General features: G+C 37.1%; 1 protein-coding gene across 1 annotated transcript; it reads left to right on the forward strand.

The window, feature by feature from the left end:
• Nucleotides 1-17497: 17497 nt before the first annotated feature.
• On the forward strand, nt 17498-34247 carry RNF103 (ring finger protein 103). The gene is made up of 4 exons (XM_038561527.1): nt 17498-17831; nt 20220-20359; nt 28737-28852; nt 32232-34247. Exons 1-4 carry the CDS (start codon nt 17606-17608, stop codon nt 33805-33807), a joined length of 2058 nt encoding a protein of 685 aa, XP_038417455.1. The 5' UTR covers nt 17498-17605; the 3' UTR covers nt 33808-34247.
• The last annotated feature ends 16390 nt before the right edge of the window (nt 34248-50637 follow it).

Genomic DNA, 50637 nt, shown 5'->3' on the forward strand with positions numbered 1-50637 from the left:
AACCTTTTTGTCAAGATCCTTCTAAAGTGCCACCTTCTATGTGAAGCCTTTCCTGTTTCTTTTCTTCTTTGAATCCTTTCTGTTGTTTGTTTAATCCACATTGGGATTTTACCATGTTTTTCCTACTATCAGTAGTTTATGTCTAAATTGTAAGTTTCTTGAGATCAAGTGCTCTGCTTTCTTTTATTTCTGTAGCCTGTGCACTACCCAGAGCTTTAACATATATAATCACTATTCAACAAACATTTGTCAACTTGAATTAAACTGAGAACTAAATGATTATAGCACCTTTAGTTGGCTGAGAGGGCTTCCCAAGAAATAAGAATTTCTCTTTGGTTATATTAAGCTATAATTTTCCTATTACAATTCACAAGTCCTACACAGTATGTTCTTTGATCATAATGGAGTTATTAATTATTATAATTATTGTTAATTATTAGATATCAATAACAAATTTTTATTAGAGAGACCTCCAAATATTTGGAAACTAAATAACACACTTCTAAATAACACATAGGTGAAAGAAAGAATTAAAGGAGTAATTAAAACATATTTTGAACTGATAAAAATAAAAACATAACAAGTGAGAATTTATAGGATGCTACTGAGATAGTTTTGAGGGGGAAATTTATAGTATCAAACACTTGTATTAGAATAGAAGAAAGGTTTAAAATCAATAACCTTAAGATACCCACACACATGCACACACAGCAAATTAAACCAAAAGTAAGCACAAAAAAGAAAATAATAAATATCAAAATATAAATCATTAAGTAGGAAACAATAGAGAAATCAATAGAACCAAAAGCTGCTTCTTTGAGAAAGTCAATAAAAATAAAACACTATGAGACTTATAAGAGAAAAAAGAAAGAATACACACATGACAAATAAAAGAGCAGATAGGTGACAGCACTTCAGATTCTATATGTAAGAACAATAAGGATTATTATAAGCAACTATATGTCAATAAATTTGACAACTTGGATAAAATAAACAGTTTACTTGAATTACAAAAATTATCAAAGCTCACTCAAAAAGAGATAAATGCCTATATCTATATTCCTTATATCTATTTAGGAAAATGGGGATAATTCAAAACCTTCTCCAAAGAAATTCTAGGCTGAGATGACTTCATGAGTAAATTCTATCAAACATTTAAAGAAGAAATAATGCTGATTCTACACGAACTCTTCCAAAAATAACAAAGAGAAGAGAATAATTCCCAACTCAACCTAGGAGGCCAAGATAAGGTAGTACCTTTAAAAATGAAACAAGACAAAGATATTACAAGAAAAGAACACTATAAGCCAAAATCCTTCATGAGCAAAAATTCCATATAAAATGTATAGCAAATTGAATTCAACACTATATATGTTTTTAACACTATATTAAAGGGATAAAAATATCAGGTGACTAGATGAAATTTATCTCTGGAATGAAAGACTGGTTTAACATTTGAAGATCAATCAATATACTTCAGCATACAAATTAAAAATAAAAATCATGTGCTTATCTAAATAAATGTCCAAAAGTACTTAACAAAATTTAACATTCATTCCTGATAAATACTCTCAGTAATCTAAAATTAAAAGGGAATTTCTTCAACTTCATAAAGGTCATCTAAAGAAATCTACAGCTACCATCATACTTGATGGTTAAAACCTAAATACTCCCCCCATAAGATCAGGAACCAGAAAGAATGTCTGCTATTATTGCTTTAATTCTACACGGTACTACTGGTTCTAGCCAGTGCAATCAGGAAAGAAAAAGAAATAAAAAGCATTCAGATTGAAAAGGAAGAATTCAAACCATTTTTGTTTGTAGGTGACATGATCGTTTATGTAGAAAATATGATGGAATTTTTTTAAAAGCTATTAGAACTAGTAGCTGAGCGGCACTTGGGTGGCTCAGTTGGTTAAGCATCTACCTTCCTCTCAGATGATGATCCCAGATCCTGGGCTTGAGCCCTGCATCAGGCTCCCTGCTCAGTGGGAAGCCTGCTTCTCCCTCTCCCTCTGCCTGCTGCTCCCCTTGCTTGTGTTCTCTCCCTCTCTGTCAAATGAATAAATAAAAATCTTTTTAAAAATAACTAATAACGGATCAGTAAGGTTGTAGGTTACAAGATCAATACAAAAATCAATTCCATTTCTCTGCTGGCAACAAATATTCAGAAACTTTTATAATAACATAAAAATACAATCTACTCAGAGATAAACTTGACAAAGAGGTGAAAGACTTGCACACTAAAACTACAAAATATGTCTGAAAGAAATTAAAGAAAATCTAAATAAAGGGAAGGGTATAATTCATTCATGGATCAAAAAACTGACTATCATAAAAATGTCAACTATCTTCAAATGTATTTATAGGTTTAATACAATGCCAATCAAACTCCCAGTTGGATTTTTTTGCAGTTGACCAGCTGATTCTAAAATTCTTACAGAAATGCAAAGTATCTAGAATAGCCAAACCACTCTGAAAAAGACAAACAAATTTGGAGGTATAACAGTACCTGATTTCAAGAGTTAATATGGGGGCACCTGTGTGGCTCAGTCAGTTAAGTATGCAACTCCCGGTTTCAGCTCAGGTCATGATCTCATGGTCACAGGATTGAGGCCCCACGTTGGGCTCTGTGCTTAGCAGGGAGTCTGCTTCTCTCTCTCTCTCCCTCCTCCCTTCTACCCGGTGCTCCCTCACACACTGTCTCTCTCAAATAAATAAATAAATATTTTTAAAAAGAATTATTATAAAGTTACACTAATAAAAGCAGTGCAGTATTAACATAAATTTAGAAAAATAAATCAATGGAACAAAATAGAAAGTCCAGAAATAAACCTAAACATATACCTGAACAACTGATTTTGACAAAGGTGCAATGATAATGCAATGGTGAACAAATTGTGCAGGAACAAGTATATATACATATGCAAAGTAGGAACTTAGATCCGTATCTCACACCATATGCAAAATTTAACTCAAAATGGGTCATAGACTGAAACGTAAAAATATAAACCTGTGAAACTTGTGAAAGAAAATATGAGCAAATCTTTGTGACCTTGGGTTAGGTAAGGATTTCTTAGATACAACATCAAAAGCATAATTCATGAAAAAACAAAGTGATTTATTGGATTTGGTTAAATTAATAACTTCTACTGTTTAAAAGAGACTCTTATACTAATATTGACAAGACATATACTGGGGGAAAATCTACATCTGATAAAAGATTTGTTTCCAGAATATATATTCTCAAAACTCAACAGTAAGATAAGCAAACCAATTAAAAAAACCTGAGTGAAACAGTTGTGCAGACAATTTAAGATATATAGACAGCAAATAAACATAAGAAAAAGATGTTCATTGTCATTAGTCATTAGGGAAATGCAATTCAAAACTATAATAAAAAATAAAAAAATTAAAAAAAAACATGGGACGCCTGGGTGGCTCAGTGGTTGAGTATCTGCCTTTGACTCAGGGCATGATCCCAGAGTCCCCGGATTGAGTCCCACATCAGGCTCCCCTCAAGGAGTCTGCTTTTCCCTCTGCCTATGTCTCTGCCTCTCTATGTCTCTCATGAATAAATAAATAAATAAATAAATAAATAAATAAATAAATAAATATTTTAAAAAATGAATTTAATAATAAAAAACCATAATGAGATAATAATACATAGCTATTACAACGGCTAAAATTCAAAAAGCTTACCATACCAAGTTTGGGAATCTGGAGGAGCTGAACTCTTGTGAAGGTCTGGTAACAATGTCAATGTTACACCCACTCTGGAAGACAATTTGGCAGTTTCTTAAGAAGTTGAACATACAATGACCGTATAATCTGCCCAATCCATTCATAGGTATTTACTCAAGAGAAAAAATAAATTTATGGCCAAAGACTCACACACAAATGTTTACAGAAGGTTTATTTGTAATAACCAAAATCTTGAAACAGCTCATCTACTTATCAGTAGGTGAATAGGTAAACAAACAATGACATATCCATAAAATGGAATACTACTCAAAAATAAAAAAGAACGAACTATTGCTACATATTACAACATACATGAATCTTAAAATCATCATGCAGAGTGAAAGAAGCCAGCCAAGGAAATGTACATATTATATGATTAAACTATAGAAAATTTAAAAATAATCTACAGTGACAGAAAAGAGATTGGTGGCTGCTTGGAGATAGGGGACAAAGAGGTGGGAGATAGGGGACAACGTATAAGCAAGAACTTTAGGAGATGATAGATATCTTCACTTATGATTGTAGTGATGATTTTATAGGTGTATAAATGTATGAAAATTATGCATTTTAAACAGGTAGTTTATTATAAACTCTATAAACTTTATTAAAAATGTATATGAATAAACTTTATCTGTGTATAAAATTATACCTTTTTAAAAAAAATAAAAAATAATAAAATTATACCTTTTTGAGTATACCTAACATATAATAATGCTATATATAAAATCTTTTTTTTTTTTAACTTGGGCCCAGAGGGGCACCTGAAGTGGTTCAGTCAGTCAATCAAGTGTCTGCCTTTGGTTCAGCTCATGATCCCAGGATCCTGGGATTGAGCCCCACATCGTGCTCCTGCTTAGTGGGGAGTCTAACTCTCCCTCTCCATCTGCCTCTCCCCCGGGTCATGCTCTCTCTCTTTTTCTCTCTCTCAAATAAATAAATAAAATCTTAAAAAAAAAAAAAAAAAAAAAAAAAACAAACTTGGTCCAGAAAGGAAAATGTCACTTCCTGCCATGTTTCACTGGCCAGTGAAAGTCATATGTCCATTCCTAAGGCCAAGAAAGTGTATTCTTACCACGTGTCTGGAAAAAAAGAGTTGACTATTTGTGTATATTCCTAATGACTACCATACTCAGCAGTAAGCATAATGGTTGTTTTTTGTTTTGTTTTTTCATAAACAGTGTATGTGCTCCCTAAGTGAGCATTGGTTTTTTATAAATAGAACACTTGTCCCAGTTGCTACATAATAGAATTCACATTCATTTGCAGAAACACCAAACAATAGTAAACTTAGGAGTCCTTACACAAAAGTCTTGCAAAGCTTCAGCTGGTTTGTTTATAATGGTGCGGAACACAATTTAAATCAAATTGGCCAAGTAACCCAGACCTTTTACTAATAATTCTGAAATTAGTGTTTCTTAGAATCTAAGCAAATAAATAGAACTAGGAGAAAACATGAACAACCATTTGGTCTAGCTTCTGTTTCCTAGCAGATTAAGTGTAATGTAAATCCTAGAAGAGAGATGGAGCCTCAGAGATTCCAAAATGACAAATTCCTTTTCTTGCATTTATTCTCTTCATAGTTAAGAACTTGTTTCTCATGTCAACTAAAAAAAAATTTTTTTTAAGATTTTATTTATTTATTCATAAGGGGCACAGAGAAGGAGGCAGAGACATAGGCAGGGGGAGAAGCAGGCTCCTCACAGGGAGAACCCCAGGATCACTACCTGAGCCAAAGGCAGACGTTTAACCACTAGCCACCCAGGTGCCTCCCCAAATTTTTTTTTGATTTAAACTAATTTCATTTTGTTCTGTTCTTATCAGTCACTTTGATGAACTGGTCAGACATACTAAAAAGCTCTATGGCATAGAAAAAGATTAACATCCTTAATGTACTAAAAACTGTTCTATGGCATAGAAAAAAAGGTTAACATTCTTAACATACTAAAAACTCTTGTACGTCAGTATGCAAAAAAAACATTTTACTTATTTTTCAACAACATGGCAGATTGTGTTAATACAACCCCTACTTCAACTTAGCAGGCCTTCTTTCTCAAAAACACATTGAAATGCTGTGTCTGCTGTACTATCTTCTGTACTTTTTATATGTACCTTTAAATATTTCTAGTTTTTTAAAAGATAAACATCCCAATTAAAAATGGTCTAAGGGTACAGGTAATTCACAAAATAAAAAATATGTATATGAACAATAAGCATAAGAGATAAAGAAGTAATTGCTTACTCAAAAGAAGTAATTAAGCCAAAATAGAAATTAGATGCCACTTCAGGTGTAAAATTGGAAAATAATTTTAAAATGAAAATGTCCAGTATTATCTAGGCTATCCAACCTATATTCACAGTAGGATAATCAATTAGTACAAACTTGTTCATTGTGTGAGAGTAATGGGATTGGGCATATTTTCAGTTTTCTTCTTTCCCCTAATACACATCTCCTAAGTTTTGTATAATAACCACATACCACTTTAGTAACAAAATAAGCACTTTTAATTGAAAACAATATTGCTTTTTTCTCTCACCCTTCTCTTCTCTATGCTAACCAATTCCAATTTCTTTCATCTTTTCATACAAGCCCAATTTTCATTCTGAAATTGTACTTATCAAAATTTTCAGAACTTTCTTCATTTTTTCCATGTCCTTTATTCAATTTAGCTTACTTTCTAAAGTATTCTACTGTAACTTGTTTGAATTTTTGAAAAATGCTTTCTGGTTTCTCTTTTAAATAATAAAGTTAGCCAGGCTGCCAGTTAGCTCAGCCAGTTAGAGTGTGTTGCTAATAAGACAGTTATATTTACTTTGCATTTCACCAAAAGCATCCATTAGCCAGACTGACATTTAAGAACATGTTATACTGTGTTCTTTTATCCAAAAAAAAAAAAAAAGATAGACTTATTAAACACCTTTTAGATACTCTGATACTGTTACAGCAAAGATGTATGGGTATCAATGTATGTGAGTAAACATGTGTGTGTATGTCCATTTGTATAAAACATGTGACAGTCACTGGGCTTAGTGCCTTATAAGCTTGGCTTCACTAACTAGTCACAACAATCTTATGAGACTACTGTTATTATATCTATTTAACAGATAAGTCTTAGAGAGGGGCTGTAACGTGCCAGAAAAGAGCTGGTAAGCTAAGCCTTGCAGATGGCATCCAGGAAGGGAAGCAGTTTATGTACAGAAATAAAACTACGTACAGACAGCCTATGAGAAATGCCACAAATGTGATAAAAAAAAATGTAGAATTTTCTGGACCTTCACTGAGTTCAGTTAAGTCTGTCCCACACAATTGGCTTCATGGGTATGTGAACAGAGCAGTTGCATAGTACCCCAAGTGCAGAAGGACTCTGAACACTTGGAGTATAATGCCCTCCAGTTGTCGTCTTTAAATTCTAAGTAATTTTTCCTTTGAATTTGTGTTTTGCAAGTGAAATCTGATGAACATCAGAGCATGTGCCAAGACCTTGGAGCCTTCAGCTCACACGCAGTCTGCCTGCTGTCAGCTCCCCACCTCCTGGCAGTCAGCTCCCCATCTCCTTGACAGTCTGCTTTCTTCACCTGATGCCTGGGGCCCTGCCCACCCTCTCCCTCTCCTCAACCCCCTTTCCAGGTCACCTATTCCCTTGTGAAGGGATGGCAACCAAGCTGTTTCCACGGTGTGGAAGGGGTATAAGGAGTGTCCATGTTCTACTGTGGCCCTCTGCACCCAGTGGGTCCTTGGGCTCAGGCCCAGGGAGGATTGAGGTTGGGCAGGTTCACCTGGGGTGCTTTGCGGCAAGGCTTGGCAGCATCTTTACCCAACGCTACAGCACCACAACTGTTTGGAGGGCAACTCGCAGGGTACAGGCCTCTTGCCTACTTCCAGTCCAGGTACCGAGCAAGTCGTGGCATTGAGCTGCAATCTTTTCTGGGCCCACTGTCTGCCTCAGAGTCTGTGGCTGGAGGGAGGGAGTGCCTGTGAGGACCTGCACCTACCCTGCGAGTATCCCCTGATCAAGGGAGAGTTACATTAAATGGCAATTAAAAACACCATGACAGATCAAGAAAAGAAAGGAAAAACTTTGTATAATACTTTTTTGAAAAAAAAAAAAAAAAAAAACTTCTTTGAGAGAGAGAGCCACCACTCCCCCATTGTGGGGGTGGGGGGGATGAGGGGCAAAGGGAGAGGGAGAGAGGATCCTCAAGCAGACTCCTTGCTAAGCATAGAGCCAGAAGGGGGACTTGATCCCATGATGCTGAGATCATGACCTGAGCTCAAATCATGAACCAGATGCTTAACTGACTGGGCCATCCACTATAGTACTGGTGCCCTACTATAGTACCTTTTAACAGCACTTTTTTTTCTTGCATTTTGAACAAGGGGCACACATTTTCATTTTGTACCGGGAGGGGAAAATTATGTAGCTGTCCCTGCTGTGCCATGTGTCATTGCAGCTTCGGGTGATCAGAGGAGGAGCAATTTAGTCCAGGAGAAAAGGTGACGTTCTATTTGCTTACTCCACCCTTATTTACCTTTGTCTTCCGAGTGTGTATACACAGAGTCGTACTGCTTGCTGTTCCTGGGTTGGAAGATGAGAGCACTGGTGACTCTGGCTAGCTGGCTGGCCCTCCAGCAGAGAAGGGCTGTTTATCACGTGGATGGCAGTGTACAAAGCTGCGCTCCTCCAGGGTGCATTCATTTCAGCTTTATTGAAAGCCATTTCCTGCAGGTAGCTCTCTGGTGACAAGAGGTCCCTCTTTTTGAAGATTCCAGCTCATGGAAACTAGGTCTCTGAATATTGCTTCGGGACATCTTTTATTCCACCAAATAAAGGCCTTAATGCACTAGAAAACACAACTTGATACCAATACTGTGGTGATGGACAATAAGGTCATCTCCACACAGAAAGGGCTGGCCTTACAGTTCTCACAATCACAGCAGGGGACATTCCTCTAGAAGGCACTTGGGAAACTGCTTTTGTCATGGAAACAATGTAGTAGCTACATGCCTAAGGCCTTAATCTTCACTATTCTCTTTTAATGAACATAAATGCCATATTCAAATCAGCTAAAAAGTATATAATAGTACACTGTCCAGGGATGCCTGGGTGGCTCAGTGGTTGAGTGGGTGCCTTTGGCTTAGGTAGTGATCCCAGGGTCCTGGGATAGAGTTCCACATTGAGCTCCCTGCATGGAGCCTGCTTCTCCCTCTGCCTATCTCTCTGCCTCTCTCTCTGTGTCTCTTATGAATAAATAAATAAATAAAATCTTTAAAAAAATTGTACACTGTCCAATAGTAAGCTTTCAGATGTGAATCAATTGGTCTGGTAATAAAGAAATAGATCATTTCAGTTATCTTTGTTTGGCTGTTTCAGAATTGTTTGCTATGGGTACAGAGGGGGAAGGCCACGGTTCAGTAGCTTCAGGGGTGGGATGTATGTACTGCTTGGCATCATCATAACAGACCAAAGAGCTCCTAGAAGACATAGCTCAAGGATGTGCTGATCTAAGTCAAGAGCTACTTATATCATCATTTTATTATTACTTATGAATGAAATTAAAATTTATGTGCTGAAATAGGAAATACCAAATATATTTAAATGCTGGAAACAGACTTAAAATGGCTCCCTTACCTGCCTCGAATCTGTGTTTAGCAGGGTGTATCAGTCAGACATAGAATGATAAACACCTAACCTAACCACATGGGACTTAGATTTCTAGCCTTTATTTTTTTAACCATTGCTAACCATTCCCCTCCCCTTTATTTTCTTTACCAAAATATGTTCTCTATAATGGGGTTAGAGATCAAAGCAAAGAAAATGTGGCTTTTCCTAGGCCACTCTCCTTGTCCTCACCAGAAAGCAAAGTGGCAAATGTTGGTATCCCCTTTCCTTTGCTCCCTATCTACCATACTGAGGTCCTTGCAGGTCACACTCTTGCTCCTTTGGCTCAGTGGAACTGATCAGTGTCTTGGATTTAGAGATGTATAGACAAAAAATAGAAACTGAAGATAAGAGCAAATCCAAGGGTCTCCAGAACCTATGATGGGGCAAAGGTCTCAGGGCTATTCTCTGGGTCACCTCTCCCTGGCTACCTAATCTAAAGAGGGCTAGAGGCTGTTTATAAGGGCCAGGGTTGAAAGAGGTATGCATCACCACTTGCCTTCCACTGGTCTCAATTCAGTCATTCACCAAACCTAATTGCAAGAAAGGCTAAACACTGTTCTCTGTCTAGACTGCTGGTCAGAGGTCATGGTTTAGGGGACCTATGTCACGACCTCTACTACACTAAACAGTTGGTGCCACAGAATCCAGCAAAGTTTCAGGAATTGGAAGCATGACACTCTGGAAGCCTAAGATGGCTGGAGGATTTGCAAAAAGTTTCATGAGATACAGTTTTACCCTGTACAGCCAGGCACTTGCCCCTCTCTGACCCCAGAGGAAGATGGGAAGTTTGTCCTCTGAAATGAACAGATTGGTTCTGGGCTTAGAAATTCCTATTGTGGTTATGTGACAGAGATGAGGAATCCTAATGGCTGAGATTTGATATTCCCATCCTCCTTCTCTGACTCGGTCCCAGGATGCTGATAACCGTGCTTGAACTTTCCAGGCAGGATTCCTCTCTGAAGAAAGCAAACAGCCAGGGAGAAAAATGTATAGATCCTCTTAGTGAAATGGCTGTGTCTGGACCATGTACCTTTCAGTGAGCCCCTCTTACTCTCAGAGAACTTTTCAGTACCTTACATTTATGAACCTATGAACAATGAGAGAGCCAGGGTTTACTAAGTAATTAAAGACAGCCTCTTACGTGAAAGACTAAGTCCAAAATAAATAAATTGAAAATGAGCCCAGATCTAAGAGGCAATGCAAAGAGCAAAAGAAAACTTATGGGGAAAATTGCTATTAATTAATATCTTCAGAGAGAGATGAGAATGTATTGCATGCGTAAAACAAAAAGAATAGAATGTTACAGAAAAGGCACATCCCTGTGACATGAAAGAGCTTTTGAAAATTAAAAATAGGATAGACAAAATTAACAATTCAGCAAAAGGGATGAAAAATGAAGTTGAAAAAAACTCCTAGAACAAAAGGCAAAAAGAGGAAAACTGGAGAAAGAAGAGAATAAAATTATAGGATCAATGTAAGAGTTTCAACATCTCATTAACAAGAGGTCCAGAAAAGTGAGTGGACAAAGGAAATTATCAGAGAATCTCCCAGAGCTGAAGGTCACAAGTTGCCGTGTTAAAAGGGCCCCACTGGACACTCAACACAATGAAGGAAAGGAGACTGCACTCAGGCACATTGTCATAAAAGTTCAGAATACCATAGATGAAAAGAAGAGTTGAGAGCTTACAGAGTGAAAAAACAAGTCACAACAGAAGCCAAAAGGTAATGGATCAATGCTTTCAAAATTTTTAGGGGAAGGGGTTTCCAATTTAGAATTCTATACTTAGCCAAACTATCATTTAAACATGAAGGGTTAAAAAGGGGGGTGGGTAGGTAACTACAACTAACTCTTAAATGGCTCAAGAAAAAAAATGCATGTACAAAATAGAGAAAAGATATGTAAAGCTAACATGGTGAAAACATTAATTGGTGAATGGCATAAAGGAGGTTTTGTTAATATTCTTGCAAGACTTCTCTAAATTTGGAAAAACAAAAGTTTGAAAACAGAGTAAAGGAATTTCAGATGTATAAGGTCTCTGAAGTTTATCTCGATGTACACTTTTTAAATAAGTCACTGCAGGATGAGATGTGTTCCATGCAAACAAGAAGGAAGTGAAAGAACAAACATGCAACCATGGAATCAAGAAAACAGAATCCAACATAGAAGAGTTGTGATAGGGAAGTCCTGGGATGAAGCTCATTGTGGTCTGGAAAGGAGCCTAGCTTCCTTCTAGCTTAGAAGAGGATGGACAGAGAATTCATTTCCAGTAAAATATGGAATTGATACATTAACCATTTGAGTAGTTTTATAGTTCAGAGAAAGAATTTGAGGATGAATAAATGGACAGGCCTATCGAAGATAGAACCAACCAAAATCTGAGTTAATTATTAACTCCAGGAAAATGAATGAGTGCACAAAAAAGGAAATACAAATGATGTGATTCAGCCATCAACAAGATTATGTGGTTACATTAATGTAAAAATAAATAGAGAATATAATCACTTTGGAAATGAGGGAGGGAAATGGTGTGTGAGTAGAGGGTATAAATCATTCCTCATTTTCTGTAGTAAGAAATCAATAGATAATGTAAAAAAAATGAAAATATCAAGAAAAGCAATAGAAAATTCTAATTTGGAAATACAAAGACAACATGAGAAAAATGCTTCAAAGAATTGAAGGTAGTTTTCTTTGAGAAGTGGTAGTTTTGTCAAAGTGGGTAGGGAGAAGCGGGGGATCTGTTTTTCATAAACAGAGTTTGTTGGGATGGTCCCATCTTATCCTTGTTAGTCTGGTATAATTTTATTGCCATCGTCCCTTTCACTCTCAAAATTGTTCCGATTTGCATAAAGCCTTGAAGTGTTCTTTTGGTTTTGTTTTGCTTTGTTTTAAAATTTTTATTTATTTATTTAAGAGACAGCATGAGCTGAGGGAGAAGCAGATGGAGAGAGAGAACCAGACTCCCTGCTGGTTCTCTCCCTGCTGGAGCAGGGAGCAAGATACAGAGCTCAATCCCAGGACCCTGGGATGATGACCTGAGCTGAAGGCAGATGCTTAATTGACTGAGTCACCCAGGTACACACACCTTCAAGTGTTATTTGACTTTTTTGTTGTTGTTATTTGACTTTTTAAACTATGTATAGGTAATACTTTGATAAAAATAAAATGAAAAGAGAAAAAAAAATAAAAAGAGAGAACTCTTTGGATCCTAAATAAAATAACCACATGTCATCCAGCTCAGCTAAAGACTTTGATTTTCTTTTCTCTAAAATTAATTCATTTTAAATTAAATACAAGCAGGCTTCCAGTTATGGAATGAAATCACAATAATAAAAGGCACAACATAGGGAATATAGTCAATGATAGTATAGTGTTATATGGTAACAGATGGTAGCTACACTTGTGGTGAGCATAGCATATAAAGAAGCTGGATGACTATGTTGCCTACCTGAAACTAATGTAACATTGTGAGTCAACTATACCCAGACACAAAATTTTTAAAAATAAATGAAAGTTTGCGGTAACTGGGTACTGAGGAGGGCACTTGATTGGATTAGCACTGGGTGTTTTACTATATGCTGGCAAATTGAATTTCAATAAAGACAAATGAAAGTTATAAAAGAAAAAAAATGATGAAATATATTGAACTGAAACCCTTAAAGGCAGGAACTTACTTCTATTTTTTTTCCTATATTTTCATTTGTACCTTTTACATAGAGTCTGCACTTTATATTGCTTTACAGAACTCATATCTGTATTTTTCTTGTATTTGTGCTATTGGGTCTACAAGAGGCCTATATTTTTCTTTATTTTTGTTTAAAAAATATGTGATTTGGGAAAGTTTCCCCTACTAGACTTCAAATAACCTGGCAACAAGGTCCTACCTGACTTCATCCATTTCTCAGTAGCTCAGTGACTTGCTCATAAATACTGCTTGAATAAAGGAATAAATGCAAAATACATACATATAAACGTACATAAAGCCATATGTCTGCTTCAAAGCCCTTTTAAATTCACTGCTTTGGGCAGCCTGGGTGGCTCAGTGGTTTAGCGCTGCCTTCAGCCCAAGGCCTGATCCTGGAGACCTGGGATCGAGTCGCACGATGGGCTCCCGGCACGGAGCCTGCTTCTCCCTCTGCCTGTGTCTCACACGAATAAGTAAATAAAATCTTTTTTAAAAAACAAATAAATAAATAAATTCACTGCTTCATTTAATCCTTACAACTGTTTCACAGGGTAAATATACCATTCCATTTTGCAGATGATAAAGATGAGATTTACATAGATCTTGTGACTTTCTAACAACAGCTAGTAGATACTTGGCCACACTGGACCAGGCCCACTAATGATGGTTCCGATGCTCTTGCCACAATATCAAATGATAAGAACTTAAGTCATCCCACAAATATACAGAATCTGAAAATCAAAAATCAAGAATTCAGGTAATAACCTAGCTGTTAGAAAAACAGATTATGGAAACCAATGAATAATTTTAAAAAATCCTTTTGTCAGACTGGTCTTTGAACAGAAATTATAATTAGTCTGACCAGTTAGGCATCATAGAAACTGTAATCACCCTCATGGAATTATAGCTCACCACTCCCTTGGATTCTCAGAGGATGAATCCCTACTGCAAACCTCCAGACCAAGGAAGCAGTCCTGTTGGTCGTTTTATTTTTTAAAACATATCTTAAAATTATAAAAAAACAGTGCATGATTTATTTTAGAAAATAATGAAATAGAGATAATACAAAATAAAAAATTTCAATTATCTAAATCCCATCACCTAAAAATGAACACAGTTTACATTTTAGTGTATGTATCTCTACCTTTGTCTAATACTAACACAAAAAATAGGATCATATGATGCAAACTTCTCAGTGATCTGCTTTTCTCCCTCACTCTATTTTGGAGATAGTGTTATGTCTGTAACCATTTGTCTATACGGTTCTTTTTAGGAGCTGCCTAGTAACTCACCATTTGGGTTACTGTATTTGACTAATCTGCCATTAGATATTTGGGTTGCTCGTTCTTTTTATTATTAATAATAATTATTTTTTCTATTATTTCTATTTTTTATTCGTTTTCTACAGCAACAACAAAACTCTGCACACACACCTCTGCGCACATGTCCAATTGTTTCCTCAGGATAACTTCTCTGAAGTGAGCTTACTGGGCCAAAGCGCATGTATTTCAGGGGGCCTTCTAACTCCTATTGTAAACTGCTGAAAGGCTGTACATCCTAACGGTAAAGGATGTAAATGCCTGTACAACTGTATCCCACCAACCCTGTGCTGTTCTTTGATCAATGCTGTTATCTTTTCTAAGAGTTTACCAGGAGGGAACAAGGCAAGGGGGTTGAGATCTGAGGCAGTTAAAATGAACAAGGAATGCCAAAAAGAGTTCTTTAATTCCTTCTTTAGAGTCCCTCCCACACTCTAGTATTTTTCCAGTTTGAAACTCTGGCCTGGATGGTTCCATCTTCAGCTCACAGTTCAACTTTCCCCACTTGTTCCTCTTTTATATTATTTGATTTGGGATCAGTCTCTCTTTCCTAGTGAGTACCTTGCTTTGAGATGAGGGTTCACCTTATATGTCAAGGTTTGGACAGCAATACTGCCCAGTAGTGGGGTCGTTTTGACATGCCTAAGGATTCTGAAATTTCAGAAACAACCTTGTTAGAATGAACTGTTTAATAGTCTCCCACATAGGATCTGCCAGCCATGGAAACAAAGTCCCCATGGAAGCTAGTTAAGACACAGGAGCAGAGGTTGAGAGCTGGTTGTACATTCCTACACCTCCTCCTCTGATTCTTTCTCGCTGCTCCCTGGGCCCATCCTCTCCTAATTCCTCCTCCACTAGCTGGTCACTGAAATGCCTCTGTGTGCTTTATTTTAAAGGGATGCTATTCTGAGGCTACATTCTCAGGGTTCATTCTTTGCTTTCCATTTCTCATTTGTTCCATGATAGAGGATCCCACCTCCATTCTTCCTTTTTTTTTTTTTTTAAAGATTTTATTTATTTATTCATGAGAGACACAGAGAGAGGCAGAGACACAACACAGGCAGAGGGAGAAGCAGGCTCCCTACAGGAGCCCTATGTGGGACTTGATCCTAGGGCAGGGATCACACCCTGAGCCCAAGGCAGATGCTCAACCACTGAGCCACCAGGTGTTCCTTTCATTCTTCCTAAAACTACCCTCACCCCACCCTACTCCCCAGTTCAGGATATCTGACAGCTTTGCACAAATGGCTAATATTTCTCTTGTATTTCCTACGTCTTTTCCTTCCTGTCAAGGTAGCTGATAGAAGCCAGTCTCCTCTGGCTTAATTATGCGACCCCTTTCTCCCTCAAGATTGGCACAGAGTTCGACAGAAAGGGTATGCTCCACTGAGGTTAAATACAGAACCGACGATGCATCATCATCCACATTACTCATTTAATATGTGTTCCTCTTGCTGGCAGTGGCCACACTCAGGGAGGGTAACAAAAGAGAAGACCTGTAAACTTTGAACAGGGACATATCAACACTCCGCAACCTTTGTCCTGTGAACTCGGGGCCTCGATACCCTGGCTTTTAACACCCCTAACATTGAAGAGGGGGAGGAAAAAATCCTACGCGGTAAGTCGGCCTAGTTCCAGCTCCCGTCTTGGCCAAACCTCCTCCAACACACGTTTGTGTCCAAACTACATTTGCACGGAGAAACGGAAAATCATTGCTTTCTACCCCCTCAAAACAACACTGCCCAAATTTTTTCCAATTCCCCAGGGCCTCACATAAACGTATTCACCCAGTTTTACCGATTGCTTTAAGAGGATCATTAACTGCCCTATTTGTACAAAAAAAGAATACACCAAGCGACAAGAGTCCGAAGTCCAACCCTTGGCCAAAATAACGTACTGAACGTCTCCAGGGCAAAAGGAGGGAGCGGAGAAGACACTGGAGAGGCAACTTCGGGAGCCGAAGCCCCGCAAGGTTGCGGCCCCGCAGGCTCAGCCGCCGCTCGGCCCTGCGCACCCGCTTCTCCCCAGCGCCGGGCCGCGGCGAGCGCTCCCCCGCGGCCCCACCCCGCCCACCCCGGCCCCGCCCCGCCCACCCCGGCCCCGCCCCGCCCACCCCGGCCCCGCCCCGCCCACCCCGGCCCCGCCCCGCCCACCCCGGCCCCGCCCCGCCCACCCCCGCCCCGCCCCGCCCCGCCGTCGACGTCAGTTGTTATGTCTCGGCCCGGGCAGCGGCCTCAGCTGCTCCTCTGCTCCCGAGGCGGCTGCGGCGGCCTCGCGAGGTGGCGGGGGCGTCTGGGACGGCGGCCGAGGTCCGCGCCGCCCAGCTGAGCGGGGCGGGTGCTGCGTGGCCAGGAAGCCGCCCAGGGAGCCGTCTCGGGCCTATTTTTGCTTCCCTTCTCCCGGACCGTCGGCCCGCGCGCCCTATTTCTCTCTGCGGAGACCGCGCCGCCCCCTCCCGGGCCGGGCCGCGGCGCCGCCCGCCGGCCCGAGAGAACCTGGAGCCGCCGCCGCCGCCGCCGCGCCCGCCGCAGCCGCCGCCGCCGCCGCGCCCGCCGCGCCTCTCGCGGAGCCTGGGCGGCCGGCGGGGCCTGGGGCCTGGGCGCCGGGCGCGGCGCTGCGGCGGCCGCTCCTCCCCGCTCCGGGCCCGGGGCCTCGCCAGGCCGAGCGCCGCGCCCGCCTGACCGCCCGCCGCCGCCGCCGGCCCAACCGCCTCCCGGGCCGCTGCCCCTCCGGCCCCGGCCTCCCGCCCGGACCCTGCTTCCTTTGTGGACCTGAATGGTTGGCGGGGGCGGGGGGCTCCTCCCTCCCCCTTGAGATTACGGGGCTGGGAGGCCGACCCGCCGCCCGGGGAGCGTCCCTCGGCGCCCCGCTCCTTTCGGTGTTGGACTGATGGGGGTTTTTTAGGCCCCCCCCTCCCCCATCATTCTCCTCGTCTCCAGGCTGGAAGGCCCCGCGCGCGGCCCTGCGCCTGTGCCCGTCGTGTCTTCTCACCCCCGCGCGGTAGCCGAAGCCCCGGCCCCCGGCCCCCGGCCCCCGGCCCCCGGCCCCCGGGCGGCGATGGCGCGCCAGTGAGGGCGGCGGAGGGCCCCGCCGGGACAGTGCCCGCGCCCCGCGCCCCGCTCCCCGCGCCCCCGCGCCGCGCCGCGCCCTTCTGTTTTCGTCCTCGAGCTCTCTGGGAGGAGAGAAGACGGAGGCGAAGATGTGGCTGAAGCTCTTCTTCCTGCTCCTCTATTTTCTGGTCTTGTTCGTCCTGGCCAGGTTTTTTGAGGCCATTGTGTGGTACGAAACCGGCATCTTTGCCACCCAGCTGGTGGATCCGGTGGCGCTGAGCTTCAAGAAGCTGAAGACCATCCTGGAGTGCCGGGGGCTGGGGTACTCGGGGCTGCCCGAGAAGAAGGATGTCCGGGAGCTGGTGGAAAAGTCAGGCGAGTATCGGGGTGCCCGGTGGCCGGGGCGGAGTGTGCGTCCCTCTGGAGTGAGGCGTCCCCTCCCCGGAAGGGTTAACCAGGCTACTCCCAGAGCTGCCCGGGTTTTCTACCCAAAAAAAAAGAAAAAGAAAGAAGTCCCAGTTTTGAGAAGGCGGCTGGAATTATTTGTAGGGGTGTTGCCGTGTCTTTAAGGTTTGTTTGTTTTTCAAATAACCGGTCTAAGTGCAGCTTCTTAGCACGGCTTGCTTACTAAGAAACGATTTTCTTAAAATTTAGGGAATGTCCACCGGTTACGGACAGCCTGGAAAGCATCATTTGTCCGTTGAAACTTACAGGGATAGAAGAAAAGGAAAACCCCAAGACGCTGTCTGTAGATAGCAGTATTTGTCAGGATGGTATTAGCATGGTATCAGTAAGGAAAAATATCGGAATGCTTAGTATCAAAGAGGCATGTAGGGCTAAGATTTAAATTTTAAATAAGGAGTTTAGATAAAGAGGAAGTGTACACTGTACGTTATTAGCTTTTCATGCTTTATGTTTGGGGAAAATATAAAGTGGATGTGTTTTGTGAATGCCTACCTTGTTTTGTTTTGGAAGAGTTTATGTTTCAGGGTTTTTTTTTTTTTTTTTTTTTTTTTTTTAAATCTTTATGTCTTGGATGTAAACTTTTTTTTCCTTTCCTTCCTTTTAGAGGTCACACACACTGCTGCATCAAGTTAAGTGGCTAGAGAAATAGAATTGAAATAGTACTAAGACAATATTTATTTAGCATCTTTATGCGTTGTCAGTAACTGTTGGATTGGGGGTAGGATTGAATAAGAAATATGGTTAGTTTTTTTTTCACTCCTGGACAAAATATATCTTTGTTTAGGTAAATGTCCTAGAAGGGGAATGTACTGTAACTTGAGAAAGACATTCTGGGTTGCTGTAGGAAGCAGTTGAAACTGATGGTTATCTTTTTTGTTGTTTCAAGTATAAATGTCTACTGTGTCTTTTACAAGACAGTTTTTTTTTTTTCCTTATTTAGTACTCTATAGCCATGTTGTGTGATAGACAAGAATACTAACTCCAGAAGAGTTTAGCAATCACATATTTGCAGGTTAAGCATGATCAGATTTGTATCTCACAATTAGGGTAGAGGAGGGAACCTTCTGTAGATGTGATACTTTTTTTTTAGAGAAAATATAAAATCAGGGTTGTTTTGTTTTTTTTTTTTTTTTTCTTGCCTCTTGTTTACTGATTGGTTTATGGTGACTTACTTCTGCGGGGGCGGGGGGGATGGGAAATGAAGTAAAATAGATCCCTAATAAATGAATTTTCTAGGTTTAGAAGTCTCAACTGCTTTGATTTGGCCAAAGCCAAATCATTTCACATGGCAAAAAAAAATTTAGTAACACTTTTCTCTTTTGACTTTTATTTAGTGTTGCTTCCTTTGGGCCTGAAAATACTTGTCACTTTGAGTGTACAAACAATGCACATATCATTTAAAGAATACACACAGCCCACAAAAATATGACTCACTTCATACATTTTATAGCAGAGGTCTTGGTATAGCAATTTAACTTTATCATTTAAATATTTGTTGTAAATGATTTTACTGCTGTCATGCTTGTTTTCACATTTAGGACAAAAATTAAAATAATTTGATGTTAGTGTTTACTTTTTATGTGATGATACAAGCTCTCAATTTACACTAAGTTTGAGTATTTTTCTTATAAGTAATCTTTTATATCTAACTTTCAAGTCTTATAAAGCCCTATTACTATTTTAAGAAGATGGTGATGGGAAGTTCTGTAAACCCGTTTCTAAATCTTGTAAGTCAGAAGTATGTAAATTATACTGTTTAAAAATTATTTGATGCCTGGATATGTTATACACAAAACTAAATAATACTGTGATGGCTTTTTGGACTTACCAGGAAATTACTTAATTTCCTAATGAATTATGTGATGACTCCACTAGAATATAAGCTCCATGAGAAGATGGATTTTTGTCTGTTCGTTTTTGTCTGACACATAGTAGGTTCTTTTTTTTTTTTTTTTTTAAGATTTTATTTATTTATTCATGAGAGACACAGAGAGACAGAGTGAGGCAGAGAGAGAAGCAGGCTCCATGCAGGGAGCCCGATGTGGAACTCGATCCTGGGATCATGCCCTAGGCCAAAGGCAGACGCTCAACTGCTGAGCCACCCAGGTGTCCCACATAGTAGGTTCTTATGACATATCTATTGAGTGAATCTTAAATGGATGTATTCAGGTTCTACTTTTCTATAGACTGAAATGGAAGTATTGTTACATGAGTTTTAATGGTGTAAAATGAAATTAATCATTGAAGTTGGGAATGTAGAATTTTTGAAATTTTACTAGTGTTTTTTCCTTTCTTCAGGTGACTTGATGGAAGGTGAGCTCTATTCTGCACTCAAGGAAGAGGAAGCATCTGAATCCGTTTCTAGTACCAATTTCAGTGGTGAAATGCACTTCTATGAGCTTGTAGAAGACACAAAAGATGGCATCTGGCTAGTTCAGGTATCAGAAACAGTGATAGAAGTGAAATTATTTTTACCAAAATAGTATACAACAGCTGGTGGCACTCCTTTATACTTGTGTCATGTTTTTCTTAAACAAAACTCAGTCCTCATAGGGCGGCTCTGGTGTCTTGGTTTTATAGACCAAGGAAAATGAAAATTGAAGAGGGAGAGAGGAAGCTTTGGGGAAAGAGAGTTGACTGTTTTGTTTAGAATCAGCAGAAACAAATCCATTGTACTCGTTGGATCTTCATTAAAGTAAGAAACACAGATATATCCCTTATGTTGAATGATTACGTTTTAGTTTTGGTGAACTCCAGTTTTTAATTCAGTGATCCAAATGGTTTTTGTATCTAAATGAAGAACCGTGAAGTAAAAGTAAGAGAATCCTTCTATTAGGCCAATAGCCAACTTTGTGACTATAGGGGAAGAGATACTGTGGGGAATGGTGGGAAGTGCTCGTTGCTTTGCTTACAAAATTGGATGAAGTGATCATTTTAAACCCTAGCCCTTGTGATATCAAAACTGTGAAATTTAATTAGCATGTTAAAGTTGTAGAGTTATGAAGGGTCTAAAACTTAGTCTTTTATGCTTCCCAAAGTGTGGTTCATGTACCACTCATAGTAAATGAGTGGGCACATATTATCATTTATGAATTTTAATGCAAATTAGAAAAGTCAATATTCTATTGAACATGTAATTTCATAAATATTACTGAGGGCAAGCTAAAGTTATTTAAATTTTTAAAAATATAAGACCACTTAAAATATCAAGTAAACTAACAGCATGATTTTGGCTAAAATTATGATTATTGAATCAGTATCCAGTCCCAGGACCCCAGATTTCTTGTCCAGTACTGTTATCATTCCACACTGGGGTTGGCTAAGTTTGACCTGGAGTATAAAAAATCAAAATAGCTTCTTCATATTTCTTACTGAGAACAATGACATCAAAATATAGTAGAAAAATCTGAGTTCAGAGACCTTACATGCAGATCTGATCCTGTCATAGATTTGCAATATAATTGTGGATAGACAGATTTTTTGTTGTACTTGGCCACAAATAAAATATATACATCTAAAGAGGTTGGAATAATACTGTTGTGCATGGGGCTAAAGAGTTGAGTTTTAGGAATTCTTCAGGTGATTACATTAGCTATTCATGACTTCGTTTACATGCAGTCTTCCTATTGTGTTTGACCTTTTACCTGCCAAATAATCTAATTCTATAGTTTTTAAATTCAGCAAAAGGAGAATCTGGGAGGTTATGTGTTATGTTATGTTAGTCTATATGTTACCATCAAATTCTAGTTTATTTCTCTGTGAATTAATTGATATTGAGAAATAAACTAGTATCTCTAAAACTTTAATTTATAAGTAAATAGTTATTCCATTTCTTTTCCCAGATACTTATATCTTATGGTCTGATCAAGAAAGACTGATTGGTTTTGATAATTTTAGTTTTATTTACTGAGGTTGAGTTGAATAGCCTGTCCTATGTACCTGTGTTCTCTAAATATTTGTCCATACATTGAATGATCCCATAGAGATGAATAATAGATACTGAATACCTTCCAAATTTGGAAAAGCCATGTCAAAAGTCAAGAAATTTTTTTGGTATATAGGATTCTACCTATAAACAATGAATACATTCTGGTTCACTACTTAATGTATATTCTTGCTTGTAAATGATCTACTCCTCTTTAATGTTCTATTAAAGATAGAAGTGCCTGGGTGGCTCGGTTGGTTAAGTGTCTGCCTTTGGCTCAAGTCACGATCTCAGGGTTCTGGGATGGAGCCGTACATCCAGCTCCCTGCTCAGTGGGGAGAGTCTCCTTCTCCCTCTCCATCTCCCCCTCCTCCTACTCATGCACGTGTCCTGTCTCTCAATCAAATAAATAAAATCTTAAAAAAAAAAAAAAAAAAGATAAGCATGGGGGTCCTGGGTGACTCAGTCGGTTAAGCCTCCAACTCTTGGTTTCAGTTTAGCTCATGATCTCGCAGTTGTGGGATCAAGTCCTGTATCCCCACTGAGTGTAGAGCCTGCTTCGGATTCTCTCTCCCTCTCCTCCTCTGCCCCTTCCTCAACTCATGGACATGCACTCTCTCTCAAATAAATAAAATCTTAAAAAAAAAAAATAAAGATAAACATGGATTAAACTCTGTTAATAATGTGACAAAATTCAAATAGTTTATTTAGCAGTTAGTTGTATGCCAGGTTCTGGAAATATACCAGGAACATACACAAGGCTAAGTCCTTGCTCTCACTTTCCAGTTGGGAGAGGTAGGCAATAAATAAGTAAATATTTAATATAGCATCAAATTAGTGGAAAATGCTAAGAAGAAAAGTAAGGTAAGGAGACAGAGTGGCAAAAAAATTCTCTGATAAGGTGACGCTTGAATGAAATGAAGAACAGATAAAGAATGATAGTGAATGTAAACATTATAAATTTTAATCATTAAATTATTTTCCTCTGAAAATTTGTTAAGCCTCACAAGATATTAGTAGTTAAAAAATGACTCCTAAGAAAAATAGAATATATTTATATAGTTTTCCATGTGTTTTGGTAATAGGACATACACTTAATTTTCCAGTGACTTTCAGGACTTGCACTGATCACCAGTGTCTGGCTTGTGTCCCTTGGGGCCAGTGGCTTACATATGTCAGATGGCTGGCTTAGGTTAGAACAGTCTCTTGCCAGGACAACCGAGAAGATTGAGATTGAAACTATGTCTTCAGGCATTCTGAAGTCACCAGCTAACCTAATCAGCACAGACATTGGTTTAAGCTCTTAAAAGAAACCTATTGTTTTTTTGTTTTTAAATTGAAAATGTCTGAAATGTCTGTTAGAAAATAAGTATTCTCTCAGTTGCTCATCACTGTTTCAGTTCAGGTCATGTTTATCTAATCTCTTGTGAAAGGAAACTTTAAAAATCCTGTTTTTAGTAATTTGAATTATTCTTTTCTATTTATTTTAGAAGAAGCTAATTTTAGTTTGCTCTTTTTTTTTTTTTTAATTTTTGAGTGCGCATAGATCCCAGCCAGTTCAATCCTCTTCAGATTGCCTTTATTTTAGGTTTCCTGTGTAAGAAATATTTAGCATATCAGAGGTCTTTTTCTCGCATTTTTCTGGGAGAAATTATGAATTATGGTTTTCTTTTGTATTTATTGAGAAAAAATGTAGTTAGATGGCATTCGACTGATAATTAGCACTTTAGACTTCTTAAGTGATGTCATTGAAAGGATGTCTAGATTTACTTATTTAGGGAAAGTGTGACTTTAATAACTGGGTATATGACTTAGCTATTCCATCACATGGTTAGCTCATTATTTTTCTGGAATGGATTGGTAATCTAGGTTGATTTATCTTTTTTGGTGACATTACATGTGGAATGATGACACTACACGAGAAAAGTGAATTTGTATAATTTATTTAGTTCATCCTATATTTCTTATGATTTCTATCTTCTGGGCAACTCACACTTTTACTTTCTGAATGATGCATGTTAATGGTCTTTATATCTTTCTCTCCTCAAATGTTTTAAGATATATTGATGCTCATGAATTAACCTTACATTGAACCAGAGTATTAGGATGCTCCATTGCATGTCAAGCTTTTCCATGTCTATCTGTATTCTCTATAATATGAGGTAAAAAGAACTAATTTTAGTTTTCCAGGCAGCAACACATATGGGACATCTTTATCATCAATATACTATGTAACTCATGGAACAACTGAGTCCTCTTTCTTTTCCTAATAGTTCTAACAAATTTAAGTTTTCCTGCTTTGTTCTTAACCTCAGTTCATATCTTTCATTAGTTATCTTTCAGTGTTGTGGATTCTTTGATCTTACCACCACCCAGTCTTCTGAGTAGCATAAATTGAAGACAGTTACTTTTTTTTTTTTTCTTCAGAAAACTCTTAGAGAGGTAGATGGAACAGTGGCTAGGCTTCTGAAGTGGAAAGCTACCATGCTCCGTGGGTTTTATGGGTTTATCTTAGCATTTCTATTTCCCTTTTTTGACCGTGTTCAAAGAAGGACTGTGATATTTGTTCCCAACTGGCTTTATCCCCATCATAAGGAATTTAACATCACTGGAATTGAGATAGCAGTGAAAAAGCATCATGTGATCTAAAGTAAAGCTTTGGGTCAATATTTACTGAAATATTGTTGTTATATTTCCTGTTTGGCTAAAAAAATGTTAATAGCTGTCTTAAAACTTATTTACCTTTGTTCTAGACAATACTTTTGTTCAGGGAGATTTTAACCTGTTCATTCCTTTCTTGACACTATTATAAAAGTGAAGTACATGGCAAGCTACTTTATTGTTTATTTTGTACTGATGAAAAACTTTTATTTCTGCTTACTCATAAAGAAAGCTAGTAGGGATACCAAAGAAATAATTAAATACCACTGAATTTTGTTTCTGTCAATCACTTGTCCTCACTTTTAATGATTTTATATAATTTGCATATATTTATTTAAGTTGGTCTATGATTTTGAAAGTAGAAACTCCCCATAAATAATGAAATATTGAGATGCAGAAAATATCATAACCCAGCATTACTGTTCTATGGAGTTTTGTTATTTAATTTAGCCTAAACTTATATGGCAGATGTTCTGGTTAGTAATAAAATTCACCTCTAAAAATTAGGCAAAAATACACGTTTTTTTCTTATACCAGTGTACACTTAAAATACCCATGCAAGGGAATAAACAATAACCTGAGGTCCAGTTTTTCTTTTTTTGTTTGTTTGTTTTTTTGTTTTTCAGTTTTTCTTTGTAAGATTAACTAGACTACACAAGGTTGACTTCAGAAAATATGGGATTTAATATCACACACTGTCCAACACAGTTGTGTATATGGTGTGGTGGAGGCAGCTCATACTGTTTCATGAAGGGTGATTGTTAACATCCCTTCCCAACTCCCATGTTTAGAGATAACATGTTGGTAACTTGAAATCAGCCATATGGGAGTATTTATACCTAGGAAATCAGCAAGTAATAGAAATCAGAATTTCCTTTTTATTTTGGAGAGCTAGTTGTTAAACATCTACCAGCAAACCACTGGTTTTATACATTCATCTAACCATCTAACAAATATTTATTGAAATCTAATGTGTGCCAGCTGAACCTTGTGATTAGAATTGAGGGCACAAAGATAAATAACCTATAGCCTGTGCCATAAGACAGCTTAGTTTGGTTTACTAAAATGTGTAGACCAGTAAAAATCTTAGTTTATAAGTATCTTTCAGTTGAGTTACATGGTCCATGATGGTGCTAGCATCTTGAGAAATCCTAAAGAACTCTATTAGTGAAATGGAATGTAGGAAAATTGTGGTAGTTTTTTCCTGGAGAAAAGTATATTTTTAAATTCATTGAATTGAAAGTCCTTATGTCTGACTGGGATCAAGAACATTGATATGCAATTGCATAGCAAGGTAGTATTTATGCTAATGTTTGTCCAGAAAATATTCCAGATGACAGGTTGCTAGGGAAGGGACTTATAACAGATACCAAAAAGTTGGTGGCTTTCGAGAACATGTTTAGTCAGAAGTAAAAGAATGAAGTTACTAAGATGTAAAAAGCTGAAATAATTTAGTTCTACATAAATATTTAATGAGCACCCAAATGAGTTAGGCACTATACTAGCTGTAGGAAATGCAATGGTGAACAAGTATAGGAATGCCAGTTAGAGAGGCAGATAACCTGGGAAGGAGGAGGGAAAGATTCCTTCACTTCCAGCCTATGCTGCCAACTCTGTTCCAGACTTGGAATTCAGGCTGTACTTTGATCTAGTTTTTTTCTAGTCTCTGAAAATACTCCCCACAGAGAACACAACATCCTTCTTGAACTGCTGAGGAATATGTCTCTGCTTTTAATAAGATGAGCAGTGTGAGTGCCACTCAGAATCATCGTGCATACTTTTGGATATGAGCTGTAAGTTGGGAATTCTTAATGGTGTGACCCAGTAGTAATAGGTTAGAGTATTTGATTGTACCATGTGACTCAGCCAGATGAGTTATTTTGTGAAAATATTAAAATGTGTAGTGGTGGTTTAATTCAGCCTCTACAAAATTTATGTTAAACCTTTAGTTGAATGATCTAACTATATAGGGCATTGAACAGAGCTGTTTCTAATTATATAAATGTAACTTTCAAGTCAAATAAAATGCTTTCATGCAATTAATGCCTAGGGGAGTTTTTGTTTTTGCATGGCTCTCTGTGTTAGGGATCATTAAACTCTTCAAAAGCAGGTGAGGGAACAGCTTGCTGAATAAAAAAGGCCCTAGGGTTAAACATTGTCATGTACCTACTCAGATGTTCCCATTCTGATCACAGACTTGTATTGTCTGTGCTGTAACCAGCAGTGTCTACCGACAACCCCTCTCATTCCTACTTCCTTTCCTAGCATTGGAGCTTTTGTAAGTCTGAAAAATACCTGTACAATGGTCAGGATCTTCCCTGAAAGATGCTCCTAGACTTAGGGCCATACTTACTCCATTGAATAAAGCAGCATCTTAACCCCTTGATGCAATGTTGTTATAAACACTGACCTGAAATGTTTGGGTTATTTGCAGCCTTGATCAGGAAATGGAAGTGAAAAGGAAGTTCTTTAAGAGTTCTTTAGAAGAAGTAGGGAGTATGGTGGTATGATTGGACAGAAACTTCTTAATCTTTCTCAGTAACCTGAAAAATAAGTTCAAGATTTCCTTGATTACTTGATGGAAAGAAATACAATACTGACTCTTGAGTAGTAGGGAAAAAAAAAAGAAAAGAAATATCTGCCCTGCTTTTTCTTCCTGACTATTCAGTTAAAATATATCTAGCCCTTTTGGACTGTGGAAAAATGAGTTAGGGACTTAATGGGTAATGTAACTGGCATGAACCTCCTCAGAAAGAGCTTTCATGTCCTCAGATTATCCTCTTTTTACCTCAGTCATCTAAGCATTTAAATAATAACTCGTAAAAAAAATTAATAATAACTTGTGTCTCCCTCAATAAGGCCATCTATTTTCACTAAGAAGCACATCAAAACCATTTGTTTAATGCCCTAAATTGTGTATGTGTTTGTGTATTTACGAAGCATCAGAGTCATTACAAAATGTTACATATAGCATATATGTCTGTAGATGTGGGGATGATATGGTAATAGCAATGGTATACAGCAGAGATTAGTGGACAGTGATCTGTGTGCCTATAAAGTGAAGTTTAAGTTACTTGTCACCACTATGTGCTCTCTTTCTGCTGCCCTTGAAATTTGTTAGGCTTCCCAGCAGAGAGTCCACAGTGAGGTAGCTATACCATTCCTGTGTTTCCCAGGGAGTATATCTTGGCACTCATTTCACACACACACCTGGGATTTCACTTCCTGGAGGCTTTGTGAACATGAAAATGTCCCTTCCTCCCAGAACGGACCCCAGAGTATTGTGTTGTAATTTTGAATTAGATAACATCAGTTACATAGCATTTGTTAAAATAAACTTGGCCTATATACCCTGGGTTTAAAATAAATCAAACAGATGGTTTCATGAAGACTTCAGACATTTTGGCTTTCCTTTACATTCCCATTTAGTTGTTTTTGTGTTTTTGTTTTTAACATTTAATTTTGTTTTTTACTCCTATGTCTGTCAAAGTCCTGCCTCATTCAAAGCAGGAAGATTAGGGAATAAAAGGAAAAGGTGTTAACAATTAGAAAGGCTAAGAAAGCATTATACATTTTGAAGGTTAACTTACAGTTTTTTTTTCTTTTTAAAAAAATCTTTTACTTTTCTCAATCTTAATTGTGTTTAAAAGCTATTTGCAAATTTGAAGAAGTTCAAGAGCATAGAATTCATTATGGTAATTCTTTTTATATGTTAGAACCTTTTCATGGTTGTTAAGAAAAAGCCATAGAAGTAGTATTGGTTTAGTCAAAGCATAGTTTAATAGAAAACATATGTTTGACTCTTGGCTCCATAATTATACTTCAAAAAAGTGAAATTTGTACTCATTGAACCCACATGTGATAATTTCTAGTAAGCTATATTTGGATTATTGTTTTAAATTTTTAGAGCAGAGAAATGCCTCCAAAGGCCATTTTCTTCCTGTGTAACTTATTTCTAGAGAATAGGCTACAGGTTGGAGAATGTGGCTAGCTTCTTAATATTGTTTTGATTCCCTCTACTGCCACAGAGTGTGGAAGGTTAATGCACTGTATTCAGTGTTTTAAGCCTTTTCAGTTGGACATTTTTTCCTTCTACGAGAATTGCAATGATGATATAACCAGGAACAGAATCTTTTTGCAAAAGGTAAAGATATATTATAGATAATAAATGGTTGGTTTGACTTCATTTTAGGTAATTAAAGTTTCTGTTTTTCTTTCTGGACAAATAGGTCATAGCAAATGACAGAAGTCCCTTGGTTGGTAAAATCCACTGGGAGAAAATGGTGAAAAAGGTGTCAAGATTTGGAATACGTACAGGCACTTTTAATTGTTCCAGTGACCCCAGGTGAGTTGATTAGGCAATTCTTAGAATCTGAGATCTGACCAGAATTGTCTTAATTAATGAAGACAATGATATAAGAAGCCTATTCGAACTGAAAGCTAATTATAATGTTTAGCACACTGTTACCCAGGTGCTTGATCAATAGTTTTTGATAAACTGGCAGTTTTTTACTTTCTTTCTGAAATGTCTTTCTTTATGTCATTCTTCTGTATTCTTTCTAGTGGGGGTGACTCTTAAGAGTATGCCTTCAGTCAGTTTGGTTTCAATTTCCTCCCAAAAGACTTCGGCACATTTATAGCTTGTGCTGATTGAAATCTTTTGTCATAATTCTGACCTCCACTTTGCAAGCAGACACTTATTTCTATCTGCCCTATAATTACCCCTAGAAATGTCCTTTTCCCTAAACCCAGTGTTTGTATTGCTTTCTTTACTGGAGTTCCTTCTCTAGGATGGCCTCAGGGCAGCCTCCTCAGATGTGTTGGTCTCATTGTACAGCAGTACTTTCCTGACTTTGTTAGCTCCTCTAAGAATGTTCAAGACCACCACCTCTGGGCGCCACCTGACTCTGCTGGGCAGCAGTTATAATATTTCCCTGCAAGTATACTCAGCTTGCCTGGCTGTAATTTCTTTCATTCCCTCAAGAAAGCAATATAGCTTACAAGGCTAAAAAGCCCTCTGTTAGGTCTATATTTTTTTTTCTTTTCTTTGAGAAAGTAGAAAACAAGGTGGGGTATGTCTTTGGAGGGTTGGAGAGATGGGGGATAGTAAAGAGCAGCTCCACATTGGAATTGCAGGAGCTGAGTGGCAAATGGGTCGGGAGGGCCTTTGGTGAGAGTAAATGGGTAGAGGGCCAGTGGAATAAGCAGAGAAGGGAAAAGTGAAGGGGAGATTGGAGAGCAGGCCTGAAAGGCCAAGGAGACCAATGATCTCTGAAGAAACCACATTATATAAACAGAAATACTAAGGTTTCTTTTTAAGTACCACATGTCACATAAACTTGAGTAACAAACTCACTAACCATATTTTCTATCATTTTTAGTCTTCAAATTCTCTAAGAATCTTGGAAGGTTTAGTTTAAGAACTAGAGTTATTTTCATGGTATTCAGTCTAGAAAGTTAAAGCTATCACTTAGCCCTGAAAAGAAAGCACATACATGAAGAAATGTATGCACTAAGTCCTTCTTTGCCTGTTTTACACAGTAGGTCTTCTGTCAGAAAGATTGGCATTCAATTTATGTCATAACTCAGAAGCCAGTATTCTCTGATGTAGTTATAGGAAGATAAAAAGAATGACCGAGAGTAGAAATATGTCATCACAAGTATCATGTGAAATTTAAAAATTAAAGCTACTTAAAGATATTTAAGATGTAAATAAAGCAATTTATTTAACTTGTTGCTTTGGGGAGCAGAGGGTAAAAATTCAATGAATTACTACTTTGCATTATATGAACACAGTGTTAAAGGATAAAAGATATTTTCCTTATAGGAATTCATAATTCTCAAACCACTTAGGGCAATATTGATATTAATGGAATCTATCCTGTTAAGTGAATCAACTCAACAAGAAGCTGAATTGTGGTCTGTGATTCTGAGTCACCCAGACAGTATCTCAGAGTCATTACTAACCTTGTCTTTATGACATAACATGCTATCTTCATATATCTGAAGTTATATCACAAAATTTCTGAGATACAACTTATTTTATTATCGTTATAAAATCATATGACATACGTTGAGACTTTCAGTCTGATCATATAAATGTGTAGTGTGCTTATTTAAATAAAATATAATTCATGCTGGGGCACCTGGCTGGCTCAGTCAGAGGTGCATGCGACTCTTGATCCCTGGGGTTGTGAGTTCAAGCCCCACATTGTGTGTAGAGATTATTTAAAATAAAAAATAAATAAATATATAGACACACACACAGAGATGTAATCTGTGTTTATTAAGTAAAGGATAACACTTAGGACATATATATAAATATTTTTAATAGGAAAATAAGTTGAACATTTATTACCATACATTTATAAATCTATAATGAACAAAATGTACCTTCATATGGTAGATTTTCTTTTTTTCATCTTTATTGAGATAAATTTACACACCAGAAAACTCTGCATGGTAAGTTTTTGGGAAAAAAAATACTTTTTATTTAAAAAAGGAAAATGCACTTAAAATTTCTCCACTGTCATACGACAGTCTTTATTTTTCAGTATTTCCTTTCATTTCTTATCTAGTTTTTAGGGGGAGAGTGATGTCGCAAATAGTATAGCAAGAATTTGTCCATTTCCAAAAGGATTGGAGTGATGACCACACTGGATAAATATAAGCAGATGATTTAATTTTAGTTAAATTCTTCTATACTTACTCATCCTCTAACTGAATCTCTTCTTTAATTTTTTTTTTTTAAGATTTTATTTATTTATTCATGAGAGACACACAGAGAGAGAGAGAGAGGCAGAGACACAGGCAGAGGTAGAAGCAGGCTCCATGCAGGGAGCCTGATGTGAGACTTGATCCCCTGTCTCCAGGATCACACCCTGGGCTGAAGGCAGGGCTAAACTGCTGAGCCACTGGGGCTGCCCATGAATCTCTTCTTAATGAATCTCTTCTTAATCTGAAAACTTACTTTGTTTCATCTGTATTAAATACTCCTCTTCATGATCTTCATTAAAGAGATGAGAGAATATAAAAAGCATGGGACTTGATCTTTCTTAGGTGAACTTTTGTTTATTACTTTGTAACAGAACCTGTGATGCTTGAGTTAATAAATGGGTGCAGCATGGCTCTTACACTCAAGGAACTTGAGTTCAAGTCAGGGACTTGCATGTGGGATAATCTGTTCTCTCTTCTTTGGCCATCTGAATCTAACCACCTTCAAGACCTCATTCATTTCCTAAACCTTTCATGAAATCTTCACTAGCTCAAACTCTGTGATATTCCCTATTTTTGAACTTCTTTTACATTAGTAATTGAATATATATGATTTTATACTTCTGGGTTTTTTTTTTCTTAATAGGATTTTAAATTCCTTTCGAGCAGGAATTATTTTCCTATTTTCTTTTGGATCTTATAAGCACATAATGAAGTAGTAGCTACATAATAGATGCTAAAGTATTTGTTGATTTCCTTGACTAAACTCTTCTATAAAAAACAAACCAGAAACAGGAAACAAAGCTACAAAAAGAGAGCTTGCTTTCGTTCTTGTACAACTGCCAGGTATTGATACCACTTTTGATTATTTGGAGGTTATTTGGTTTTGGGCAGAGTATCTTTCAGTGCCAAAAAAATTTGTTAGGGGGAAACAAATTGTGCAACAGTGAAGATGAGCAAACTAGCTCATCTGCCAGCCTGGCTTTTACTTATGGTTTACTCTCTTACAGATACTGCAGAAGAAGAGGCTGGATACGATCCACACTCATTATGTCTGTCCCACAAACTAGCACTTCTAAAGGGAAAGTCATGCTTAAAGAATATAGTGGACACAAAATTGAAGTAGAGCACATTTTTAAGTGGATAACTGCTCATGCGGCTTCTCGGATCAAAACCATTTATGATGCTGAACATTTGAAAGAAGAATGGAATAAAAGTGATCAATATTGGGTAAAAATATACCTATTTGCAAACCTTGACCAACCCCCAGCTTTCTTCTCTGCACTAAGTATAAAGTTTACTGGAAGAGTTGAGTTTATTTTTGTTAATGTGGAAAATTGGGACAACAAGAGTTATATGACAGATATTGGTGTATATAACATGCCATCATATATTCTTAGAACTCCTGAAGGAATTTACAGATATGGAAACCACACAGGTGAATTTATATCCCTTCAGGCCATGGATTCATTTTTGCGCTCATTGCAACCTGAAGTAAATGATCTGTTTGTTTTGAGCTTGGTTCTAGTTAATCTTATGGCTTGGATGGACTTATTTATCACACAAGGAGCAACCATAAAGCGATTTGTGGTTCTCATAAGCACTTTAGGGACATATAATTCTCTATTAATTATTTCCTGGCTACCTGTGTTGGGCTTTTTACAGCTCCCTTACTTAGATAGTTTTTATGAATATAGCTTAAAATTGTTGAGATATTCCAATACAACCACACTGGCTTCATGGGTAAGGGCAGACTGGATGTTTTATTCTTCACACCCAGCCCTGTTTCTCAGTACGTATCTTGGACACGGTTTACTAATTGATTACTTTGAGAAGAAGAGGCGGCGCAACAACAACAATGATGAAGTCAATGCCAATAACTTAGAATGGTTATCAAGTCTGTGGGACTGGTACACCAGCTACCTCTTCCACCCGATTGCTTCTTTTCAGAACTTTCCTGTAGAATCTGATTGGGACGAAGACCCTGACTTATTCTTGGAGCGATTAGCTTTCCCTGACCTTTGGCTTCATCCTCTGATACCAACTGATTACATAAAAAATTTGCCAATGTGGCGATTTAAATGTCTTGGAGTCCAGTCTGAAGAGGAAATGTTGGAAGGTTCTCAAGATATTGAAAATGACTCAGACAGCGAGAGCACAGACATTTTTAGCAGTGAGAAGGAAGTATTTGAAGATAAACAAAGTGTAGTTCACAATTCTCCAGGAAGAGCAAGTCACTGTGATGCTGAGGCTTGTTCATGTGCCAATAAATATTGTCAGACCAGCCCATATGAAAGAAAGGGAAGGTCATATGGATCATATAATGCTAATGAAGATATGGAACCTGATTGGTTAACTTGGCCTGCTGATATGCTGCACTGTACTGAATGTGTTGTTTGCCTAGAGAATTTTGAAAATGGATGTTTGCTAATGGGGTTGCCTTGCGGTCATGTGTTCCATCAGAATTGCATTGTGATGTGGTTGGCTGGGGGCCGACACTGTTGCCCTGTTTGCCGGTGGCCTTCCTATAAAAAAAAGCAGCCATATGCACAACACCAGCCCTTGTCAAATGATGTCCCATCTTAACCATGTGCAATTTGTCCTTTATAAGCTTTGAGTATCTTACAGCTTGCCTTTTTAATGTTAGTCACAATGTTTTTGTGGTTTGAAGTTTAGTTTAATGTTAGTGCAGTGACAGGAAATACACATTATGCTAATGTTGATGACAATTACTTGGTTGCCTTGTGTGTCAATTGAATGCATACTTAATTGTAAAAATTTTTATTTACAACATTGGAAATTCAGAAGTTAATGTTTTTTGTAAGCACAAAAGAAGTATGATAGAAATTTATCCTAGCAAGACTTTACAAGGTAGGATCAAATTCTAATGGAATTGAGGCAGTTTCTTATCCTAAATGTTTCCTCCCTTTTTACAATCTGTGTCCAGCACCTCTTGGTTAAATAATGTATGCTCTGAGACATGAAATTAAAACAGACCTATTAAATAAATTATTTTAAAACCAGAAGATTACAGCTTTCCCAATATTAAATTGTTTTTGATGAGGTGGCTGAATGCTATAGGTGTTTTGCTGGCTTGTTAATTTCACAGGTAAGTCAAATGTGTTCCTTGGCTAATGAGTGAAAACAAAAAGATAAATTATGTTGCTGATACTAGCCAGAGGTGATATTAATCAGCCTTGTAGTTTGGTCAGCTTTGATGGGAAGGAATTTCATGGTGGGCTTTTTTTTTTTTTTTTCTTTAAGTATTAAGTCGTTTATGAGTAGTATATTCATCTAAGTAAAATCAATCAGCATATTAGCCACACATTGATTACTTTTTTTTTTTCCTGGCTTTTATTTTGAACAATTACAAAACTACAGAAAAAATGAAAACAATACAATGAACATCTATTTCCTAATTCACCAGATGTTTGTATTTTGTTACCTTTCCTTTATCTTCTCTATATGTATATTTATCTTTTTTCTTTCTTTTCTCTGGTTGTTTTTTGTTTATTCCTGATCCCTTTGGAAATAAATTTTAGTCATCTCCATGCTGCTGAATATATCACCATGTATCTTCTAAGAACAAGAACTTCTTTTTACATAACCACAATACCATTATCTTACCCAAGAAATTTATCAACATTGATTCAGTAATATTTAATATACAATCCCTACTTTCTACTTGCTGCCAATATGCCCTTTATGTCTTTATATGTTTTTGTTTTATTATGAACCTCAGGCAAGGTTCATGTATTAGGTTTGGCCTTATTCCTTTCATCCTTTTCTCTAGAGCAGTTCCCTGTTCTTTGTTTTTGAGTCTTTCCTGATAAGTTTTTGAAGAGTACAAGCTAGTTGGCTTATAGAATGTTCCATATTCTGGATTTGTCTGTTTCCTCATTATTAGATTCAAATTAAACAATATGCCTGGATGATAGGTACCTCCCATATGTATGACCTAAATAAGTCACTTTGTATCAGTTTGACCAATCATTGGTGAAGCTAAATTTGGTTAAAGTAAATATTTTTTCACTGTAAGACTTTTTTTCCACTCTAAGATACTTTTTCACTTAAGAGAGAACCTGTGATGCTATGTGCATATCCAATTTTTTAAAAATTTTAATTCCAGTATAGGTAACATTCAGTGTGATGTGAGTAACCCTATGGTTTTAACATCCACTGATGATTATTAGTCTAAATTAGTTGTTAAATAGTTGTATCAAGGGAATTTTCTTTTTTCTTTTTTCTTTTTTTTAATATTTACTTTAGAGACTGAGCATAGGGAGGTAGGGACAGAAGGAGAGGGAAAGAGAGAATCTCAAGCAGACTCCCATAGCACAGAGCCTGACTCAAGGCTCAATCCCACAACCCTGAGATCATGACCTGAACTGAAACCAAGAGTTGGATGCTCAACCTACTGAGCCACCCAGGCACCCCATAACATGGAGATTTTTCTAATTGTATCCTTCATTCTATATTTTTTAGCTGGCACTTTTTTGTGTGTGAAGAACAGCTATTTTTCCATTTTTCTTTCTTGCATACTTTGAATATTATTGGGCTTAGTTTCTTTTTATATTCAATGTATTAAAATTAATTATTCTATTTGATGTCTGAATCATCCCAAATTTGATAAGTGGGAGCTCCTCTAGGCCAGCTTTTCTGTGCTATTGATATGTCCCTTTCAATATTGAAGCACTTGCTTTGGGACACAAGGTGTTCCAGGCTAACTGTATTTCCCCTGGCCCAGCACTGTGATCAGATCTAAGTTTCATGGTACACTTTTAAAATCTTTTCTTGACTGCCCCTCCAAAATGGTAAGAAAATAGTTTTCTTGTTCTGAATTACTGCTGGGTTGCTAGCAGAAACCTTTTTTCCCCCTTTGTGGTAGACTGAGCCTCATTTTCATACATTAATGAAAATATTAAGGACCAACTATTACTTTAATATTTGGGAGCTCTTTAAATTTATAAATAAAAATGCAAACACTGCTCCTGTGCTCTTAATTTTTTTTTTTTTTTGAAGAAAAGTAATCATGTTATTGTAAATGTTAGTGTTTCCCAAAGTTCTTCCATTGGTCCACTGGTCTTTCATGTTTTCAGTAGATGTCCCCAGTCGACATGTCCAGGCAAAGGCCCTTCTTCAGATCTCCAATTTTATATTCAGCCACCTGCTGAACAGCTTCTCCTGGGTGCTTTTCAATACTTAGTAAGTAAAACAGCTTTTCATTGTCTCCCCTACCCCCAGTCCTTCTCTTAGGGTCCTGATTTCAGTTAATGAATCATAGACATAAAATATTGTTCCATTATGAAATGTACACAAATGTATAGACATTTTAAGACCATTCAAATTTCTCTAGCATCCCAGGGCACTTTGGAGACTACTTCCCTAGAAGATAAACCAATCTCCTTAAAACCAGCATTCAAGGCTCTTCATAATCTTCCTGGAGGAGTTATTAGACACATCATCACACTCTGGACTGCTTGTCTCTCCAGGCCCATGCTCTAGTTTTTCTCATTTTGGTGATTTGCTTTCCCCTCTGCCTAGTGTTCTCACCCATTCTCCAATTTTAGTATATGTGCTGCCGAAGCGAGCACTCTCACCCATTCTCTGATTTGTCTGGCTAGATCCCATTTCATCCAGAAATTCTACCCCTCTATCCATTTTTTCCTTCCATACCAGGCTTATAAAGAGCCAAAAGTATCTTTACAGTGAAAGCTCAGGCAGCTGTCATCTTTCTCAAGTGATCAAATTTAGTATCACCAACAGTGGAGCAGATTGATATGTGCCCTTCTAATCTTAGTGACACCTTGCCCTTTCTTGATACATGCCCCGCTTATATTCCGAAACCTTGCACAGGTCTGTCATACTTAGCTATGTTGTATTAAATGTGCCTCTTTTGGGTGAACTACTTTAAGGTAGCACCTGTGCACTAGTCATCCAAATATCCGCAGTGCAGGGCATTATATAGATACACATTTCTAACATTAGACATGACAATAAAAACAATACAATGAAGTCGGGGAGGAAATAATTGCCAGAGGCTCAGATCTCCAGGGAAGCTTGACTCATCCCTTAATTGTTAAGCATAGCAAATAATGATTTGTCAGATTTTCCTGGAGGTGGAGAATTGAAGGAAATATTCAAGGTTGACAGATTCTAAACTTCAACTGTTTAAAAAGAAAGTTTGAATTCATAGAGCAACCTATTGAATTTAATGAACTAAAGATTCCAAATATGTGGGATTTGTAGTTACTGAATTCTGGTTAACTGTAAGAATAGGATATACTTACCTGGCAGGGGAGATACCATGATCACTGTAAGAATAGGATACATGATTGTGTTCTCAAAAGTTTTTCTACTGTCTTCTTTCATGTTTTTGTGTTAAGTCTTTAAGGATAAGATAGATCCCTGAGGACAGGAGTAATGCTCTAATTTATATCCTTAAAATATTAGACCCAGAGTTGACATACAGTAATTACTGGCTTGAATTTTTAAAATCTGTTTTAATTGTGTCATTTACCAAACTTTTTACCACCCATCTAGTTTAGGTAGGAAAGATTTTTAAGAATTCTATTTTTAGTACCCATTAGTACTGACAAAGGCATCAAAATTTATGGCCTGTTCTAAGACACAAATCTTATTTATTTTTGTGTGTGGTCATGTACTTCTTTTCATCTCTTCTTCAGATTATTTGGGAGCCTGGAAGATTATTCATGTAATCTTTCTCCTTGCTCCCACATTTTTCCTCTTGGCCATTTTATTATTCCTTAAAACTACCCAAGGGACAAAAGGTAGTAGAGGTGAAGTGTGAAGTGTTGGGTCCTTTTTTGCTATTGGACTTGATTAAAATTTAGAGAAGAAAAAAATTGAAGTTTAATTGTTAAAATGACATTTTGAATCATTTGTGTTTTAATCATTCTTGTTGCTAAAATTAAAGTATACTGATTAGTGACCTATTTAGGCAATCTCTTTGCTTAATTTTTTGTACCATTTTCTCACTCAAAGTTTTTATTGTTTTGTATATAATAGATCATTTTACTTCTTCATATCCCTCTGCAATGGATAGAACAGAAGGAATCCCCACTTAATAGGTGATCAAAACTCAGGACAACCAAGATAAGGATGTGACTAGGACAGAGTGTCAAATTTGAATGTCTTTAGGGCCCAGTGAAATAGTTTGAGTAGGAGTGGTGGGGGCAACAGTGTGTTTGCTCCACATAAAGGTATTTAAATATTTTTTTTAAAAAGATTACATCAGCCAGTCAATATTGGTCGTGGCTTCTTTATAACCTCTGGATAAGATTCTATCTTTTTCAGGCTCTTTCTACCATATTTTCACTTAGAAATAAATACATTTGTGGAAAAGACAATAGGAATAGTCTTTGTTAAATTTACATTATCCTTTATGATGTGATATTAAGTTGAACACTTGTTACTATCAAGTTCTCTTAGTTTATGTGATGACAGGATAATGGTTCTTTATATACTAAACAGTGCTTGAATATTATTTATAGTCTGTTTTAAGACATGCTCCTAGTATTGACAATAGCTAACTGAATTTATAGCATATTTATCTAATAAGAACAAAAATAAGCTTAAAAGTAGAGAGAGAGGTACCCAAAGATATCAGAGTTCAGGTACTGTTTTGTTTGTTTGTTTATTTTTTCCAACTTCATTGAGATAAAATTGACATATAACATTGTGTAAGTTTGAGGTGTGCAATGTGCCAACTTGATAGATTTATATATTGCAGTATGATGACTATGGTAGCATTAGCAAAACACCTCCATCACAACATATAATTATTTGTAATAACATTTAAGATCTACTCTTTTAGCAACTTTCAAGTAGATAAATACAATATTTTTAACTATAATCACAATGCTGTGCATTAGATCCCCCAAATTTACTCATCTTCTAACTGGAAGTTTGTACTCTTTGACAAGCATCTCTGCATTTCTCCCACCCTCCAGTCCCTAGTAACCACCATCCTACTTTCTGTTTCTATAATCTTGGCTTTTTTTTCTTTTTCTTTTTCTTTTTCTTTTTCTTTTTTTTTTTTTGTAGATTCCACATAAGTGATACACAATTATTGTCTTTGGCTTAGTTCACTTAGCATAATGCCCTCAAGATCCATCCATGTTGTCACTAATGGCAAGATTTCCTTGTTTCTTGTGGCTGAATAATATTTCATTGTATATATACGTGGTATATACATGTACAAATATGGTGATAGATATACCACAAATTTATCCATATATCTATTAATGAACAGTTAGTTTTTTCTTTTAAGTATCTATTGAATGAATGAAGAGTCACGCAGATGCTTACTCAGAATTTGTTCTTACTTTACATAAAACTTGAATGAGCTTGGTGATTTAGTGTCCCAGTCTATTAGGATAGAAGCTACACATACAGAGACTTTGAAGTAGGAAGTGGAGCCTATTAGAGGCAGAGCAGGCAAAGAGGTCATAATTCCAGTAGTTTGACCATAAGAGGTAAAAGGTATTAAGAAAAAAAAGACCTAAGCACAGAACAGTAGTTCGTGGCTGGTCAGTAGGGTGTCAATTTCCTGAGAGAGTATCGGTATCTTGCTGACAATGATTCTGTGTCGTCCAGAAAAACATTTTACCAGTATCATTTGCACAAGAAGTCAGGAAAATTCACTTTATTATATTCAAAGTAGTTTTTAAAGTTAAATTTTAAAATGTTTTGAAACTTTAAAACATTTCAACAAACTGAAAATGTTTGTTTCCTGGAAAACCCATTTAGGAAGATGGAGTGGGAAAGACAGAAACCTTTTTGCTTGCCTCCCTTATAAAAGGTTAACTCCTGACACTCTCACCAATTATCCATAACATGCTGTCAGTTGTAAAATAGAAAGATGACGTTCATGTACAATGTATATTTAGTTATTGTTACTACAGTTGGTAAAATTCTGTGAGCTCTTCTCATTTGGGAATGTATTTTGCGACCATTATCTATTTGTTGATAAAGCAGGGTGTGGCGACATTTCCACATGGGTACCTTATTTGGGGTTTTATGAAGTCCTTTCATAAAAACAAAGTAGTTGGGTTTCAGACCAAAACAAATTAGAATTCTGGTATTTGCAGGGCTGCTTTTGTTTTTTTATTGTTTAAATGCTCCCCATTTAGTTTTACTTAATTCCTGAGTCAGGTGGATAACACAGTAGGTTTCTGGAACAAAATGCTGACTTCTAGCTTTGTTGCCTGAGGCTTGGGTAAGAGGCCCCTTTGCCAAACACAGCAATATTTTGGGCTTTTAAAGCCGTATTGTTCAATTTGTTAGTATTGAACATGGTGGACTGTGACCAGTCTTGATGTATATTGCTTTACTTTGCTTTAAAAGCACTTTATCTTGTTTGGTGAGAAGGAAAAAAAGGAAAAGAATGTTCTTAACAGTTTTCCTGTTTAAAATAATAGAATCTGAGTGTCAGAAGCAAATGTAAAGGCCATTTTGTCTAATCTTCTGCCTTAATTTAGGTTGATGTCCCTGTTAGGAATAAGTTGGCACAGTCATAATCTAACAAAAGGCATAATACATTTGCAGAAATCTATAAACAGTCCACCTGCCAGGATCCACAAAAAAGCATGACAGTTACCTGGCAATATAACAATAGCAGGTGCTGAATGCCCTGATTTGGATACATCCACATCACCATGGGTAGGAGAATGAAATCAGGAGTTTATCTGTTTAAATAGCTAGTTCTAATATAACCTAATCACTCTGAAATATGATATCTACATTTATTCATCAAAATAGCACATATTTAACCAGGATTTTTATTTAGAGAGAAGCCTGTGAACTACAAAGTATTAAATCAACCTCATGAGTTCAGCGACCAACTCATCTGGTTACCTTGAATTCTCTCCAAAACAGGGACACGAGATCAGCTTTCTTCTACTTCTGCTGAGCATATTCTCTGCTGTTACTGAATCAGGGCAGGTCTACACAGATTGCTACATTTTCATGACCAAGGACAGATTGAGAGGTAACTTTTACCTCTAGGTAAAAAGCATGATATATACCAGACTGATTCAGAAATTGGAGAAAGTACCCTTTATTTCAGAGTTTTTCTGAGAGCTAAAAAAAGACTACAGTAATTCTAGTTCATTCAGTTATATTCCTTTAACACTAAGGAGGAATATATGCAATTTACCTGTTCTGGGAAAATACATGCATTTTATTTAGAATCTGGTAATCAGAGACCTAGAGTTTGTTCAAACAGGTTGGACTAAGGTCCAGGAGAATGTGATGCTAGCTATAAGATGCTTATTTATCTGAGAATTAGTACATAGTTTGAGTGCAGGACTAGTGTTTTCTGAAATAGTATTCCTATATGTGAACCATAGGTAGGAATCAGAAAAGGCATTTGATGCCTCATAACACTATTGATTGGCTAAAAAGGGGAGGAGTAGGACAAGAGAAGGATGGAGCAAATGGACAGTACCTTCACCATCTATTCCTTTAACCACTTCCAGTCATCCAGGGAAAATACATTCTTTTTTCCATTTAGTTAAAGTTTTAACTGAAAGGCACTACATCTCCATAAAAGTATATAAATATTAAATGTGCAGGTTATAAATTTCTCACAAACAACACTCATAATTCATCATCCAGATCAAGAAACAGAGCAACTCTCACATCCCAGAAACCTCCCCTGGTTCCCTCCTTGTCTCTACTTCCATCATCCTTCCCCAAATTAATCTCTACGATAACTTCTTAAATCCTGGGGGCTTATTTTGGAATATTATGTAAATGGAATCCTGGGGTACCGAGGTGGCTCAGTCTGTTAAGCATATCTGCCTTTGGCTCAGTTCATGATCCCAGGGTCCTGGGATCGAGCCCCACATTGGACTCCCTGCTCCACGGGGAGCCTGCTTCTTCCTCTCCCTCTGCCTGCCACTCCCCCTGCTCTCTCTCTCTCTCTTTCTTTCTTTCTATATCAATTAAATACAACCTTAAAAAATAAATGGACTCCTATAGTATGTTGTATTTTGTGTGTAGTTCCTTTCACTTAAAATTGTATTTGTGAGGTTCATCTCTTATGTATAGCAGTACTTTATTTTCATTACTGCCTAGTGTTATATCATCTGAACATACCACGATTTATCCATTCTATCATAATAGATATTTAGCTTATTTCATTTCTGATGATTGCAAATAGTACTGCTATGAACATTCTTGTATGTGACTTTGGTTCACATTTTTGTTGAGGGTAGAATTCCTGAGTTAGTATGCCTATGTTCAGCTTTGGTAGACACTGACAGTTTTCTAAAGTAGTTGTATCAATTTATATCCTCCCCAGCAGTATATGAGAGTCCCAGTTGTTCTATACTCTTGCTAAAATTTGATGCTATAATTTTTTTCGTTTCTGATTAGAGATATTTCTTTATGGTTTTAATTTGCATTTCTCCAACAACTAATGAGGCTGAAACCTTTTTCTTATGTTTACTAGCCATTTGAATTACCTCTTTTCTGAAATCTTTTGTCCATTTTTCTATTGGATTGCTATTTGGTTTTTTTTTTTTTTTCATTGAATTATAGGCGTTCTTCATATATTCTAAGTCCTTTGTCAAATATATGTATTGAAGATATTTTCTCTCAGTCTGTGGCTTTCCTTTTGGGAAGATTTTTTTTTAACCATTTCTTTTTCCATCAGAAATGTTTAATCACTGGGGCACCTAGGTGGCTCAGTTAGGCATCCAATTCTTGGTCTCAGCTCAGGTGTTGATCTTGGGGTTGTGACCAATGTGACTAATTCTTGACAATACAGCTTAAGCAAAAGTGATACTTGCCACTTCTGGATCTTGACTTAAAACATCAAGTATAAGTGTTATCACTTTCTCGTCTCTATTTCTAATGAGATATGATGATAACTGAAGCAACCTTGGAAGTTAGGTGAAATAAGTGCATAGAGATTCCTCACCAGCCTGGGTCATTGAATGACCTCAAACAGAGCTACCTGGCTATGAATATTACTAGACTCTTCCATGAAACAAACTTCCATTTAATTTAAATCATTGCATTTTGAGGTCTCTCTGTTATAGCAGATTAATCTTTAATTATGACAGTATCTCAATCACATCATATCCAAAATTTGCTGATCAAACTTTCACCTAAATAACTTATGTCTATAGTTCCAACATAAAGGCTCCTAAAGTTACCTAGTCAGTGTTCCTCTCTTAACCAGTTTTCCTAAGTGCAGTTCCTACTACTTCTTAACATAATTCAGGATTTTTACTTCTGACCATGATGGAGTCACTGGTACTGAACTGGTCTTCTTGCCAAGACAATCAATCCAGACACAAATATAGGAGCAATTATGTTCAGGAAGTAGACAGCAGGCAATATAAGGCTGAGATTTCTGAGAGGAGAGAAACTAACAGGATAATCCCATGATTACCCAGCTCTCTGCATAGGGCAATTTCTTGACTGCAGTACACAGAGCTCAAATTTAGGCAAAGCACAGTGAGCAGTTCCACTGAGATTCACCACGATGTTGTATGTATGTACAGCATGTTGTATGTGTGCTGTGTTAATTAGTATATTATATGAATACATCAATTTATATATTCATTGGATTGCTGTTGGACATTTGTTTCCAGTTTTTGCCATTATGAATAAAGTTCATTTAAATATTATCATATATGTCTTTCAAAGGACATAAATACTTATATTGAGTATATAATAAGGGATGGAATTGTATCATAAATTAATGTATGTATACATATATATGTATATATGTGTGTTTGTATATATATATATATATATATATATATATATAATTTTTTTAGCTTTAGTAGCTATTGCTAAAGAATTTTCCAACCTAGTTGTACCAATATATACTCTAACCAGCAGTATATGAGTCCCTATATTTCTTTCAGCACTTGATATTGTCAGTGCTTTTAATATTAACCATTCTTATGGGGTTGTAATAGTATTTAATTGTGGTTTTATTTTTTTAAGATTTTATTCTTTGATTCATGAGAGACACAGAGAAAGAGGCAGAGACATAGACAGAGGGAGAAGCAGGCTCCATGCAGGGAGCCTGATGTGGGACTCGATCCTGGGATTCTGGGATCACGTCCTGAGCCAAAGGAAGATGTTCAACCCCTGAACCATCCAGGTGTCCCTATTTGTGGTTTTAATTTTTATCTCCCTGACGAATCATGAAATGGATTATCTTTTCATATTCTCAATAGCAATTTGAAGATTCTCTCTTGTGAAGTGTCTATTCAAGTATTTTGGTCATTTGAAAATTGAGGTGGGTCTATTAATATGTAAGAATCCTTTATATATACTAGATATGAGTGTTTTTATTTTGAAAATATGAAACAGTTTTTGGCTTCCCTTTTCCCCCTCATTTTTTGATAAATACAAGTTCTTAACGTTAAAGAAGTCCAAGTCAATGATTTTTTTTTTAAAGATTTTATTTATTTATTCATGATAGTCACAGAGAGAGAGAGAGAGAGAGGCAGAGACACAGGCAGAGGGAGAAGCAGGCTCTATGCAGGGAGCCCGACGCGGGATTCGATCCTGGGTCTCCAGGATCGCGCCCTGGGCCAAAGGCAGGTGCTAAACCCGCTGCGCCACCCAGGGATCCCAAGGTCAATGATTTTTTTAAATAGCTGTTTAAATTTGTGTTCTGTTTTAGTCATCTTTGCCTACCCCAAAGTCATGAAGGTATTTTCCTATGTTTTATTCTAGAAGATTTGCTTTTTTACCTATCATATTTTAGTCTATGCTTTATCTCAAATGAATTTTTGTGTGTGGTGTGAGGTAGGGATCAAAGTTCTTTTTAAAAATCTTATGGATATCTAAATTCACCTTATGGGATTTAATGGAAAGAGTATCATTTTCCCCACTGAATTGTGGTGGTATTTGTTTTAAATCAGGTGACAGGCACGTCTGCCTTTGGCTCAGGGCGTGATCCTGGAGTACCAGGACCGAATCCTGCATCAGGCTTCCTGCATGGAGTCTGCTTCTCCCTTTGCCTATGTCCCTGCCTCTCTCTGTGTGTCTCTCATGAATAAATCAATAAAATCTTAAAAAAATAAAACAAACCAGATGACAGTCTATATATGGTTCTGCTACGGAGTTCTCTATTCTGTTCCAGTAGTCTATATTATAATTTCAGACCAACACCACACCACTTCAGTTATTAGAATTTTATAATACTGTTGTTTTCAGATGGCATAAATCTTCCAATTTTAGTGTTTTGCATTTCCACATAAAATTTTCAAATTACCTTATCAAAATTCACTGCAAAAAATAAAAACTTCTAGGTTTTGGGATTGCATTAAATCTATAGATCACCTTAGCAATGAATTGACATCTTTGCAATATTGAGTTCCATTTGGTGAATGTGATTTATTTATTTATCTCAAATTTTTTTAGATCTTCTTTAATATCTGTCAGCAGTGTTTTGTAGTTGTCTGTAAAGGGGTCTTGTATATTTTCATTCAATTTATTCTTAATTGATTGATTTTTTTTAGACATTGTAAGCATTGTAAATATAGTTAACATACAGTATAATATTAGTTTTAGGTATACAATTTAGTGATTCTACACTTACATACACCTAGTGCTCATCACAAGTGCACTCCTTAATCCCCATCACCTATTTAACATATCCCCTCCACTGACCTCCCCTCTAGTAACCATCAGTATGCTCTCTATAGTTAAGAATTGGTTTGCTTTTCTCTTTTTCCCCTATGCTCTTTTGTTTTTCTTAAATTCCACATGTGAATGAAATCATATGGTATTTGTCTTTCTCTGACTGCCTTATTTCATTTAACATAATACTCTCTTGCTCCATCCACATTATTACGAATGGCAAGATTTCATTCTTTTTTATGGCTGAGTAATATTCCATATGGCTTCTTCTTTATCCATTCATTAATCAGTGGACATTTAGGCTCTTTCCATAATATGGCTATTGTAGGTAATGCTGCTATAAACATTGGGGGGGGGCATGTATCTACTTGAATCAGTATTTTTGTATTCTTTGGGTAAATACCTAATAGTGCAATTACTGGATTGTAGGGTAGTTCTGTTTTTAAATTCTCAAGGAAATGCCACACTGTTTTCCAAAGTGGCTGCACCAATTTCCATTCCCACCAAATAGTGCAGGAGTGTTCTCCTTTCTCCACACCCTCATCAACACCTGTTTTCTTGTGTTGTTGACTTTAGCCATTCTGACAGGTATGAGGTGATATTTCATTGCAGTTTTGATATGTATTTCCCTGGTGATGAGTGATGTTGAACATCTTTTCGTGTGTCTGTTGGTTATCTTATGTCTTCTTTGGAAAAATGTCTACTCATGTCTTCTGCCCATTTTTAAATTGGATTATTCGCTTTGTAGGTGTTGAGTTTCATAACTTTATATATTTTGGGTACTAACCCTTTATCAGATAAATCACTTGCAAATATCTCTCCCATTCTGTAGGTTGCCTTTTGGTTTTGTTGTTTCCTTTGCTGTGTAGGTTTTTATTTTGATGCAATCCAAACAGTTTATTTTTGCTTTTGTTTACCTTGCCCCAGAAGACATATCTAGTAGGAAGTTGATATGGCCAACAAATTTTATTTTTTACTTGTTGATTGCATATAGAATATGTTTCTGTAGTTAGCTTTTTTTAAAGCTAGAATTGTGTTAAGACTGTATATTTATGTAGAGAGCACTGATATCTTTACTATTTATTTCCAATATATAAACATTATATGTGTCTCCTTTTTATTGAGAACTTTTATTCTTTCATGATTCTGTCACTGTTATGTAATTTTCAGCATGCAAGTCCTATACATGTTTTGTTAGATTTATACCTAAGTATTTCATTTTTGAGTGATTGTAAATGGCATTGTGTTTTTAATTTTGGTGTTCACATGTTCATTGCTAGTATATAGATATATATGAAATATTTTATACATTTGTGTTTATTCTGTGACCTTGCTGAAATCACTTTTAGTTCTTAGGAAGTATTGGTAGATTTCTTGAAATTTCTACATAAACAATTATGTCATCTGTAAATAACAGTTTAATTTCTTCCTTTCTGTATTGTATGTCTCATTTCTTTTTTTTTATCTTATTGCAGTAGCTAAAACTTTCAGCACTAAGTTGAGTAAAAGTGGTGAAAGTGGTATCACAATCTTAGGGGAAAGTATTCAGTCTCTCACCATTAAATTTAATGTTTGTGGGGCAGCTGGGTGGCTCAGTTGGTTAAGCATCTGACTTTGGCTCAGGTAGTGATCTCAGGGTCCTGAGATCCAGCCCCACATCAGGCTCTATGCTCAGCAGGGAGTCTTCTGTTCCTCTCCCTTTACCCCTCCTCCTCCTCAAGCTCTCTCTATCTCTCTCAAATAAATGAATAAAATCTTTTAAAAAGTAAATAAATTTAATGTTAGCTCCAGGTTTTTTTGTAGATGATTTTTATCAAGTTGAGGAACTTCCCTTGTTACTATTTTTTGAGACTTTATTTACTTATTTAATCACAAATTGGTATTGAACTTTGTCAAAAAATGTTTCTGCATTGAGTGATATGACCATGTGACTTTCCTTCTTTAACCTGTTATGTTGGATTAAACTGATTAATTTTCAAATATTGAGCCAGCCCCAGATCCTTGAAATAAACCCCACTTGGTCATGGTACTTAATTCTTTTTATATATTACTGAATTCTCTTTACTATATTTTGTTAGGAATTTTTATGCCTATATTCATGAGGCATATTGGTCTGTAATTTTCTTATTTTATACTGTTTTTTTTGGTCTATTTTTGGTATTAGGGTAATACTATCTGCATAAAATGAATTGGATATTTGCTCCTCTTCTATTTTCCATGAGAGATTTTGTATAGTTGGTGTTAATTGTTCTTTCTCTCTTTTTTTGTTTCCTTTTTAAATTTTTTTAAAGATATTATTCATTCATGAGAGACACAGAGAGAGAGAGACAGAGGCAGACACACAGGCAGAGGGAGAAGCAGGCTCCATGCAAGGAGCCCAACGTGGGACTCGATCCCGGGACTCCAGGATCATGCCCTGGGCCGAAGGCAGGCGCCAAAACCGCTGAGCCACCCAGGGATCCCTGTTTCCTTTTTTAAATTGAAGTATAGATGACACACAATGTTACATTAGTTTAAGGCATACAACATAGTGATCCCACAACTCTATTCACTATCTTATGCTCACCACAAGTGTAGCCACCATCTGTTGCCTTACATCACTATTAAAATACACTGACTGTATTTCATATACTGTATCTTTCATGCTCATGAATTATTCATTCTATAACTGGAAGCCTGAACCTCCCCTCTCCTTCATTCATTTTGCTGCCCCTTGGCAAATCAGTTTGTTCGTTATATATATACATCAATGTCTGTATTAATTATTCTTTAAACACTTGATAGAATTCTCCAGTTTAATTATCTGAGCTTAAAAAAATAATTATCTGAGCTTGGAGATTTCTTTTTTGGGAAAAATCTATGTAGAAAGATTTTTGATAGATTTACATGTAAAATCTTTTTACATAGTACTTTTGTATTTGGTAATTTTTTTTTATTGGAGTTCAATTTGCCAACATATAGCATAACACCCAGTGCTCATCCCATCAAGTGCCCTCCTCAGTGCCTGTCACCCAGTCACCCCCACCCCCCGCCCACCTCCCTTTCCACCACCCCTTGTTCGTTTCCCAGAGTTAGGACTCTCTCATGTTCTGTCTCCCTTTCTGATATTTCCCACTCATTTTCTCTCCTTTCCCCTTTATTCCCTTTCACTATTTTTTATATTTCCCAAATGAATGAGACCATATAATGTTTGTCCTTTTCCGATCGACTTACTTCACTCAGCATAATACCCTCCAGTTCCATCCACATCGAAGCAAATGGTAGGTATTTGTCATTTCTAATGGCTGAATAATATTCCATTGTATACATAGACCACAGCTTCTTGATCCATTCATCTTTCAATGGACACCGAGGCTCCTTCCACAGTTTGGCTATTGTGGATATTGCTGCTATAAACATCGGGGTGCAGGTGTCCCAGCATTTCACTGCATCTGTATCTTTGGGGTAAATCCCCAGCAGTGCAATTGCTGGGTCATAGGGCAGATCTATTTTTAACTCTTTGAGGAACCTCCACACAGTTTTACAGAGTGGCTGCACCAGTTCACATTCCCACAAACAGTGCAAGAGGGTTCCCCTTTCTCCACATCCTCTCCAACATTTGTTGTTTCCTGACTTGTTAATTTTGCTCATTCTCACTGGTGTGAGGTGGTATCTCATTGTGGTTTTGATTTGTATTTCCCTGATGGTCAGTGATGGGAGCATTTTCTCATTTGCATGTTGGCCATGTCTATGTCTTCCTCTGTGAGATTTCTGTTCACGTCTTTTGCCCATTTCATAATTGGATTGTTTCTTTGCTGTTGAGTTTAATAAGTTCTTTATATATCTTGGATACTAGCCCTTTATCTGATACGTCATTTGCAAATGTCTTCTCCCATTCTGTAGGTTGTCTTTTAATTTTGTTGACTGTTTCTTTTGCTGTGCAAAAGCTTCTTATCTTGATGAAGTCCCAATAGTTCATTTTTGCTTTTGTTTCTCTTGCCTTCATGGATGTATCTTGCAAGAAGTTACTGTGGCCAAGTTCAAAAAGGGTGTTGCCTGTGTTCTCCTCTAGGATTTTGATGGACTCTTGTCTCACATTTAGATCTTTCATCCATTTTGAGTTTATCTTTGTGTATGGTGTAAGAGAATGGTCCAGTTTCATTCTTCTGCATGTGGATGTCCAATTTTCCCAGCACCATTTATTGAAGAGACTGTCTTTTTTCCAGTGGATAGTCTTTCCTCCTTTGTTGAATATTAGTTGACCATAAAGTTGAGGGTCTACTTCTGGGTTCTCTATTCTGTTCCATTGATCTATGTGTCTGTTTTTGTGCCAGTACCACACTGTCTTGATGACCACAGCTGTGTATTACAACCTGAAATCTGGCATTGTGATGCCCGCAGCTATGGTTTTCTTTTTTAAAATTCCCCTGGCTATTCGGGGGTCTTTTCTAATTCCACACAAATCCTAAGATGTATTTGTTCCAACTCTCTGAAGAAAGTCCATGGTATTTTGATAGGGATTGCATTAAATGTGTAAATTGCCCTGAGTGGCATTGACATTTTCACAATATTAATCCTTCCAATCCATGAACATGGAATATTTTTCCATCTTTTTGTGTCTTCCTCAATTTCATTCAGAAGTGTTCTGTAGTTTTTAGGGTATAGATCCTTTACCTCTTTGGTTAGGTTTATTCCTAGGTATCTTATGCTTTTGGGTGCAATTGTAAATGGGATTGACTCCTTAATTTCTCTTTCTTCAGTCTCATTGTTAGTGTATAGAAATGCCACTGACTTCTG

Source organism: Canis lupus, chromosome 17, assembly GCF_011100685.1.
Source record: "Canis lupus familiaris isolate Mischka breed German Shepherd chromosome 17, alternate assembly UU_Cfam_GSD_1.0, whole genome shotgun sequence".
NCBI lineage: Eukaryota > Metazoa > Chordata > Mammalia > Carnivora > Canidae > Canis > Canis lupus.

Bases quoted from the DNA above. Each gene is read 5' to 3' on its own strand.
- RNF103 (XM_038561527.1), top strand. From the start codon at position 17,606: ATGTGGCTGAAGCTCTTCTTCCTGCTCCTCTATTTTCTGGTCTTGTTC. The intron at 20,360-28,736 runs GTATCAGAAACA...CTGGACAAATAG, and splicing joins ATGGCATCTGGCTAGTTCAG to GTCATAGCAAATGACAGAAG. The intron at 28,853-32,231 runs GTGAGTTGATTA...ACTCTCTTACAG, and splicing joins AATTGTTCCAGTGACCCCAG to ATACTGCAGAAGAAGAGGCT.